The sequence below is a fragment of the Poecilia reticulata genome, chromosome 22, assembly GCF_904066995.2.
Source record: "Poecilia reticulata chromosome 22, P_reticulata-male-v2, whole genome shotgun sequence".
Taxonomy (NCBI): domain Eukaryota; kingdom Metazoa; phylum Chordata; class Actinopteri; order Cyprinodontiformes; family Poeciliidae; genus Poecilia; species Poecilia reticulata.
Genome location: NC_088851.1, coordinates 8,196,236 through 8,267,526, shown reverse-complemented (window position 1 = coordinate 8,267,526; position 71,291 = coordinate 8,196,236). Strand labels below are relative to the sequence as shown.

The 71,291-nt window shown below is 40.5% G+C and overlaps 3 protein-coding genes across 9 annotated transcripts; 2 read left to right on the top strand and 1 right to left on the bottom strand.

The window, feature by feature from the left end:
• Positions 1–22,184: 22,184 nt before the first annotated feature.
• Positions 22,185–53,983, bottom strand: rps6ka5 (ribosomal protein S6 kinase, polypeptide 5). 7 transcript variants are annotated; one of them, XM_081603068.1, is made up of 17 exons: positions 50,628–51,040; positions 47,608–47,679; positions 46,990–47,208; positions 46,780–46,895; positions 46,598–46,699; positions 43,632–43,715; positions 43,417–43,520; positions 43,185–43,335; positions 42,041–42,202; positions 40,601–40,726; positions 39,417–39,550; positions 38,353–38,446; positions 36,466–36,636; positions 35,943–36,134; positions 33,163–33,322; positions 27,998–28,438; positions 22,185–27,833 (listed from the first exon to the last, which is right to left on the bottom strand). In XM_081603068.1, exons 1-17 carry the CDS (start codon positions 50,695–50,697, stop codon positions 27,733–27,735), a joined length of 2,499 nt encoding a protein of 832 aa, XP_081459194.1. In that variant the 5' UTR covers positions 50,698–51,040; the 3' UTR covers positions 22,185–27,732. The 7 variants fall into 7 exon arrangements, with proteins under 7 accessions (XP_081459194.1, XP_081459195.1, XP_081459196.1 ...); XM_081603069.1 differs by having other exon boundaries at positions 28,007–28,438; XM_081603070.1 differs by having other exon boundaries at positions 22,185–28,438; positions 50,628–50,712; positions 50,795–51,008.
• On the top strand, positions 52,281–62,411 carry hadhab (hydroxyacyl-CoA dehydrogenase trifunctional multienzyme complex subunit alpha b). Its single transcript, XM_008399137.3, has 20 exons — positions 52,281–52,436; positions 55,241–55,282; positions 55,371–55,441; positions 55,537–55,670; positions 55,863–56,001; positions 56,080–56,199; positions 56,924–57,026; positions 57,178–57,300; positions 57,383–57,501; positions 58,572–58,628; positions 58,714–58,823; positions 58,911–59,045; positions 59,151–59,322; positions 59,416–59,502; positions 59,591–59,731; positions 60,369–60,437; positions 60,563–60,758; positions 60,842–60,956; positions 61,474–61,619; positions 61,721–62,411. Exons 1-20 carry the CDS (start codon positions 52,370–52,372, stop codon positions 61,864–61,866), a joined length of 2,292 nt encoding a protein of 763 aa, XP_008397359.2. The 5' UTR covers positions 52,281–52,369; the 3' UTR covers positions 61,867–62,411.
• Positions 62,412–63,518: 1,107 nt separating this feature from the next.
• On the top strand, positions 63,519–70,933 carry kif3cb (kinesin family member 3Cb). The gene is made up of 8 exons (XM_008399132.3): positions 63,519–65,316; positions 65,400–65,501; positions 65,580–65,702; positions 65,876–65,994; positions 67,056–67,172; positions 67,532–67,646; positions 68,839–69,011; positions 69,174–70,933. Exons 1-8 carry the CDS (start codon positions 63,865–63,867, stop codon positions 69,322–69,324), a joined length of 2,352 nt encoding a protein of 783 aa, XP_008397354.1. The 5' UTR covers positions 63,519–63,864; the 3' UTR covers positions 69,325–70,933.
• Positions 70,934–71,291: the final 358 nt, after the last annotated feature.

Below are 71,291 nucleotides of genomic sequence, written 5' to 3'. Positions count from 1 at the left end.
TATAAAGATAAACTCTATACACAATCTGTCTCTTTTAGTGCCTGGATTCTCTACTTGGTTATAACTAAGTAGTTAAGTAGTTTCACTTTCACCTGCCGTTGTAGAAGCATTTAAATATAAAAACCTAATTTGAGTGCATCCAGCAATCACCCAAATAGTTATGACAGTTTGGTGATTGCTGTGTGTTTCTGAACTGTGAGCTAAAGCATAATTAGAGGCAAAATAATAAACAACAACCACGAGAAGAAGCTCTCAATTGTCTCCTGAAGAGGAAGAAGCACAAGCAGCTTCTACAAAAATGAATGCATTCCTAAGTTTTTTTTTTTTTTTTCTTTAGTCCCAAATCATTTTTCTTAAACTCACGTCGTGAAAATCAGCTCAGACGCCTCAGCGGTGAACTTCAGAAGGCAAAACTGACAGCTGGGACATTCTCAGTTTTCAATGATATTTCTGCTGGTGTGTTTTTGAAAAGAGTAAAATGGTGAGTTAAGGATGATAAAAGTACAAACACACGACAGTGTTTTTAAGATTTCACTTAGATGGAAAGTAGTCCAGTACAAATCAAGATGACATAAGACATACATCAAAATGGTAATTGTGTTAAAAATCTTTAACAGACTGTTGCTCAATGCAATGACTGTGGGTGCTGTAGTGGTGGGAAGTAACGGAAGTACAATTACTTCGTCACTGTACTTAAGTAAATTTTTCGTCTATATGTACTTTAAGTAGATTTAATAATGGATACTTTCTACTTTTACTCCACTACATTTTACAGTAAGTATCTGTACTTTCTACTTCACTACATTTCTACAAAACTGTGGCGTTACTTGTTACATCCAAGTCACATTGAGCTTTTTTTCCGCTAAAATGTGAAGTTGAGGGACTTAAGGTGGCGCCGTAAAATCCAAGCAATAACGTGACTTACGTGTCTGTTGTCACCCATCGCCTCCCCCTTTACTCGCACGCGGAGCTCCAAGACATGCAGTGGTTTCCTCTGAGCGGGAGAAGCGGGAGACGTTGTCTAATTGTTAGTAATATAATAGCGCTGCATAAATCATACATATGGCGACATATAAAATCAGCAGCGCTTCGCTTTCACAGACGGTGGGAACTTCATCCAACTTTTAGCGTCACTTGGAAGGAAAGCTTAAAGAAAGGTAAGCTCCGTGGACGTGTTGCTTGGACGTGATGCTAGCAAAACTAGCTGTACTGAGACACATGTTGCATCTGCAAAAAAGTTGTCACTCATGAGCTGAATTATTGTGTGGAGGTGTTGACTGAGGTGTCGCAAATATGGGACAATGCTGTGACCAAAGTGATATGACATTCAAGAACGATCCGATTTTTCTGGACGGATCTTGACTAAGGTTGATAGAACTGAAGCCTCACTGAGAGCCGTTCTTTGTTCTTGTAATGCTCTGCGTACACTGCAGTAGCTATTATTTTATTTCATTTAAAAGATATATTTATTTATTTAATTGGCGAATAAATAAAACAACAACGTAAGAACACAGACCATGCTCTTTGCTCTTTGTTTTCGTCTCCTGTCATGGTGGCAGACGTTGCAGCAGGATGGAGGATGAAAACAGTCACGGTGCTCCTCCTGCTTGGTTACTTCTTGCTTATTGTGCCTTTGACAGTGTTCATAGTTGAGCATTGCTTACCGTTAATTGCTATGTTTAATGTTGCAGACAGTTGTGGTTTCTGACATGTGCAATATGGGCAACCGCCCAGGGTGTTATTTTTTTTAGGGATGGCAGGAGACCTCTGCGGATTGTGGCACAGAGATAAAAGCAAAACAGAATGAAGAAGAGTTTGAATTGATACTGGTTAAATTTATTTCAGCTCTAAGTATTTAATATGTAGGTGTTTTTATGGGAATGTGGATCTTTCAGATCAGTTTGAGAAGCAATTTTAAGGTGCACTTAATTTTATTGTGTCATGTAGCGCGAGGTGCTGGTCTTGGTCTTGTCTTGGTCTTGGGTTTGGTGGTCTAGACTACAAATCTGCTACGTGGCTCCTTGGTTCCATGTCCTCCCCTGCCCACCCTTTCAGTTGGATTTCTTTCAAAATAAATGCCACTAGTGGCAAAAAAAAAAAAAGTGAAGTTCATGTTATGTTAGAACAGGAGGACAAGATGTTTGCATCCCTGAAATTCTGATGTGTAGAATCACATATCTAAGTCTAAACTATGTTACGGAGAGTAATCACAATAAAAACATGCTTTATCTGTGGCATTGTTAATTAAAATGGCAAATTTCTGATGTATTAAAATTAAATATGATCAGTACACTTAATGATATTAGCGATTAGGTAATGCATTCCTCAAGTACTTTTACTTTTAATACTTAAGTATTTCTAAAAGCCAGTACTTTTTTTACTTTTACTTAAGTAAAATGTTAATGTACTTTTACTTTTACTTGAGTACATTTTTGTCTGAGTATTTGTACTTTTACTTAAGTACATTTTTTGAGTACTTTCTTCACCACTGGTGTGCTGCTTGTTAAAATGGCACTACAGATCCACTTGAGATCAGCTGGTGAGAAAAAACATGACCTTTTCTCCACAAACTTGAAGCTGTTTTCGTAAAGTAAAAGTTGGAAGCAAATGCTAATGTGATTTTATTTGTTTTTAGGCAGATAAACCCTGATTTTGCATACATTTTAAGTCTTAGTTTGAACTCTGTATAAACCTGAGCTACAGAACCATTCCAGGTTGTGTTTTTTTTTTTCTAACATTGATACTTTGACAAAAAACAAATCTCTCCAGTAATTGCTTAAAACATTCAAGTTTCACCACAATACACAGAAATACAGTCTTGATCTCTTGGTCTCTTTGTTTCGGAAGAACCAGCCTCGACTCCATGCAAGATGGTTAGTAATGGTAGCTAACGCTAACAGCTTAGCGTTAGCTGAGTCCAACAGGAGTTAAGACCTAGATGGGCTATGAAAATCTCAAAAACATCATGGTGATTTATTCATCCATCCTTGGTAATTTTAGGTGCTAAATATCTCCATAACAAAGTGAGGTTGGAAGCGGTGCTCCACCAATAATCTTCCTGAGTGCAACATGTACTAAGCGTAGTTCACTTAAGCCCTTTCTAGTCATTGTAGCTGAATAAAATGTAGTCAACATCACAGCAGTTTAGTTGAAAGCTGTTTTGTAGATCTTTAAATCATCTGTAAAACATTTTCACTCCACTGTCACCAAATGCTTGCATAGTAAGTAGGTTTGTTACAAAATGAAAGACTACTAATTGACATAATATGTGGAATTTGGCTGCATTTTATCAAGTCAACTCTTTTTTTCTTCTTGTAATAAACTGAGCTGACATTCCCCGTGAATTAGCTTAAATCGTTTTACACGTTCCACTTCGGTGTCTGTTTCAGGGAGGAAGGTCTTTGGTGGCGCACCAACCCGCTCCGTATCCCATGTAAATACTCATCGGCTTCTATGTAAACAACCATCCAACGCAAACAGTTTATATTACTCCCGAAATAGCATTTGTGTAAACCGCTGTGACATTTTTCAAACCGGTGTTATAGCAGCTGCTGCTACGGGAGCATGAGAAGGTCAAGCAGAAGAAAGAAAGCGCCGAGATTGTGTGAAGAGAGAATCTAAATGTGAAGATAGCAAGTGGAAGCTGGGAAAGTACTCTTTAAAAAAAGGGACGGATTTACAAAAGACTTACCCTTCTTTGGTTTGAATCACACAATATGATTCTGTAAAAGAAGCCGATTCTTTTTTTTTCTTTCTTTCTTGTTTTTTTCATTGCTCCAGGCCATGACATTTTGCCAACTTGTTATCACCCTATCGGGGTCAAGAAGTCTCTTGCCACAGACAGAACAAACAAGCTTGTTCTGTTTTATTCAACCACATGAGGATGAAGTCCTTGGTTACAGACCGGCGCACTGGTCCAAGGCTGGACCGTCCAGTTCCTACACAATTGTGCCACCTTCTGGAGTAAATGGTAAAATATAGCAGGAACAAGGAGGAATTCAGAAGCCACTCAAGCTAAGAGTTTCTTTGTGCCATAAGTCCCTTCTTTATGTTTCCGTGTTCCTATTGGTTGAATGAAAGAGAGCACAGGGAAGACGAGGTCACCTTTAAACAGATTTTACTTTTATTAATTTTTTTTGTTAGTCTGTGAGGAAAACTGTCTTTTATGTTAGAGAGGAATTTTCTACATTAACCGGTGAAGTTAGCAGGTGGATTTTTGAAGGCTGTAAACTTCAGAAAGATGAATCCAGTTTCATTAACAAATCATTTTTAATTTATACCAGAGAGTATCAGCTCAATGTAAATAGTCTAATTACATTTTTACGGTGGCCTCGGTTGTCCTCCTGTTTTCCCGGGACAGACGTCTCCCCGTTTCTATTTCATCTCCAGAGTCTGTCACAGAAAAGGCTGCGGCGTTTGCCTGCATGTTGTTGGTGCACTAGTGAAGCGAGGGTGTACACAGACTCATATTTGGGAGGCTGGGGGACGAAAAGAGAAGATTGGGGAGTGATTCAATCGCTACACAAATGGATTTGGCTAATAGAGGCAGCCTCTGATCCTGACTGGTACACAGCTGGAGCCCCCCTAATTGGAGAGGGTGAAGAGTGGAGAAGAGGGTGGATAGGGAGAAAGAGAGAATATGGCCCCCGGAGAAAATGCACCTCCGCTGCATCACTGCGGGGCTGACGTGGCTCATGGCAAATGTTTGTGTCCAAGGAAAAGAAAACCGTTTATATATAAAAAAAAAAAGAAAAAAACATGGTTCATCATAACTCATTGTTAATATTCTCACCCCTGAAAGCAGCTTTGTGTAATCATTTCTGGTATTCTAAATATCTGATGAAGGGTGGTCTAAGAGCAAAAAGTGGCCCACTTCACCGCAGTGAGGACCATTAGAGAAATGCTATAACTATTTATCAGCGCTGAGTACCTCGGCCCTTTTTTCTAAATTGGAGTCGTCGTAAAATGTGTTTCCCTGAAATAGTTTGAGGTAAAAATGCAAAGCAGGCAGAGACGAGTGAAATTACTCCTTCTAAACGGAGTGAAAGTCAAATTCCTCAAGCTTGTTTCGTTTTTTTGTGACATAATACTTGTCCCAGATTTATTTCTGCATAGCTTTTGATGTGCCAGTTTGAGTATTTTGGGGTTGAATGTGAATTTGTCCAGTATTTTTCCTCTTTAAGGTAATTATTTTAATGCTGCTGACTTCCATTCATAATGCATTTTTCTGAGTACACTGCTATTGCAGTTTTTTTGTTGTTGTTTTTTTTATCGTTCATTGATCTTCAAATCGTTTCAGATTTTCATGTTGCATAAGGGATGGGAATTAAACAGCTTTTCATTGACTTTGCATTAAATGTGAAAATAGTCCAGAGTCGATGCCCATTATTTGACACTAGCAAGTTGAAAAAATATTTCCAAATTTGCATATGTGGAATGGGACAAAACTAAATCTGCCAAATAAGGATTTTGACTGGTAGGACTGGCGTTTAAAGGAGTTAAAAAAAATAATCTTGAAAATGTATCAATATGTGTTGTGTATGTTGAAATATATAGTGGTACTTATAAAAAACAAATACACGATTGTACACTATGTTTCCATGTCAAATGTGACGTCTTTTGTTAGCAAAGATAAATCCCAGTGTGCTTCAGACAGAATAACGTGAAATCATAACTTTCATTTCCCGTGTGAATGACGACCAGCATCCGTGTAAATTATACCCACATGCAGACGTGACGTCAATTAACGGTTCAATAGGTAACGCCGATATGAGCCACTGTGACAGTTTTAAGATTGGAGTTGCTCTAATTTGGTAGTAGTTTGCTTTGGTCTAGCCTCATTAGCTTCAACCAAACTAACCTGAATATGGTAAATGAAAATACCAAGAAAAATATCTACTCTACAACATACTACCGACTTAGAAGCTTTTAACAGAATCGTTACTTCAAAAGAAACAAAAAACGGGGTGAGGGTTTTATTTTGACAGCTGTAGTAGCTCACTAGAGACGGAGCATACCTTCATTTTTTTTGGTGTTTTTCTTTTGAACTACATTTTGTAGTAGTGACAACACAGAGGAAAACGTCGGGAAAGCGTCCCACCAAAAGGAACGCGTCTATTTTAAAGAATTCTTTAAATTTCGTGTAGAAAATGTGTTTGGATTTTCTAGGAATGACATCATTTTATAACGACGTGCAGGGACCTCACCGCTCTTCCTTTTGCGTAAGGAGTAAATCTGGTGAGATTTAAATGAAAGTATGTGTGCGCACCGGGAGGAGGGAGAGGGGAGAGCCGACTGGACAGAGTGCAGAGTGAGTGAGCTCGTGTGTGTGTGTGTGTTTTAAAAGTAGGAGGTCTCTTCCAATTGCCGCAAAACACAAAGAGCTGCAGAGGGAGACCTCAGCAGGGGGGCTCTTAGCAAGGCCATCAGCTCACAGGGAAAGGGCAGAGGAAGGGCTCACATGCAGGAAACAGCCTGTAAAGGAGACGGATTTCACTCACACGATCTCGCACTTAAATCCTCATGAGGACATTTAATTGTCCTTCGTATAAATCCAGCCGGTCTATGAAGAGGTTTGAGGGAGAACATCGGTGGGCAGCCAGTAAAGACTGAGGAAGAGGTGTAGAGAATACGCTAACTAGATGTGCACTCCACGAATATGTCCTGACCTGAAAAGTTGGAAGAAGTGACCTCATTTTGAAAGAGGAGAAGAGAGAAGCCCAATTTTGAAATTGTGACAAGTATGAAGGGGTCACAGCAAAAATGAGAGAAAAGAAGAGGAAGACTTCATGCAAAACGTGGAAGCTGGTCAGAGTTGATAGGAGCGTGGACTGAGCTAAAAAAGAAAAAACCACAGACAGAAATGTGTTGGGCGGCCTTAATGTGAAACCAGAGCTCAGCTCAGGCCTAAATCCATCTAAACATTTGAGGTAGGGGTTGGAAATGAATGCCGAGGACTCAAAAGTTGGATAAAAATGATCAAAACATTTCAGCAACGAGGCAGTTCAAACTGCTTTACGTCATAAAAACATACTACCGTCACCAATCACGAAACAAGGAATAAACTTTACATTTTGTCAAATGCCATGATGAAATGTACGTCACATATGTAGATCAGTGTTCCGGTCATTATGAATTGAAGTCAGCTCTAACAGACGGGCTTTTAGCCTCGATTTAAAGTTTTCTGTAAATTTGCTCCAGATTAGTGGAGCATAAAAACTGAATGCTGTTTCTCCATGTTTAGTTCTGGCTCCAGAGATGCAGAGTTATGAACTACTTTGCTTTGGTCAAGTCTCAACCCCAAAGCAAACATAGAAAACAATTTGTAAATATGCCTTTATTTTTGCTGAAACTTGTCCTAAAGACAGATTAAAAGTACAAATGCAACCTCAAATTTTGCCCCTATTCACTAAGTACAAGAAAGAAAGAGAGAAAAAAAAAAACAAGGGACAACTCTGACACTCTTCTGTATTGTAAATGCACACCTTCACGTTCTGCAGAATAACACGCAAAGACAGTATTTATGTCAGGAGAGGAAAGGGAATAATTGGCTTGGCCCTCCTTGCGCTCGACAGCCGATAATCCCCGATCATCAGCATGTTAATGTACAAACACAGACAAATCGTCAGATCCTGTGGGTACACGTACGCACAGAAGCGAGCCGACCATCCCTCCCACCGTGTTTCTTTTGTGCGGACCATTGTAGCAGTTTTGTCTGAGCCATATGGGCTGGTTAAGGGATGTGGACCCCCAGCAGCTGAGGCTTTGTCCTCGTGTCACACAGGTCACCGGGATTGTGTTCCCCGCTAATTCCTTCTTTCAGGGACTACAGATCAGAGTCTATAATGATCTGGGCGGCCTAGGACAGGGATTACTGCTGCTACCAGACATCAACAGGCCTGTGTGTGTGTATGTGTGTGTGTGTGTGTGTGGGAAGGGGGTGAAAAACGGGAGAAGATAGAGAGAGATGACATCTTAGATGAAACACAGTTGCTGCTACTCTCTCAGCAGGAATCAATTGATTCCCTCCTCTTGCTGGAAACCCACCCACCGCACCGATATGGATCCTCCCACACACACACACGCACACACACACGCTCTGAGTTTTCCACCTCATTTCTTCCAATCCAGTTTAGGCAAACACTATTAGCGGAGAAAGTGAAGGCAGTGAAGGGAACGTAACGGCTTCTGTTGTCTTCCCTGACCTCTATTGTTGCCGTGTGGATTACAGATTACAAAGTGATTTCTGCGTCTTCTTTTTTTTCTTCTTTTTTTCCCCCCTCCACACCTTTTTACCATCTATTACGCAACAGTATTTTAACATGGCAAAATAAAAAGTTTTAAAGAAAAATCTGCTGCAGAGGTCACTGTGCTTCCACTGCTTTATTTAATCTCAATTCGCGAGATTAAGTCTGTCTAATTATTGTTTTGTAAGTGAAACATTTCTTTCCTAAAATTCTTGTGACTCGTGTAATTTCTTTCTCGGTATTAATCAGCTTTAAGCTCGTGAAACTTGTGTAGCCTTCTTATTGTTCAGCCTTCTTTAAAGCTGCAGCGTGTAACTTTTCTAACAAGAAATTGGGCCTCTGTCTCTTTAAGAACTTCCTCTCCTAATGAAACTTTGCAGAACTCCACAGACGGCGCCAGGTCCATCCAGGTGTTTTGCTCAGATGAATGGTTGCCACGGGAGATGAGAGGATTTCTCAAACACGCTTGAAATAATCAAGGCAACGCTCCGGGTAAGGTGTTGATGAGGGAATGACATAACATGATGTAGAGCTCAAAAAAGTTGACTTTACATTAAAATGCCCCTTTAACTTTAAACTTTTAAAAGGATTTAGGGTTACAAATTGACAGTAATAATACCATTCAGCCGTTTCTCAAGGCTGTAACTAAAATGTAAATATGAGGGGAGTAGAAGTGACAGCATTTGTAGTAATTAATAGAACTTTTTCTTACAAAATGAGATTCTTAACGTGAAGAACTTTTTCTCTTGTGCTCCTCTGCTTAAAGCCCATGAAAAAAAAAATACTGCAAATAAGATATGTGATGACATATAGCATGAATCAAATGAAAGTCAGTCCTTTCAAACACAAACTGCAACTTTCACTGAGATCAAGAGCAGGAAATCCAGAGTAGATGAAAGGCTTGTTGCAACAAGAGCCTTTCAGTTCATTTCAGAAAGAAAAAAAAAACCCAACAACATTGTTGCCGTACGGGACTTTAGCAAACAGCGCTGGTCTCTCTCTCGCTGCCAGGAGATTGATGAGACAAGCTTACTAATTAGATCTTCAGAAGAAACATGTCTGCGTCCTAAATGAAGGCTACGGAAACTCGTAGACCAAAAGAAAATGAAAAATGAAGCGTTGCTGAAAAGAACTACTTTTAATGGAGCAGCTGAAAAAAAAACAAAAACAATTTGGTTCTTTTCCCTCATTCCACTTTTAATTTTCTGCCCTCGTTTGTTTTTGTTGACATTGCTTCAGAGTTGAGCCTCTTCCTTCTAACCCTCTTGTGAAAGGGACTTGCATTGTAATTCATTCTCTCAAGGATCGGTCCCCATGCAAGGCCAGCCCATAATGGGGGCAAAACCATTTACCCGGCAGTTTTATTTGTGTTTTCTCTCTCTCTCTCTCTCTCTCTCTCTCTCTCTCTCTCTTCTCCTTTCCCTCTCGGCTTCGGACAGATCAGGGTTGCTGTGAGATGACAGCTGTCTCCAATGCATTAGCATTGCAAATGAATTAATTAATGGAGGCGGGGTAAAGGGGGGGACCTCAGCCACAGGCCTTCAGCCTGGTTCAGGACAAAATGGGTCGAGTTCTGGCCAGGTGCTTATGAGGAACTGTGAGATGAGGAGCAGCTGACAGGCCAGATTTTTTGTTTGTTTGTTTTTTTCTCATTGCATTGTTTTGGTCTTACCCCTTAAAACTTCACAGATTACAAATTTTTCTTGTATTTTGGCAAGAATGCGAGAGTTTTTCAAATGTCTTGCATCCTCCGATTAGCGTATATTTTCAATTTAGTTCATTTAAATCGTGTTGATTCACAACAAATGTCATGAAAATATACAGTTTATTCACAGAACTGTATAATCAGTTTGATCCTATCATATATCTTATGTCCAATTACTATTATTATTATGGATCCTAAGACTTTCTTGTCTCATGAGAGTTAGCTTGTAGTCATTTTATTCACGTAGCATCGCTTATTTGTCGGTTCTTTAGCACAGTACGTTGAACAGGCATATAAATGTCACAACATGGTTTACATTGCAAATTTCTGGTGATTTCTGAGTCGGTAGGAATGTATTTTATTAAATACTTAGATAAGGGGTCGGATTAAATAAGTGTTCACTACTTTTCAAACAGAAACATGCTGGTAAACTAGCTAGTTTGTTCTTGGTTATATACGCGCACGTTTCCCCTTGTCCTGCGTTTTGCTTGTTTCCTCGTTTAAATGAAAAGAAGTGTTCGTAGCCGACCATTGTGGCGACCGTTATGGTTTTGGTCTTCTTTTTTTTTCTTTTTTTTTTTACAAATAACCTCTCTTACTGAAGGTTATTTTTCCCCAAATGTATGACAAGGACCTCATACCCATGTTAAACAAAAACAATTTAAAGTTATAGTTTGGGGTAAAAATTTGTGCAACCAAGAAAGTGATTTTGCCTTTAAGATTAAGCCACTTAAGACAACCCTCCCTTTGCTTTGATGCTGGTTACCAGAGGTGAAAAACTCACCAACGTTGAGCAAACTCATACTCTTTCCTCAGACACAGGGAAGCAAGGTTGACCTTTCCTGGTTTTCAGGTGTTGGAAATTATACATTTTTTTTTCTTTAGAGTTTTTTAAAGACTAATGGCGATCATTAAGATGCTGATTTTTCACAGTTTCTTAAGTGTGATGCTGGCCACCACGTTGTTTATTCAGCATTTTTCTTAGGTTGGGCACTTAACCAATGCATCATTATTGAGCCTTATTCACGAAAACGCAGCACAAAAAGGTCGCTGCAGATACTGCGTGTAAAGAGCCTCGGCCACAGAGAGGATCGGTGTTTGCGTTTGCCCTGTAAGGATGAAAAAGATGAATTGATTACCACAACACCTCAAGCTTGTCACTCACGCCGCCGTCTATGTCCAAAATGCATCAAGCTGCCAAGGCGAAATCCTGTTAATGTCGTCTTTGTAATAAAGCAATGGAAGAAGGTGATTGTTCCAGACCCCTGAAAAAGATGGATCGTCATGGTAACCGGTGAGCCCTCAAGCTCCGCGCCTTCCTCAGAGGAGACGTGAATCCGTCGCCAGCGGAACAAAAATCTGAGAGCGGAGGCAGAGGTAGCTGTAGGTAAACTGTTTCTGAGACTTTGGGGGGATTTAACGTGGATTTCAGTCGGACCGTGATCATTAGACTCTATCCGGGAGGAAAAGATGGGAGGGAAAAGTTAAAAGCACTGTATAATCCAGTCTCAGGCTACGCTACCATGTATTTCTGACACCGGCGATGCGACTGGAGACTGTAGTTAAAAACATTGTTTACACAGCGTCCTAGCACGAGATTTTCCAAATGTCTCCAGAAAGAATGCAGTCGTAAAGACCAACGGAGAGTTAAACGTCCGATGCACAATCACAAAGAGAAGCAAAATAGATTATTACTTTTTCTCCAGACCTCATTAGTTCTGCATTTTTGGAAGTGTGTCTTTTGCCCCATAACACAAATTATTCCAGGTATGTTTGTTTTCCTAGCTTTTTTTTGACATTTTCTTATGTCACCAGACTTTTCTTGTCAAAAGTTTAGAGTCCTGCTCTTTACTGAGTTTTCTTAATGTTCACAATTTCACTACCTGTTGCTTATTTACTTAGGTTAATGTATTCATTATTTGTAGCACGCTCAAAAATGACTCAAAGATATTGAGTCCTTGTCATATCTCTTAAAATGAAAGGAGTTTCAGTTTCTTTTCAAATCAAATTATTTACAGACCAAACAAAACTTTCCACCACTACAAGGATATACTTTGCATGTAGTGAAGCAGTAAAATGGTACTATCTCCGAATTTTAATTTCATTATAAATTCAGCCTTGGGGGGAGTAACCCGGAGGTTTCTGTACAGGATATGTTCAATAAAAAGGAGCAACAAGTGATGCTTGGGACAAAGCAGCAAAATAACCAACAATCAACTTAATACTGACGGCAAAAAAAAAAAAACGGCAGAGGATAAAGAAGTTGTGGATTGTGTTCACTACCAGATTTGTAGAGTCAAGCCGCAGTAACCAGTTTCACAGCATGAAGTAGGCGACAAGACCTAACAACAAAAAAAGTAACACCCACTGATCTTCTGAGTCTTTACAAAGTTTATTTTTATGACCAGTGGATTCCAGCGGACCGCAGCGAGTCACTGTCCGCTCAAAAGTGAAACTGTACACTTTTGACTGGAACTGTGAATGATGTCGGCAAAGTCAATTGTTTGCGTTTAATCAAATTTATCTGTAAACTTACATAGTGACCCATTTTCATCCGTACGTTTACTCAGATTCTCCTGGTAGGATTTCGAACTGGTATATTTTCCTTACATAAACCACCTGGATGACTTCAGCTTTACCTGACAGAAATGCATCATATGGCATTTCTTCTTGAGTAAAAATAAAAAGGGCTGGAGAGAGGAAGGACGGCTGTCTGGGTCCTTTACAAATCCTAGAGTGGCCATCCTCCTCCTGCCAGTCCTTGCACAGGGCCACAATTAAATTCTTCACCCACTTATTCTTCTCCTCTTTTCTGTCTCTTGAGGAGACACCTCTCTTGAGAAGCCACTGAGGCTGCTTTTTTAAAGGTCCCAGTGTGGCAGGGTGACAGAGGACACCACTCTGTCTTTTCTCTCATTTGGAAAGACCACGCCACGCTGAAAGGGGGGTTCTCAGCTCCCTTCCCAGAGAGCCCCGCTGCTCCTGCCCCCTTACCCTGCAACACTCCACCACGTCAGCCGCGCTCGGGGAGCGCTCCCCTGGTCGGTTCTCGGATCCCCCACGCCGCCCCGCCCTAGTCTTTCTGTGTGATACCGGCGGCATTGTGAGCGGCAGACAAAGAACAGGAAGCCTGGGGGTCGGCGGGGCACGCCTGAAGGTCAGCTCAATCAGTCTCTGTGTGATGGATGTGGCAGGAAGGCTTGAAAATGCAGCTCGCAGGATGACCAAATTCACTTTTTACTCTTTGTTCTTTGTTCAACATTTTATCTCAGCACACACAGGATCCATTTTCTCTTCTGTAGTATTCTATCAGTAGTAGCATTACTAATTAATATGTAATAAATATGTAAATTCCCTTCGGGATCAATAAACTATTTATTCGAACCAAACTGAACTTAACTGAATTGAAAGTGACAAACTTGGCCTGTCACAATAATAAATTGTGCCGAACAATAAATGATCAAAGAAATGATTGCGATAAACGATAATATTGTCGTTTTGAGAGCAGTTTCCACTGACGCAATGATAATGGCATTAAACTGTAAGTTTGCTCTCTCAAAGACTAGTAAACTTTGAGAGAGCAGCAGCAGAAACTGAACGATATTTTAAATATCCAAAATGAAATGCAACAAACCAAAAACAGCGAATGAAAGGAAATCAAAACACCAGAAATAAAATTGGATTATGAAAATTGCCCTTCAAACTGTACTAACTATCAGAATGTAAATTATTGAGCTTGTCTCAATTTATCACATGATTAATTGATGAATTGCTTATTACGACAGGCTTATGACAAACTGAATTGAGCTGAGTTGTTTTGAATTGATTTGATTGAGCTCAGCTGAGTTGAATCTGTTTTACTTTTACCAAGTAAAGTTACAGCGACTCTGCTGCTGCAGCTAACAAGCTAATCCGTGAATGAGATTTACTGCATTTGCAGATGATGGGCAGCATTGGAGAACCGGTTCCTAAATTAATTGTGGTAAAAAAAAAAAAAAAATGGCACTCTAGTCAGTGGGTGGGAGGAGGGTGTTTGTGTGTCCGCAGTCGTCATGGAGACCCCCGGCTGTGGGAAGCAGTCCAAACATGACATAGCTGACTTTACTGACTCAAGGTGACTGGGACGGGGGACACAGCAGCACACAACAAGGGGACAATGGCCTGTCCATTAGCGCTAATGGGGGGACACATGCAACTGGATTAGGGTGAGGACACCTGGGAGGGGGAGAGACCACATGGGGAGATGGTGGCCCCACCAAACCCACCCCTTCACACACATCACCATCAAACTTTCACTACATGAAGGGACTGCTGTGGAGCAGTGACCACCTGGATGAGCGACAAACTACTGTGGAAAATATCTTCAACCTTGACCAGTATGGCTGAAAAAGCATATTGTCACGATGTAAGCTTTTAGCATTGGTCAACAATAATTATCGATTTTATTAGCTTTAGTTAACTATAGTAACCTTGGCAACTATAATGTGTCTGCATACAGCTCAGGAAGCATGTAGCTGCACCTCCTGATTCTCAAAACATTATTTCTAAACCTCCCACAGCTTTCCACAACTTTTTCTCTATTGTAACAAATCAAATGAAAACTGTTCTGAAACTCCTGAGGTGGATGTACCTCTATCTGCTCAGCCTCCATCCAAACCCTCTTGGCTCGTCTCTCATCCCACTTTTCCGTCTCCCCCAGCCCCCCGTGCGCAAATTCCTGCGCCCCGCTCAAGACGCCCAGTCAATTAATAAGACATTGTCTCCACCCCTATGCTTGTGCACAAGAGGCCACCCAGGAGCGGGCGGGTCTTTCCTCTAAAGCCGCTTCACTGGTGGCCTCCAGGAATGCCAGGAGCTTTGGGAACAGGGCGGGGTTGGAGGTCCGAGGGGGGGGGATGAAGTGGGGATGGAAGGGCACAAGGGGGCATGGGGTTGGTTGGAAAGTTGGATAATGGAAACAGCCCCATCATGCTCATGTGCCGGGGCAAGCCGGTTAAAAATTGGAGGGCGACAAAAGGAAATGCTTTCCCTCCTCTCCAGGATCAAAGGCACTTCACCCTTCGGCAGTCCAGCTTAAATCCTGCCCTGTGTGCAGCCCAGTCAGAAACACACACACACACACTTTTTAGTTGGGACTTGCTTAAAGGATTTCAAGCTGGCATACATTCACGTCCTGCTGGCTTTTTACGAACCATGAGCTGATGCTGAAAACGATAGAACAAATTTATCCTTAAAATTTTATGGTGGTTTTCCATTTCTCAAGACAAACTTTGTATACGATTCCTGTATAATTTGCACCGTTTTATTTATTTTACCACAATAGGGGAAAAGGTGAAAACAAGAAATGTGAGCAGAAGAGAGTTTGATGCAGAGTGAAGCACAATATATGTATTAAAAATCATATCAATCTCCTCGAGTAAAGTGTGTGTTTTTTTTTAAAGTCCAGAATTTCAAACTTTATTAAAGGAATGAGATTAATATGGGGCTGCACAGTGGCGCAGTTGGTAGAGCTGTTGCCTTGCAGCAAGAAGGTTCTGGGTTCAATTCCCGGTCTTTCTGCATGGAGTTTGCATGTTCTCCCTGTGCATGTGTGGGTTTTCTCCGGGTACTCCGGTTTCCTCCCACAGTCCAAAAACATGACCGTCAGGTTAATTGGCCTCCAAATTGTCCCTAGGTGTGAGTGTGTGTGTGCATGGTTGTTTGTCCTGTATGTCTCTGTGTTGCCCTGCGACAGACTGGCGACCTGTCCAGGGTGACCCCCGCCTCTCGCCCGGAACGTTAGCTGGAAATGGGCACCAGCAACCCTCCCGACCCCATTAAGGGACAAGGATGCAAGAAAATGGATGGATGGATGGATGGATGGATGGATATTAATATGTCAGAAGAATTATCCTCTCCTCAACCCTTCAACTGGAAACTGGATACTTCAGTAAATATCAAAGTAAAGAAACAAGAAAATTTAAAACAACTAAATCAGCATAACAAAAAATGAATGTTTAGATTATCATCAGCTGATAAAAGATTCCACTCATAAAGATGTCTTCATTCTCTCTTTCTCTTGGTCTGAAAGGTGAACTCAAGGTTTTTGCTCATAATTTGGACTCTAAATACTCTTAGGGAGCATTTGAGAGAGTTTATGAGAGTTGTTCAGACTGAATCAGACTCACATGGTCCTGTACACTAATATTCCAGAAAGCAGTCCGTGTGTGTATGTGCGCGTGTGCGTGTGTCGGCTGGTCAATCCGTCATTGTCTCAGCTGGACTCTCTTTCTGAACTGTCCAAAAGAGAATCATTAAATCTTTTAGTGCTTACATTTTCAGAGGCTTCCTGATCAAACAGAATATTTTTCGCCATGTAGCTAAACAAACCGTTTACCAAAGCAAGTTTATAGTCATTGCAGAATCTCTGGAAGCCAGTCTGAGGTTTAGAAGATTATTTATTCGTTTGAGTGTCCTGTCGGTATAATAAAGGGTTTTTACAAAACACATACGTAGTAAATAGCAAACAACAATATAATAACATCCCCAAAACAAACCTGGCAGTTCCTAACCTGCTGCCCACATTAGACCAGTCAGACTGAGGACAGGCCACTGATAGTCAGCCAGTAAACAGGAGCCCTGGAGCCCCGCCCACTGTCCTCTAGCCCCACCTACCGCCAAAACTAACAAATCCCTCCCTTCATCTTTTCTGATTCATTTTCTTGCTACTATTGATCAATTCCCAGATTCTGCGTTGTATTAAAAACGAATAATGGCATGAATATCTTTCATAAAATAAACAGAGGAAAAAATCTACCTTCTGGTTTGCAACCATTTGCAAAAGATTTGTCCTGTTTATTCTTTAAATGCAAATGAGGATAACCCTATTTAGTTAGTTGTATTTTTTTTTCTTTTCTTTTATCTCATCTTAATGCGACATGAAATTTTCTTATGACTTATGGCCAGTGGTGGAGAAAGTACTCAAAAAATGTACTTAAGTAAAAGTACAAATACACAGACAAAAATGTACTCAAGTAAAAGTAAAACTACCACATTAACATTTGTACTTAAGTAAAAGTAAAAAAGTACTGGCTTATTTAAAAATACTTAAGTATTAAAAGTAAAAGTACTTGCTGAATGGATTACCTAATCGCTAATATCATTAAGTGTAACGATCGTATTTAATTTTAATACATTAGTAATGTGCCATTTTAATGAACAATGCCACAGATAAAGCATGCTTTTATTGTGTTTACTCTGTAACATAGTTTAGACTTAGATATGTGATTCTATGCATCATAATTTCAGGGATGGAAACATCTCGTCTCCTGTCCTAACATAACATGAACTTCACTTTTTTTTTTTCCACTAGTGGCATTTATTTTTTAAAGAAATCCAACAGAAAGGGGATGGAAAGAAGGTGGGTGGGAGAGGACAGGCAACCAAGGAGCCAGTAGCAGAGGTAGACCAAGTCGAGACCAGATACCCGCGCTACATGACACAAAATAATTTACTTTTACCTATCAAAATTACTTCTCAAATTGATCTGAAAGATCCACATTCCCATTTAAAAAAACTAGATATTAAATACTTAGAGCTGAAATAAATTTAATCAGTAAAGATCCGTCCAGAAGAATCTGATTGTTCCTGAATGTCATATCAATGCAGACTTTGGTCACAGCGTTGTCCCATATTTGCGACACCTCAGTCAACACCTCCACACAATAATTCAGCGCATGATGTACAACTTTTTTTCATCGCAGATGCAACATGTCTCTGTACAGCTAGCTAACACGTCCACGGAGCTTACCTTTCTTTAAGCTTTCATTCCAAGTGACGCTAAAAGTTGGACGAAGTCCCCACCGTCTGTGAAAGCGAAGCGCTGCTGATTTTACATGTCGTTATATCAATTTATGCAGCGCTATTATATTACTGACGATTAGACAGACATCTCCTCCCGCTCAGAGGAAACCACTGCGCATGTCTTGGAGCTCCGCGTGCGAGTAAAGGTGGAGGCGATGGGTGACAACAGACACGTAAGTTACGTTATTGCTCGGATTTTACTGCGACTTCACATTTTAACGGAAAAAAAGCTCAATGCGACTTGGATGTAACGAGTAACGCGACAGTTTTGTAAAATGTAGTGAAGTAGAAAGTACAGATACTGTAAAATGTAGTGGAGTAAAAGTAGAAAGTATCCATTATTAAATCTACTTAAGTAAAGTACAGATACACAACAATTGTACTTAAGTACAGTAACGAAGTACAGTAACTGCTTATGGCAGATACTATCCCTGTTTGAGTCCAGCAGGATACATTTTGTTCGTTGAAGACGACGCAAAAGGAAATGATTTGTAATAACATTCCACTCGGGGTTAAAATACTTCATATTTGGATTAACGTATGAGTGGGGAAACGCCTGGGAGTAAAACGGTTGTTCAGAGACGGAACGGTTTTATTTCATGCTTTAGATCAGCAAACAGAGTCAGAAATCGAGTTTGATGTTTCGAATTTAACGATCGCAATTTTCATGCTTAAAACAGAAGAGTGTCTTTTTTTTCCCATTTCTTGACTCACTGAGAACATCAAAGCACCATCATGGATTCTAATGTCATCAACAAGTGAGCAAATGAGTGACTGATGCACACAACCAGGCTGAATGGTAGATAGACCCTGTAACAGAATGACTTCTTCATTCCTTTTTAGTGCTAAATGTGAGCACCTATGCTGCTTTAAAATCATTACAAACCCCACAAACGTTCCCCACGCGGCTTTAATCTATTCTATCGTAGCTCTGACTGCTCGTCCTCTCACCGTTGTCCTGATGGCTGATTTTCCCACCTGGGTTGTGCATTTCCTCCCGAGTCGCCGGTTTTCCCAGCATGCTTTGAGATGTGGAGCTGTCCAAGTTTGACCCAAACGGGAACCAGAGGGCAAAAAAAAAAAAACTCATTTCTGAAAGTGAAACTTATGTGTTCTACAGATTCACCACACAGAAAGTAAACTATTTCAAACCTTTATTTGTTAACTTTTTTTGATGATTATGCCACTGAGTTTTGAAAATGGAGATGCTGCAGTGTGGCACCTGCCCGGACTGTCCAAACCGAACGCTGCTTCAGTGACCACCGGCCTCTGTTCTTGATTGTTCTGCTAACTGGCGTGACCTGAACCCCACAGAGACTCGATGGAATTATTGCGAAGAGGAAGATGAGAGACCAGACAGAACAATGCAGAAGAACTTCAAGAAGTTTCCATTACACCTACGGAGAACCATCAGTGTCGATAATGCAGAAATGTTCTGCGACAGCAGCCCTGACCCACGTATTCAGAGAGCATAAATAGGCAACGTTTTGTAGAAGCCTAACATTTCTGTTTGAAATGTCGTCTTTTTACTGAGGTCATTTAATATTATAGTTTTCAAAGACGCCAAATTTGGCCTTTCATTATCTAACTTTCTGAAAAACATTTTTCACAGTTTTCTCATTTTTTCAGCTGCGCTTGTGGCTGCCGTTGTTTTTATTCATGTTTATCAAAAATACACAACAGAACCTGTTTTTTTTTTGTTTTTTTTTGGTTGTTTTTTTTAGTTCTGTGTTAATCCAAAACTCTTACTGACAGAGGAGCGCTGCGCAGGGAAACGCTGCAGTCTGAAGTCTACTGATGAGTCCCGTGATTGTGAGTGAAAAGACTTCAAATCGTGCTCTATGTCAAAGGATTCAACTCCCCCCCCAGATCCCCAGTTTTCATACGTTTCAAATGTGAGTTTTGTCATCAGTGGCTTCCTTCGTGTATTTGCAAACTCATATGAATGTTTAAATCAACCAGATGCACATCGTCTCTGTGTGCATCCTCTCTACTCCAGCGGTAAAGCGTTCCCCTCTGTCCGTCTTGTTTGATGCATCATTTTCATTAGAGTCTCTGTGATGGGTTTTCATAGGGTGTATCTCCCATCTACATACTCAGAGTATGCAACACATTGTCTAGTAATGGATAGCATGTTAGTGCAGGGGGGGGCGAGATTTCAAAGAAAAGACATCTTGCACAGAGAGAGCGAGCGAGCGAGAGCACAAGCGGTGTAATGAGTTTCTGCTGCTGAACATCCATGTTGCAAAATTAGCTGGAGGAAAAGTGCCCTTTAAGTGCACCATCTGTATCCTTGCATATATGCAGCAAGTGGGGTGAAACCAACAGAGGAGGGATTCAAAGCCACGGACACACAACTCGGCTTTGTTTTTCAAATATTTTGCGGCTCTATCAATCTGGGCCCAGTGGAAATCATCCGTACAATTGAAAAACACCATATACATACAGTTTTCATATATATATATATATATATATATATATATATATATATATATATATATATATATATAAGTCAAGTCAAGTTTATTTATATAGCACTTTAAAACAGTTCCACTGACCAAAGTGCTGTACAGCCACAAAATTAAAACAAGTGAAATAAAAATTAAAAGCACACTAACACCAAAAATACAATCACTTAAAATGAAGACACACAATGCAATACAAGAACATACCCAAATATGCAGTCATAAATATCACAATAAGTAATCTAAAAAAAAAAAAAAAAGCAATAAAAGTAACTAAAAGTAACAGCAGCTCAAACTGAATCAAAGGCCAGCCGAAAAAGGTGAGTCTTAGAGCAGATTTAAAAGTTGCCAGAGAAGTGGCCTGTTTTACCGACATTGGCAAAGAGTTCCAAAGTTTAGGAGCTGCCACAGCAAACGCCCTGTCCCCTCTGCGCTTCCTCAAAGTCCTCGGCACCTCCAGGTACAGTTGACTCGCTGATCTGAGAGCTCGGGAAGGGCAGTGTACATGTAGCAGCTCAGAAAGATAGGAGGGGGCAAGGCCATTTAAAGATTTAAAAACAAATAAAAGAATTTTAAAATGAACTCTAAAATGGACAGGTAACCAGTGCAGAGAGGATAAAATAGGGGTAACATGTTCTCTCTTCCGCGATGCAATATATATATATATGCACTTGTATACAGATACAGTAATCGGTTATGGCAGGTGATTCATGATTTAACATCGAGTTGATTTAGAAACCTTTTTTTCTTTCCTTAACTCAGCTCATTTTTGTCTGACATACACATTTATTTGATGATGTGAAACATTTAGGTGCGACAAAAATAGCGGGACAGGCCTTTCAGACAAAATTACACAGACTAAAAGTCTTTTGTTCTCTCCTTCCTGAAGAAAATGTTGCATTCAATGACTTTTTGAGAAATACTTCATTTACCAGCCTGGGCTGGTAAATGAAGTCAGGTAACTAAAACTAGTTACCTATAACTAATCAGGGTCAGCTCTTTTAGAAGTGGCTGAAACGATTAAATTAGCTTTAAATTATACAACTTTCAAACTGTTGACATTTTTCCCAAGTGTTGTTTTTATGTGTTCAGAATTTACTTGAAATGTTAGACACATAAAAATTGAAAAATAAATCACATGAAATGACCCTTTTCTCAACTTTAAGGAACAGCTCAGACTCAGAGAGCGCCCTCTGCTGCTGGCATGCGATATGACACAACTCTGCAATTAATGTTGAGTCTTTCAGCCAAATATTATTCAACCGTAGGCCAGGCACACAAAACCCATTATACTAATGAGGCAAGTGTGAGTTTTATGCGATTTTAGCTGACAAGATTACAAAATTACGTTTTAATTAAAATAATTTGAGTTTTTCATATTTATTTGTAGCGGTGGTAAACTTTTAGAAACTTTTTTTTAGAAAGAACGGGAGAAAATATCGTAACTGGATAAAACTTAAGAGTGACTTCATTCATCTTTACTATACACATTACCTATATATTCTTGCTCAAAATGATTTTTATCACTATTTATCCTTGCTACTACATCTACTAAATGCTTTAAGATTGTGTTGATGGATCTACTAGCCGTATTTTAGGTGTGACAACTTCAGACACAAATATTCTTCTACAAGAAGCATTAGATAACTAAATAGGTACAAAACTGTTTCGTTTACTACAAAGAACACAGCAGCCATTATTTATTTACCCGTCATCAAAATAATCCTGCTAAAGAGGATTAAAATGATTTACCTCCGACATATTAAACAGAAAACGTGGTAGCTCAGATGCTAATATGCAATTGTTCCATCAGATTCATTGACAAACACCGCCACCTAGAGGTCACTCTTTGTACAAACCTGGCATGCATTTAAATCCCTTTTATTTCTTAGAACTGGTGAAAACATATTCAACATGCAGATGTGGTCAGCCAGTAAAAAGCTTTTTATTGAAGAAAATTAAGTTGTTTTTTTTCCCTCTTTCGGTCAGTTAAAGTAACCGATGTGACCTGAAAAAAAAAGAGGATCTCCACAGTGCTCTACAAAGCAGATAAACACAACGTATATTCTTGTATCAGGTAAAAGTACTCTTATTGAGGTTTATATTACAGAACAGCCATGAACAGGAACAGACAGATAAACGACTGAAAAGGGGGATAAGGTCGTTTCTTACGCTTACATATAAAAAATAAATAAATAACTGAAAGCACTTTTTTTTTCTTCTTCTTCTTTTGGCCTTAAAGCTTGGTTTTGTTTCTTTTGTGATCGCACAATTGCTCAGCTTCAAAGGGATCTGCTGCTACAGTACGTTGTGACCCATCGACACTGGAAAATAGAAACCGGAATTGAGCGGCAGCACATGCAATATGACAACAACAAAAAATAAATAATAAATGGTGACGACGTCACGCATTCTCCCATACTACACATGCAAAACTACAAACTTTCCCCTTCAAAAACATAAAAATACAATTCATGTCACAATGATCTCCTGGAAGAGGTCAGAATCCAGGAACCACTTCCCATATGGCTGCTTTTGCATCGAGTTGACGTAAAGAGTCATTTTAAGCCAAAAAATAAAAATAAAAAAATTGTCAAGGTATAAGAAGATCTGTTAAAGTTTTATATTTTCCTCTAATGTAAATCGACAGCCATTTGGACTCCTCCGCCTTGTCAGTGAAACGAGTATAAACATTACATTACTTTCAGTACGGAAAAAAACCAACAAAAAAAACAGCAAAGCTGCTGACATGAACAGACATTTATTGGGAATATTTCGATAAATTTCAGTCAAATACGCTGTAACATACTCAGGTTGATAAAAGTGGTTCCCTTATTATAGACTATATCAATAAATACACACACAAGATGAGCCTCTTTCCATTCTGAAATCCCTCCCCATCCCCTTTTCTTTTTTTTTTTCCTGAGGCAGAAATAGAAACACTACTGCAGTCTTTCCTCAAGTGCTCCTGGCAGGAGAATCGCTTCATTAAAGGGCCGCGTCGTTTTTAAAACGTCAAAATCGGTTTGGGCACTTCAGCGCCGTGATCGGCTCTGTTCAAAGAAATAAAGCAGACCTGTCCCCAACGGTGTACAAGAGAAGCCGTGCATTCGGTGCTAAAAAAAAAAAAAAAAAATTTTAAAAATAAACGCAACACACACAGAAACGCTCCAAAAAAAGTTACTTTAGCAACAGTACATGCTAACCTCTGTCTCTGCTAACACAAACAGTGTTTGAATTCTTAAAAAAATAAAAATAAAATAATTAGTTCCATCAGGTGTGACGCTTCAACTTCAAAATGGCGGAAGATGGAGAAATTTCATTAAACTTGCAAATTCAGAGTAACTCTCTCCCCCTCTGTCTCTCTTTTTTTTTCCATAGCGGGACAGCAAACATGGCGCTCGTCAAGGCGAGGGGAGAGGAGGGGAGAGAGTCGTCCCCAGGAGACTCTGGAGCCAAACCGGCCCTTTAATGTGATTCACTGATCCGTTCCCCTGCTAAGAAAGTGAAGCTTGGTCCCACAGAGACGCGGAGTGGAGTACGGTATTTTCTTTGGAGCAAACAGCAGCGCAGCGCATCAGTTAATAGAGCACGGCTCCCAGAGGAGAGCACAATATAGGACACTCTTCCTCTTCCTCCACTTGAGCTATTAATACACCCAAACAAAAGAAGAGGCTTAATGAGGCAGCAACGGGGAACTCATGCGAGCTAACTTAGACGAGAGCTTTGTAGTGTTTAGTTTCAAGGATTCCAGTTGTTTTTGTTTTTTAAAAAGGCAACCGATCCCCACTCTACTTCTTCTTTTATGGTTGATGCTATCGGATGAAAAACGAAAAAAAAAGAAAAAGAAAAAATAAGCACAGTACGTGTACATTGTGCTACGCCCTTTTATGTTTGAACCCATTTGATTAGTTCTCTTTATTTAAAAAAAAAAAAGGACAAAAGCGACACAGAGGCGAAAAGAGGTGCATAGTTTTAGGCATGAGGGTGTGCTGAGAAAAAAAAAAGTAGTCAACTGTAAAAAAAAAAATAAAAAAATAGTAATGTTGAACATTTCGAACATAAAAAAAATGAAACACTTCTTTGCATAATTGCATGAAAGGAAAGAGTGTCCATGCAGGTTAAAGCGGCGGCTACCTTAAAAGTTAATGCTTTGGTTCAGAGTCAGAGTGCATTAAAATGGAAGATGGTGAATGAATGTTTGAGTGGACACAGTGGTCAAGCTCGGGATTTTGATTTCACATCCCACCTCCTGTGCCCCCATATATATATGTAAATCAACAAAATACAGTATTTCAGTAAGTAGTAGAAAGAGAGGCATAACAACTAACACGACACGGCGTTAAAAACTGTCGAACTATACCGACTAGAACACTGGGACGTTAGAATATTTAGGCCACAGGGAGAAAAGTTGAGATGCACAGAGCGACTGAAATCAGACCATTTTTAGCTTTACCAGCTCTCACCGATGGGAAACTCAAACATCCCACCTTTTTACAAGGCAGTGAACACAACACTCCAGCTCTTAAAAACCATACTTTCAGGAAGTCTTTGCAGGAAGGCTGACCTTTTAGAGCTTTGGACCTCTTTCTGTTATGGAAATGTTGGATTTGAAAATATTTGGCAGCCTTCTAGAAATCTCAAGAGGCTCTCCGTTCTCAGAAGCCATGCCAATCTCTAATGTGAGATGCTAAAAAGTATTAGCATTTCAAATCAGAAATCAATTACCGTATTTTCCGCACTATAAGGCGCACCTAAAAACTTTAAATTTCCTCAAAAGCCGACAGTGCACCTAATAATCCGGTGCGCCTTCTATATGGACCAATATTGAGCCACAACAAGTCTAGCAACTACGGTAAGCAGCCGCTGACTTCATTTTCTCCCGTAGAAGAAGAAGTGCGCGGTGCATGCTGGGATAGTTGTCAGAACGCTGGTTTGTTAATAAAGTTTGATAATACATTTAAAGCCAGGGGGGAGGGGTGGGAGAAGAGAGACAGAGACCGCGGCGGCAGCCTGTTGGTTGGTCTGTGTTACCCAGAAAGCAGTTGGGCACAATATCGCAACACCAACACCGTGAGTGAAACAATGACTGGGGCAGCCTACTATATAAAGTACTCGGAGATCACTTCCTTACAAATGTGGATGTGCAATAGTAGAGTATGGAACAAATTGGCAAACATCTATTCTATGTGCCTTATAATGCGGTGCGCCGTATATATGAAAAAAAGTTTTAAAATAGGCCATTCATTGAAGTGTGGAAAATACAGTAACCTTGTTTTGGAATAACGGAAAACCTTAAAGCTACAAAAACGTCTTATAAAAAGAAACTGTAGTTGGCTGAAATTGGTGTTGGCAGGTCAAAGCTCAATCGGTGCGTCTTCGTTAAAAAAGAACGGGGTTTGGTACATTTAGAACGAATCAAAGGACTAAAATTTGAAAGTCCCACATTGAATCGGGGCTCTCCAATATGCAAGTAAACAAACTCACACTGAATCAAGTAGGAATCTGCCTCAAAGGCCATAAATATAAAAAAGGATAAAAGTGGTTTATGTTTCAGTTCACATTATATCATGCACTAGAAACCTAGGACTAACCAAACGTCTACACGGTTCCTTATGTCACACACGGGAGGTGGAGCAAGGGCAGCATCAGAGATGAAGAACAATCCGAGTCAGACATGCAGAGCCTATAAAAAGTATTCACGCCCTCGGATGTTTTTACCTACTTAGCAAATCAATCATGAGCAAAAAAAAGTTGATTTGTTTTTCACCCAAAAAAACCCCTCCTTTAACCTCAAAGTGAAAACTGGTTTCTGCAATTAAATAAATAAAAGTATTTAACATAAAACAAGTGATTTAATAAATATTCACTTGGTTCAAAGTGACTTGACTTAAGTTAACAGAGGTCCAGCCAGTTGGTAGTACCATTATGATTAGTGGAATAGAAATCACATGAGTGAAGTGAGTTTGTGAGTCTATTGTAATACAAAAACACCTGGCTGCCATTACAGCATGAAGACTAAAAATTACGAGCAAATCTGAAAAAAGGTTTGTTAAGACGCATCAGACAGGAGAAAAAAATCGTCTTGTGGCGGGACTAGAAAAGCCACCCGAAAGAATTCAAACAGTTTTGTGAGGACGATTGGCGGAAAACTGCAAAGACCGACTTGAAGGGTGTGAATATTTACGCAGTCACTGATTTTATGTTACATATTTTTTATCATTTTGTAGAAATCAGATTTCACTTTTGAGATTAAGGTTGTTTTTTTTTGTCAAATAACTGAAAAAAAATTTCTTGCTCATGACTGATTTAACAAAGCAGTAAAAAAAATGTAAAAAAAAAAAAAAAACATGCAAGATGGGTGAATACTTATTATTGTCGCTGTTAAACAAAAAAAGTTTGAAGACTTCCAAGAAAGCAACACGACTTTGTTTGCTGCTCTGCAGGCTCCTGAAATATCCCCACCTCTGCACTCGTAGCTGGAAACCGGACATTACTTGATTCGGCTGCAATTTTGGCGCACACACACACACACACACACACAACAAAAACTACCTTCCTGTTACAAAGTAATTGCATTTCTGAACGGGAGACCACTTGAAATCGGCCATTTCAATCGTCAATCAGAGAAAGCTCTACTTCATCTCACATCGAGCGGATCTGAATTCTCCCAAAGATCTAATTGACTGTAGTGGGAAGGGCGCAATTAAAATTTTTCACTTTTTTTTTTTTTTTTTTTTTGGACACAGCGCGACCCAAGGAAAACCCACCGCCGTGCTAACCGCTGCTGACCCGGAGGATTGGACCTTGCTAGAGAAGCGGCCATTTTAAGTTTTAAAGTAGTTCCACATCTAAACTCAGTTCTGCTCTCAGGGTCACAAGAAACGCTTCATTTTGGGCAGAAACTACAAAACACATTGGGCTAAAATGCTCACGTTTGCTTCTTTAATCTTTTGTGCATACATTTTTTTTAGTTAACAATCATCAACACCGTCGGCTGTTTTGTTTATTTTTTCTTCGCGTCCAAGACACTAAAAAGTCTACATAACTGTTAATAACCAGCCAGCTGCAGTCATGTCTACAAAACCCACCACGTTTTCTGCGGATAAGGAACAGTACTTACACAAAAAATATCTGTTTTTTCTTCTTTTCTTTTTTTTTTTTGAATACTCGCATGTATCCATTATATCTATTCAGGCTCATTTGGAACCATTAATAAGTTAACAATATAGCTTATGATAAATAGATTACAGTCTAAAATTCACATATAAATAAAAGCTCCGCCTCTCGGACGCGATTTCACCCGAGGTTTGGTTTGGCGTCTTCTCCTCCCTTATAAAGCGTTCACGGTTTGAATACTACAGGTTTCCCTTTAAAAAAAAAAACAAATAAAAAAAAAAACGCCTAGACACGGACAGATACAAAGAACGAGGAGAGGACCGATGCCGTTTTGTTTTTTGTTTGTTTCGTTTTTTTAATAACGACAGTAAAGACGTCTCTCCCTTCCATCTTCCTGAACCGGGACGGTGGGGCAGCCCTTAAGACAACAGAGACAACTTCTGCCTGGTCCAGACCCTGATTGATAACAGAGGAAGTGTGAAAGTCAGAGATAAAGAAAAAAGAAGAGAGGCTATTGCTAATGGTGATTGATTGATTGATTGATTGATTGATTGATTGATTGATTGATTGATTGATTGATTGATTGATTGATTGATTGATTGATTGATTGATTGATTGACTGATATTACGGTGCAAGCTGCTGCTCCTGCTGCATGCTCGGTTCTGGTGACATGCAGACGTCCATGCAACAGAGCTGGAGGCGGAGACCGAGTCGACTCCACGGTCCGTCGAAGCAAAAACTGCGTCCGGATCCGTCGCCTGCCGCCTCACTGTCCTTCCGAGAAGCGAAAGGCCGAAAGTGCGTCCTGGTCTCCGCAGTCCGTCTCTTCGGCGCCCGGCGTTTTGACGGCGGGGCTGTTGGAAGGCGGCGGGTTGGGCTCGCCCTCCGTTAGCGTCTTCTCTTGAGACTGCGAGGAGGAGGAGGAAGAGTGGGTGCTCTCGCTGGAACTGCTGCGCGTCTCCGTGCTGGTGCTCGTCTTCTTCATTTTCCTCCTCTTGGCCAGCGGCGCCTTGTCCACCGTCTGTAGGCGGAAACCTTCCCGTTTGCATTTGTTGAAAGCCTGAGACGAAACAGGAGGGAAGACGACGATGTCGGTCAAATGTTTATTTAGTTTTATTGGTCCAACGTTTCTGTTGCGTTTGTTAAATACAGAGCTGTGTTTTTAATCAGGCCTGTCGCCACAACAAATACTGCAGGCTGATAAATTGTCCCAGTAATTTTTGCGATAATATTGTTTTCAAGTAAGTTGCCATAATATTGCAAGTTCGCCCTCTCTCACAGACCAATAAACTTTCATTTTGTAAAGAGTACTAGACAATATTTCAAATATCCAAAGTAAAACACAACAACCAAAAACAATAAATAAAATGGAAACAAAAACCACACACAACCAAAACCGTTAAAAAATGGATTATAACGTCTCTGTGAACAAAATTGCCCTTCAACTGCTTATAGCGACAGGCTTGTTTTTAGCAACAGCAACTCCGTTGTAATCTGCCTAGTGTGGCAGAAAACAAACAAACCATCCCTCTCTATTGAATGTGGTGGTGGCAGAATCATGCGGTGGGAATGATTTTCCCCAGAACAAACGGGAAAGAAAAGAAAAATCCCTCAACAATGAAGAGAAATGGTTTAGCTAAGAGGATAATCTTGTGTTAAAATGGTTCAGTGGAGATCCAGATTCAAATCTAACTGAGACGCATCCAGAAGACGTCTAAAGCCAGCGGACGCACAACCCAAACGGCATGCAGCTGCGACGACATCAAACGATGACTCTGCAGCGTCTCCACAACTTCTTTAAACGAGGTTCGCTGGATTTGGCGGCGGGCTCCCAGAAGGAGAGCGCTACTAGAATAGAAAGAACATTCTCACCTACTTTCTGACAACAGGGTTCTTTCGCGGCGCTCTTACGTTAAAGGTCGCTTTGACGCAGGTGTGGACGGAGGCAGTCGAGGAGCCGAGAATGTCGGGGGTCATGAGTGGGTTGGAGGACAGCTGGCTGTCGTCCTGGAGCCAGGCGTTGTAACGGAGGCCGCACATCTTAATCCTCTTGTCTGGATCCACCGTCAGCAGCTCTGCAGGGGGGTGGGGGGGTAAGAGACTCAGATAATTCACTTAACACACGAGCAAGGAAGGTGAGTCATGTGTGAGTCCCACAAAGGAAGTGATTCTCTTCCCCCGAGCAGGTGCTTAAGCCAACGCAGAGCTCGCAATGTTCCTGCTGGCTAATAGCCAGCAGGGGGCGATAGTAGGGATGATGATTGCGTGTAAAATTGCTCTGAAATTTCTCCAGTGCTTGATTATCATGTTAAAAATGTTCTTAATGAGGATTTTGTTCTCAAACGGATTGAAATTTGAAAGAATAAAAGTATGGAAAGCAAGAATGTTTTGAAAAGAAATAATTATTTTTTGAAAGATATGACAGGAAATGGATTGGGGCAGAGCGACATTTCACTTATCCAGGTCACTCTCTATTGGGAATGGTCTGCATTTCTGATTCAGTTCAAACAGGGAAGAGCTTTAAACCACCATAGTGGAACTGCAGCTAATGACTATTTTAGTGATCGATTAATCGATCATTTATCCTGATGATTAATTGATTAATCAGATTTTTAAAAATGGTCAAATTTTGCAAATTATACAATTTTCGAAATACGTTAAAAGACGCAAATAAAAAATAATTCAACTCAGAAAATAAACATAAGCATCTAATATTGCCTAAAATGCAATATTAGAATGACTTTTAATGAACGCTTGAGCACTTGTAGCAAAGAACGCATCGGCAGCCAACAAGTAAAAGAGCTCAGCGCTTTCTGCCTTCATTAATACATACTAGAGTTGATCTGTTGATTGTTTTTAGGTTACTGGTGAATAATTAGATAGTAAAAGGTGCTAAACAGATCTTATTTACAAAATTTGAACTGGGTGAAGCTAATAATCCCACTTGAGGAGTTCTGCATACAATAGATTTACAGACAAAAGTTTTTATTTTATCTTAGACATTTTTTTTTTTAGGTTTTGACCTAATTACTTCTTTGAGTACGTCATTCTTTCAGCAAATACTCTGTTTTAGAGTCTGCATACTCCAGTTAACGATTAATCGACTATTAAATCAGTTGACAATTATTTTGTTTCAGCCCTACACCGTATGTAAAATTTCTGAATAATGATTCAGTTATTTAAAAACGGTGATCTAAATTATGTAACTGGGTCACCTACAGTTTGATAACAAGTCATTATGATATCTATCAGATGCAACCCACAGACAGTAACAGGCAGTTCCAGGAAGAAGAAGTGGCTCTAAGCAACAGGTTTTCTAGCCTCATAGTCAATAAAGATGCAACGAGGAGTCAGGTGCTCAAGTTTAAAAAAAAAAGAAGAAGGGAAGGGAAAAGTAACATTAATTAGTTTAAGTGGGTAATTGTAGACACACACAAAAAAAAATCAATATTGTGACATAACAATTATGACAGAAAGAAAATGCTTCATCACCGAGACGCTTGTGGCGAGTTGATACACGTTACTCATAAAACCAGTTTAATATACCGTAAAATTCAGTACATGATGAATGTTCCACTGAAGTTCAGTTGAGGACAAACTTCCTGTTTTGACAGCAATTTTATATCTTAGTTCAAATCTGTGCGTCTTATCTGCATTGCTGCCGACATGTTTACATCCCAGCTTAGAAAAGGTTTTCATGCCCTTTGAACCAGTTTGCTTCACATGAGAACATTTGAGCGGGTGCAATGTCATCGACTAACACAAAGTGGTGCATAATAGTGAAGCGAAATGAAGTGTTGCATAGCTTTAATGTAAATTACAGCGATTGTACAGTGCATATGGAACGCATTCGCAGTACTTTTCCACATTTTCTTGCATTGCAACCCTATTCCAAATAGTATTAAATTATTATCTTTTCCGCAAAATTCTACATACTTACATAAATGTGATATCTTGGTTTTCTGTTTGAAATAAATTAGCGAAAACTCTCAGAACTATTTTCCACATCGTCACGATGGAGTGTTTGTGTGTAGAATCTTGAGGAAAGAAATTAGCTTTATACAATTTGGAATGACGCTGTACCATAACAGAATGTGGAAAAAGTGAAGTGCTGTGAATAGGGCTGAAACGATTCCTCGAGTGATTCGAGTACCTCGATTATTAAAATTCCTCGAGGAAAATTGACCTACCTCGAAGCTTCGTTAATTTATGTTTTATCATTTAGCGCACCGTGTTTCAGCCGGAACATTATTTGTGTTGCGCGGAGCTCTGACTTCCGCCTCTGAGTTGTTGACGGAAGCTACGTGTTAGCGGCATAACGTCCAATCTTCAAGTTCGGCCCGCGGGGATTTTACTGATTGGTGATAATTCTGGGTTTTCATCGTTTTTGTGGGACCAATAAACATCCTTAAAATGACCGGCGCGATGCCGGGAGTTCGGCAGCCTTTCTGCTCCGGAGCTGCTGGTTGATCGGCGGATTTATACAGGTGAGCGGAGAGACTGAACACGGCGGGCGGCTGAGGGTTGATGCTTACAGGGTAAGAGCAGCTTTACGGACAAACCGCACAATAAACTTGTATCATCCCGGTCTGAACAAACGGGAGGCGGAACATGGCTGGTAGATGAGTTTCTGAACGGAGGAGCCGTAAATATCCCGTATTGCTCCCCCGGTCTACAAAAAAGTAACTGGTAGGGAAGCACAAATGTGAAAAAATTAGACTGATGTTGATATCCGATAGTAACACTGGTGTTATGGAATATGTACCAATATTTTATTTCATAATTGTTTTTATCCAATTACTCGATTAATCGTAAGAAAAATCTATAGATTACTCGATTACTAAAATAATCGTTTACAACAGCCCTAGCTGTGAATGCTTTCCAGATGCGCGGTATTTACTCTGATACCCCGACATAAAGTCAAGGGTAATCGTCTTTGGTCAAAATTCACCGATAAGACAGAGCCTGCATAAATGCAGATTCTATGAAGGTCTCAGGTTTGTTAGAACATTAGTGAACAAACAGGGAACAGAGCAGACAGGTCAGTTATTGCAATGAAGGGACGTTTAAAGTGGGTTTCAAAAATAATATTCCAAGTTTTGAACACCTGACAGAGCACCGTTCCATCAATCACGTGGATAACGGAAAAAGTGTGAAGCTTCCAAAGACATGGTTGTTGTGGAGATGGAAAAACTCCACAACAACCATGTTTATGTAGAAACGGATTATGGAGCTACTTCTCTCTGCTGCAAATTTATTGAGTTTAGTATGAACTGAGAGCGTTGGAAAAACCAGGTTTTTCAACCTCTTAAGAGATGGAGTCACAAGTTTTTTTCACTCTGTGCGCAGTCCGGCGGGGTCACACTGACCCTGCGCGCACTTTCACAAGTTTTATGTTGTTGTGTGGTTTCAGGAACTGACGGTCTGACGGGACAACCCCAATCCCTGTCCGACTGTCATTCACTTCGTTCCTTTGCTGAGGTTGAGAGGAAGCTGGAAATGAGGGCAAAATAGTCCTCCACCAATTAGGATCGGGTTACACCAAAACATGCTAGAAATTACTCAATTATAAGAATAAAACATCAGAAAACTAATAGAATAATACACAGTCGAATATGAATACATGTGCTTGAAAACCAACATTTGTATTGAAGAGTGTCTTAGACCAAATTACCTCCATGTTAACTACTTTAATACACTGATATGTAAGATGCTTTATTTTTGCATCTAATTAAGTTTTTTTAATATTGTAGCAGAACACATAGTGAGAGGTTACAGCCTCACCTTGTATGAGGTCCTTAGCCTGCTGGGACACATTTCTCCAGGCCTCACCTCCAAAAGAGAAATCCCCCTGCTTGATTTTGTGCATGATCTCCTCAGCGCTGGTGTGGGTCAGGCTCTTCTCCTGACACTGAAAAGGCACCTGTCCAGACAGCATGGTGTACTGAAACAAGAGGAAAACCAGCATCCATCAGGGGCACAGACCTAATCACCGGCACTATATGCTCTAATGCAGTGGTTCTTAACCATTTTTGAGGTACCGAACCCATCAGATTCATATGCGCATTCACTGAACCCTTCTTCCATGATAAATAAAATGATTATTTTTTTTCCAAATTCAAGACATTTGACCCAACTAGACTGTAGTTGGGTCACTTTCAGAAGATTACTAAGTCTTCTTAAAAGGTAGAGTCTCTGAGAACAGTTCTTCAAAATATAGTCAGTGTTTTCAGCAAAGTTGAGCTGACTGTCCAGGAACAACCCAAGGTATTTAAAATTTGCCACAGTTTCAACAGGTTGGCCATCGAGAGAAACTGGAACCACTTTAAGGTCTTGTTTAGATCATTTAATTAGCTCTACATTCTTAAGATAATGAAAAATTAACAATAAATAATAAAGACTGCGGTATTCTGATTTAGTAATGTAATTATATTTGTTGTGTTACCACCCCCACGCCACTAGAGGCAGTAGCAAGCCCGAAAAGATGCGACTAAGGAGCAGATTTAGAACTACACCGAAAGCTACAGAATTTGGTAAAAACTGTGAGCTTTGCTGAAGTGATTAAAGACACAAGTTCAAATCCCTGCTGAGAGTGGAGCTCCTTCAATCAGGGCTCCTCCGCAGCACTGATTGGCTAAGCAATGTAACGTGATCCTCTGCAGCAAGTGATGGCAAAGCGGGGCGTCATCACGACTTTACACAAGTGTGTCTTTACCTCTGCGGCAGAAGCTCCGCCGAACCCCTGAGACCGACTCATCAAACCCCTGGTGCTTAACACGTCGTCCCAGTGTGGCGCGCAAACCGTTGAATGTTTGTTTTTACTTTACGGCGCGGCGCCCTGGGACAGAGCCGGGAAAGGAACGAGGCGCCGGCGCTTATATGGCACGCTTTAAAAGCGCTCTCGACCGATCACGACCGTCCGCATTTTTTCATTGTTATGGTGGAGGTTGTTGACCGTGGCTGCGGCGGCACTAAAAAGTAGAGTGTCCTGTGCTCGGTTGAGCAAACCGGATGCTCTCACCTTCGCCCACTTACGTCTGCCCTCAGATTTCTCATTAAAAAGGACAGCAGCGGGGGAAGAGCACTTTTGGCTACCGTCTCAGCTCGCTTGGCTTGCAGGGCATTGTGCACACAGCATGTCAGAACCCGTTTTTATCAAAGCTTCATAAAGCAGACTATGATGTATCCCCCCCTCCCACACCCCCACAGGGAGAACAGCAAAGCGGCGCATAAATATAAAAACCGTTGCTCTGAACGGATGACTGGCCAGAACAGAAGCAGAAATGTCTCTCTGCTATCTGTGCCTCTCTTTGTCCACACCCAACGTCTTCTTTTCCATTTCCTCCTTCATCCAGAAATGTTTTTTTTTTTTTTTTTTTTTTTTTAAAAAGGACTAGATAAGAATGGCATTTTTTTGCGGGAGCTGGTTTGGTCGTTTTCTGTTCTGTGGTGCAGATTAAATCGAGTGCGGTTACCACAGGACACCAGGAGCTTAGGTGGAAATTATGCACGATACCCAGCATTCATTTTTTTGAAATCTAAAAACTGTACAAGACAAATAAATCGGCTGAGTATAAAGTTTAAGATTAGGATAGATTAACCTCAGAGAAAAACTTTAAAGAGGATCTGCGGATTTAAATGGTGAGTATTATGAATTTATATAATGGAGTCATCATAAAGAATGTTCCCTAAAAGCTAGTGAAAAATGTTGTATGGTTCTCTAACAAACCAGAATTTTGTGGTTGATTTCAGATTTCTTTTTCTCTTTAGTTAATGTTTAATATATATATATTGTGTGCCTACCTGCAACCATTCCGTTTTTTAATATTAGGAGCAACACGCCTTTACTGCTACATTATGCGGAAGTCGTCTACCGCATCTCATATGTGATTAGTACAAGTAGCGCGGCTATTCACAGTCTCTGCAGGTTTCACCAACTCAAATTTTGGACATTTCAAGACCTTTTTAAGACCATTACGAATGGAATTTAAGACTCGTATCTCCACTGAAATGTACGACCTTTGTCCAGCCAACTTGCGATAAATTTGCACTTACCCAGGATAGACGCAAAAAAAAAACTAGCTAGCTAACAAGGGTATGTTAGTAGTGAGTCACATAACGCAACGATGTCTGCCTGTGACTCAACTTTTTGTCTGACAGAAAAGAAAATTGGTCCTGCCAAGACGAAATTAAAAACCTGTGACTAATGTATTTAAGACACACTTTTTTTAAATAATTAGGACATTTTATAGTCTTAATTTTAAATACCAGAATGTAAGACTTCTGAAGGACCCGTGAACACCCTGTTATTAATAAACTTTTAGGCAATTTGAAAGTACAAAAAGATAACACGGAGTAACTGGGAACAAAACTAAACAAAAATGTGTTTAATTCACAGTGGTTTGTATTTATAACTCTGTTCTATTTTTTTATTTGAGCCAGCAATATTATGCATTTTACCTCTTGTATGACTACTAAAAAAAAGACAGAGATAACAACAGCATGTTGCATATTGAATTACACTTCATTATTCCGATTACCAGTATTATGCGTCGCACACTCACCAGAATGACCCCCAGACTCCACAGGTCGCAGGACTCATCATAGCCGTTATATTTGAGGATCTCTGGGGCAGCATACTGCAGGGTGAAGCAGGGAGTCTTCAGCAGCTGATTGTCTGGCGGTTTCAGACGCGCAAAGCCAAAGTCTATGATTTTTATCTCGGAGTTCTCACTCTCGTCTGTGAAGAGCAGGTTCTACGAAGCAATTCGAGACACGGACAGCAATCATTTTCTGTTTTTTTCTTCCCTCTCTCTCTCTCCTTCTGCTTGGTTCAGTCAAGAGCCTGCTAAATTGTACATCGAGACTGGCCGGGGTCCTTCTGACCCGTGTTAGGGTCAAACAATTTTACTCTTGTTTTGAAGAAGATTGCAGAGTCAGAGTGACAACAAGCCACATCATATGCAGTTCAGAAAAACACAGTAATTCTCCCTTCAAAGCATATGATCCAGCCAGGCTGCATTTACCGCAAAAGACACACGTGAAAAAAAATAAATAATTTTAGCTCTTTTGAGTTATGTGTGGTACCTCTGGCTTCAGGTCCCTGTGCACCACTCCTACGTCATGCATGTGACTGACAGCAGACACCAGTTTGCGCATGATGCGGCTGGCCTCTGTTTCACTGAAGTGCTGCTTCCTCCTGATTCTCTCCAGCAGTTCTCCTCCACCGAGCAGTTCCAGAACCAGGAATGTGTGGAGCTAGACCCAAAAAAACCCCAACACATTAGTTTCAGAGATTTTTCACTTTAATCTGCCTCGGAAAGTCAAAAACACGCTCAAAGAATGCACCATCAGGAAGCGCTACCGGAACAAGCTAGCTTACAACACAACAGTGTTGATGTTGTGACTGAGCAACAGTAGTCGTTTTCAATGTCACCGAGTTGTTTAAAAAGGAGGTCAGCAGAACCACAAAAGAAGCTATTTAAAAGGAAACTGCATCATGTATGACAAACCAAGTCTTGTCAGAGGTTCATTAAGGCTGCCAGACGGCGAGAGAGAGCGAGACTTTCAACTTCAAAGCTGAACATTAAACATTAAAGCAAAGTTGCTCTGTTTTATTGTTATGAGCCTTCAATTGTTCATTCTTGAAGCGTGTTGAATTTGGAAATATTTTACGATTGCGTATCTTCTCATCATAAGGAGGTATAATGTTGCTAAATTACTTTCCTACACATTTGACAATACAGAAACGAGGTGAGCTGGGCTGCTTTAGATTGACATCGTTCACCTCAGCATGCAAAATGCTTGAAAGTGAACCTGACAGCATGACCTAGTTCCTGATTATTTCGCCCAATTATCAACTGACCCTTTGGAGGCACCCGTAAACCATTGAGATATTATTCCCAGATTATCCTTACATAATGAAAAATATATATATAAAATAAAAGAAGCAGTCCACATTCTCCAAAGTGGGAGAGGACTACTGTGTTTCCTGAATAGAGTGCTCACATTTCCTTATATTATAAATCTTAAAAACACAGTAGAATCTGGCTGAAGTTGCTATTGTCAGGTCAAAGCTTGACAAAAAAAAACAGCGGCTTAGAAAATGGTTTTCTTATCGGTGCATTTCGGAATAAACACACCTACAGTAAGGCTAGCAAACATTCCCATATTTGGGCTGATGCTTGTCTGTTTATATGTTTGCCACACTCTATTAAAGCAATCCCCTAGCCAAATAAAGCTGATAAAAAATACATTTAACAGCACAAATTTAATTAACCGTTACAACTTCACCTGGATGTCAAACAAATGAGCAAAACATGGATCAGCCGCAGCCTGTCGCCGATCTCATGACGGTGAGATCAAACCATAATAGTATTGAGTAAAAGTGAAAGGTCTCTAATAAAGATGGAGGAGAATAAAGCGTCTGGGCAGCGGGGTACAGTTTCTCATTAGCGCTGGATCTGAGGAACAAAAGCAGGACTCAGCGGAGACGAAGCGAGGCAGCACCGCTTTGATCTGGGTCACAGGCCTGCGAGGTACAGTAATAACCCCGCTGAGCTCATCAGGACTAAAGTGGTGCTCCTGGGCATGAAGGACTTTGGCTAATGAACCTGTATGCAGTCAGACGCTTGGAAACACCTTCCCAAATAACCGAGGTAAGCCACGTCAAAGCATATGCGCACTCACTTTGGGTTAAGTGTGCAACTCTATTAGCAGCGCAAGTGAATCTAGGTTGTTTCCATTCAGCTGAACAAAAAAAGCTTGTTTATACAGCTGTGGTTCAGAAATAAATCAGCTTTGAAACATCATGCACACAGAGATATTCGCGGACAACACGAGAGCGATGCAGAAAGAGACTGAAAAAGGCTCCCGGCAGGCTCCCATTAATCTGCCCTGTTCCAGTTCTAGGACTTAATAAGGCTGCGGGTCCCACAGGCTCCGCACACCCAACGTTGCCGGATCCAACCTTACCTGATCGTGGTAAATTTCATGCAACTTCACAATGTTCGGGTGGCCGTCGCAGAGCTTCAAGGCCGCTATTTCCCTCTGAGTCTGCGCCTCCATCCTAGAGCGGACATGAACGAGCACAAAGAGAAAAATGTCTCAGGTGATCTCTGTGTCTTGCAGTGGTTTTTATATTGGATTTTGGTTTAATTTTACTGAATCAGTTAATAAAAAATGCATAACTGAACAAGTTGGGTCACTACTCCTGTGATCTTGCAAGTGAATATAGCCAATGGAAGGATGGATGGTATGATTGTGCTAATGACTGTAAAACAAACTATTCTCCATCAACCTGTAACTTTTAGCACTTTGAGAAAACCCATTTAATCTTTTAGACAACTGGGAATGGTTTGATCATGAGAAACATTTAACTTTAAGGCTATGGTGGAAGAAAACCTGCTGGGGCTGCAAAAGAACCTCAAGATTACAGCAGGACAGTGACACAAATTATGCAATCTGATCAAAACTCATTAAAGCCCCTAAAAAATTCCAGTGAGATACGGAGGTTTGCACCTGTAAAGTGGTAAAAACGACAAATTCAAGGGGCTGAAAATGTCAAGAAATGTGCCAAAGCAGCTTCAACGAGTAAAGCATGATTTCTATCCCAGATTGTACAGATGAGGTTTGTTTTTCGGCTGTGTGCCTCCCTAATAAAGCGGCGCCAATATCTGGAGCGATATTTGTCAGTGAATGAGAGTGAGGAGCCGTAGAGTCTGCAGCGGCGAGCGTCCAAGATGCGAGCAGGGTTTGTGGGAGTATTGGAACCAAAAAGCAACAACTGTGTGAAAAGAGATGGATTGCTTGAGATCATACCTGGCGCTCTCATTTCTTTCATTAGTTTCACAGATGATGACTTATGCAATACTTCCATAAGATATTCTTCAAAAAGGAGGTTGACCAATACCCTTTTTTTTTTTTTGTATTTTGCTAGAGAAGACACTGGTGGGCTGGATGCATCCGATGTAACTATAAATATACCAAAGTGTGAAGCACCAAGGTGGAAAAACACATTTCTAAAAAAAAGCTTGTACCGCTTGCTGACTATCTTGACTGCGTATTGTTGTCCGGTGTTTTTGTGCGTGCAGCGGCGGCAGATGGAGAAGCTGCCCTCTCCCAGAGCGCTGTCCTGCAGATCCATCTCATAATTCATGTAGAAAGGGGAGTCCTGCACAGAAGAGAAACGGTGGACCGGTGGTTCAATGCGTTACAAACACAGACCGAAATGCAGATTATGCAGAAGTAGGTAAACAGAAACCAGATTAAACGGCGTCAAACAAAGTCAACATCAAAAACTAAATACTTCTTCATTCCTTCAGATGTATGAACTCCAAGTATGTTTAAAAGAAAATACTTAAACAGAAACTACTGTTTTAAGGGACAAAAAGAATGAAGGGCAAAATAGAGTGGCTTGCAAAAGTATTTACACCTTTGAATCGTTTCAGAGGTGTAAATTGATTTCAAGTTACATCAATAGTTTCTACGTATATTATTGGGAATTTATATATTATTTATATTATGGACCAATGGATGATATGACTTATGCCAAAATTTAATTCCCCCTTGGGATAAATAAAGTTTGTTTATTATTGAAATGAATTGAAAACGTTTAATAAGTAAGAATATGTTTGTTCTGAATAAAGTTACTCAAGACATGAACATTCTTTTCTCTCGCATTCCGTTTACACACAAAGGCTAACAACTTGAAAAGCAGATTTCTATGAGAAACCATGGAACAAAGCTTAGTTTGGCTTAAAACTTTAACTTGTATAGTTAGAGCTAGGTACTCAAAGGAAACAGGCTTCCACGCGAGCTAAAACGTTTACAAGTGTGAAAGTAAACCTTTAAAAAGTACCAAAAAAAAAAACGGTCTACTTGTTAACTTTCTTTCTTTTAAATCCCTCATATCAAAATGCCCCTGAGATAAAAGATTGAAACAAAGTACAAACTTAAAACCGTTGTGTTTCTGCTTTCCCAAAAGGCAACATATTGCCGGCGTTCACGGGAGAAAAAGAAACATTGTGTATTAAACGGGCTCAGACCTGAACGTGGATCACAAAGTGCAGAGTGACGCAAGCGAAGTTCGACAAAAAGAAAAAGGAAAAAGTGAACTTGTTACAAAGAAACAGAGAAAATCTAACGGCCGCGACTGCCGCCATTAGTTTTAAGTGTGTTTTTGCTGGGAGGGGTTGGGGGGACCCAAATCCGCTCGACTCACCTTCATCATGGCGCTGCGGGCCACGGCGGCAGAGCCCGGCCTCTCTGAGCCGCCGCACAGCTGGATGGGGTCGTCCATCACCACATTCCTCTTGAACAGGATGGAGGGGGCCATGAAAGAGTATCCCTGCGAGCAGAAACAGAAGAGCGCACTTGTGTTTACATTTCACCGAGTCATTTAGCGAGGAATAAACCGCAAGGAGCAAGAGCAGAGGAGGCGTCCTTCGCTGGGGAAGCATCGTAAAAGTCCTCCTGACTTTAAACCCCTCCAAACTGCTCTTCTTGGCTCGTTTCTGAGTGACAGCTCGCCGTCCAGCTGTAGCTATTGTCTAAACTGTCATTGTGCTGCGTGACTGCTTAATTCCAGCTGTGGGGAGCCCAGAGCTTTGAGCTGGCGTTAATCTCCCTCCATTTCCACCCCCGCCCCCCGACACACACACACACACACACACAAACACATACACAGCTGTGTGGTACGCAATGACAGCAATGGATGGATGGACGGAAGGATGGATGCCGAATGAATGAGATGCCCTAAATTGCCGGGCTTGAATATTTGATTGCTCTGCCGTGAAATTACATCTTGGCGCTCTTAATGCAATTTTAATTTTGTTTTGTGAGGCACCACGGGGGAGCAAGTGCGCGGCTTAAGCTGGGATTGCTGTCGTTATCTCAGAGATTGCTAGGCTTGCAAATTATAAAGACCGCAAAATTTCGGGAGTGTGCGAACGGCAGCTGAGAGGGGGAAAAAGCCAAGATGAAGTTGGCAATCAAAGACTGAAGGCGTAACCGAGATAGACGTGGTGATGCTCTCGAAGCGTAACCTTTTATTTCATGAGAGAAGCCCGTTAATGGATCTATTGATCTGCCGAGCTCAAGGATCCAGAAGGCAATCAGAGTTGAAATTTCATGCAATACATCAGACAGCTATCAGCTGGCATGGAGTTGTGGGCCATATTATGGTTCAAAGCTACATCAAAAATAGTCATTCACATCTGTTACTTCAATGAGAGCTGCATATGGCAGCAATTACTCCAATAAAAGACCCTTTAGTCAATTTGAATACCAATGCACACAGACAGACTCATGTTGACTTACAGCAACCTTTTGAGGACATTCAGAACTTGAATCGATTATTTCAATTGCCGTGAAGTACGTCAAATATAGCCGCGGACAAAAAAGCGAGTAAAGGATAATGCTTTTGTTGTTTGTTTTTTTTTGTTGTTCTTTTTTTTTTTTACCATCCGTGTTAACGCTTTACAACGCCTGCAGCCACAAAAGCCCAGGCAAACAGGGCATGCAGAATTGAATGTTACACTGTGCAACAACTCAAAGGAGTATCCATTTAAGGAAACAGCAGGGAAAAGAAGAAAAAAAAAAAAAAAAAAAGAGTGTTGAAAACACGGAGCCTGGTTGTTTACATCCCCTCCTGTTCACCCACCTGGAAAATGCGGTCACAGTTCTGAGGCAGCGCTGCGGGGGAGTAAGTGGGGTCCATTTCTGTGAACTCCTCAGCAAAATTACTGACATCCAGCTCGTCCCGAATCACTGGCTTGAACGGCGCAGGTACCTTCTTCGCTGCCAAGTCCTCCCAGTTGATTTTCTACAAAAAAAAAAAAAAAAAGAAATGAAACACCATTCCTCGCCTTTAGCAAACCTCATGACTTTCACTGGCTAAAGTATTTATACTCTTTCACATTTTGCACATTTTGTCAAGTTACAATCACAAACTGTGATGTATTGTATAGGGATTTATTTAAGAACAAATAAAAACTAGCAAAACTAAATATGTAAATATATTTTTTCTTTAATCGCAAAAGTTAGTTTTTTCCCTTCCATTGCCGATACCGATATCTGAGGTTCTGTATCAGCCAGTTCTGATCCGATACAGAAAATCAGCACTGAATTGACTTAAAGTGTTGTTGTTCGTTTCTTTGTTTTTTTAAACACGGTCATAAATGTAAACTTAAATACACCAATAGCTTCACAAGCCTGGTCAATCGTGTAAAAATAACATAACTTTGTTCAGTCAGTACAACAACCAATGTAAAATAAATAATAAAGAGACATGCTCAAACGTAAAAAATAAACTGCAGCAAATGGTTCAGAAAGTGCAATTAGGAATTGTAAATATGATGTAAAATAAATAAAACATAAGCACAAAGCATAGAACTAGACTGAATAGATCCACCACTGTGGATCAGGCACATTGACGTTGATATCCAATCTAGAATTCCTTTCAGTATCCGGTCTGATACAGATATTAATATCAGATCGGTGTGTGATGCAACATGCTTTTCAACCAGTTTTCACTGCAGTTACAGCAGAAACTCTGGGCTTTTACTAGGCCATTTTAAAAAGAATAGGTTTCCGCTGTAGTTGCCTTCTCTGACCCTCCCATCAACTCTGACCAGTTTCTTTCTCCCTGTAAGAGAAGCATTCCCTTCGCAACCTTCACAATTTTTGGTACATTAAATAAGATGCACTAAGGTTTATAGCTATGCGTCACAAAATGTCAAAAAAATAAATAAATCAAACTTTTGCAATGAAATTTAAAGTGACGTAAAGCACTCCATCATCTCCACCTGATAAAACGGATGTTTCTTCACGTTCTCTGCTCCGTTAGGACCGGATCCTAATCTTTTCTTTGGATCTTTCACAAGGAGTCGTTGGATCAGGTCTTTGGCCAGCGGTCCCATGTCTTTTGGGAAAGGAGGATCCTTTTTGCAAATCCTCCTGCAACATCCGACACCAACATCGTCAGCAGTGCAGAATGTCGACAACAAAACCTGACGCTCCGCATAGGCGAATCCGTACTTGGCGATGTCCGAGTGGGAATTCTCATCTCCGTCGACGGTGAAGGGCGAGCCGCCCGTCAGGAGCTCGTACATGAGCACGCCGAGGCTCCACCAGTCCACTGCCTGGAACGCATCGGAGCCCAAACCCAAGGCTTTTTAGTTAAAAAGGGAACTTCATTGCACTAAAAAGCAGGCACTTTTGTTTGTGTTAAAGCGTCAAAGCCACAAATTTACCTTGTCATGTCCGGAATCTCCTCCTTCGACTATTTCTGGAGCCATGTATTCAACAGTGCCACAAACGGAGAAAGCCCTCTCAACCTGAAACAAACAAAACAATCAATCCACCAAAGAACACATTTTGAAAGCAAGCAGTCTTTGTCTGACATCTTCGTTGAAGCATCAACAATGCTAGTCAGTATAGAAGTTTACGAGTCTTTAAAAAAAAAAAAAGAAAAGAAAATTCAACTTGACACTTCACACAGATGTTTTTGATGTGTCGTCTGTGGAGAGGCTCAGCCGCGCGGGCGTCTTCAGTTCTTCTTTTAGAACTGAAGAGGCTTTTTTTGACGGATTTGAATGACAAGTGCCTAGCAACATCACCGTCGAGTGTCGTCAGGCGTTTTCATCAAACGTTACTAAATTCATGATGGCGCACAGAGGCGAATTAATTTTTACTCAGAGGTGTCCAGCTGAAACGACACGTAAAAAAATTTAAAAATAACTAAATTAATTAAAAATACATCATCACTAATGGATTATTTCAAATGAATGTGTTCCAAGTAAAAACCGGAACTGCTCACTACAAATTGCAATTTTATCCTTTTCAGAGCGTCACTGTAGACGGATAAAAATGTCCTGAGGCTTCGCAGCACCCCGTACAATTACTGGCACTCCTGGTAAAGACGTGTGGAATGTATTAAAATAAGTTTCTTTTTTATGGAATTAGCATAATTTCAGAAGCTGGGAAAAAAATAACCTTTAATTGGAGTAATTTATTCATTAACACTCACTGTAAGCCTCCCGTGGTGATTTTTTAAATATATATATTTTATTTATTTATTTATGTTTCATATTTGGTGATGATATCGGCTGTTTAACAGGTTGGGGCATAAACATCAGAAATTATTTTGTTTGTCAGCTTTCATCCATCAATGTTTTGAAAAGTCCCACATATTTAACCACATATTTAGTTATTTCTGTCCTTTAAATGAGTGTAACTGAAGCAACATTTTCATTACTTCTCTTTAAAACGTGACAAAAAAGAAGGAGAGTAAAAGGATACATATTTAAAAGTGTACCATCAGGAGCAGAAGGACGGGATTTGAAACAATAAGATCAGCAACAACACCGATTTAATTGCATTAGGGGTTCTTTTATGTTTTGCCCGATACTCGCATTTAACATCTTCGTCGCCAAATTTTCCCAACAGACTTGCAATGAAAAGTAACATTTAGTCTCCATTTGAGTTTAGAACCATTTATGCTATAATGTTTGCATTTAGTTTTCATGAAAATAGTGACATTTTGACGTTTTAGGCATCGACAGTTTTCTTACGCTAAATGTTTCAAACATAACAGTGGAGGTACACAAACACAGTTTTTACCCTTTAAATTTAAATCCAAGTATTTTTAAAATTGAATAAATAGATAAATAGCAATTGCTGACCAATCTAAGACTATTTATTTTACTTACATTAATTACGTTTCAGGGATTTATTTCAACGAATAATGGAAAAAATACATTTAATCAAATCAGTTAAGCTGGCACTTAAATGGTTAAATGTATGTCGCTCTTCGCAACTCAAGAAATGGCCACAAGGAAAGAGCTACTTGCATAAACTTGCCTAAATCCACAGAAAGAGCAACAATCAAGAAGCCTAAAAGAACTGAAGCTGCGACAAACAACGCTGGAAGAGGAGTCAGGAAGAAACGTTGTGAAAAACTCCCATAAACACAAAAAGCGTGCAGAGACGGTCTTCAGTCACTAGACTTCACCTCTAGAAAGTTTTATCAGAAGTACCGGGGACTCTGAACGCAACACGTCCAGATTGGATGGCTGGCCAGCGCCGCTGGAAGCTCCAGACGGCCAGACGCTGCCAGAGTGTTCATTAAAAAATGATGGAGGGATATTTTCTGCCGCGTATCAGAGAGTGTTGCTCCTCAGACGTCTGTGGCTGTTTGAGAGGAATGCCAGGAAGCGAGCGTTTGCTGCCCTGTGTGTGTGTGTGTGTGTGTGTGTGTAGCGTGGAGTTTGCTTACAGCTCTAGGAATAATGCCAAGAAACAAGTTTTTCTGGATAAAGACTTTCCAGGTGAATCTTGCAAAAAAAAAAAAAAAAGAAAAGGAAGAGATACGTTTCTGGAAAAGGGCCTCTTATGTACTGGCAGGTAAAATGAAGGATGTGTGATGCTGTGGGCTCGTTTCCACTGCGAAGGATGTGAGATCATGTGAAATAACAGGATTTTGAATAAAATCTGCCCGTTCTCAGCAGAAAACTGAAAATGGGTTGTTATTGGTTTAGGAATATAATCTGAGATTCTTTTCATACCAGATCCAATTTCTGATTTTAATCTTTTCTCTCTTTTTTCCCCACTTTTTTCTGTTAGAAATAACATTTTCAAAAAGTGTCTCTTATTTTATCCATCCTTACAACAGAGCATTAGGGTGAGGCTACAATACTTTTTCTTTAATTACGAGAATATAGTCGTAATATTAGCAGGACAAAGATGGAACTTCACCAGAAGAACTTGTTAAAATTACGAGAAAAAAAATGTTTTATTAAGATAAAAGCTTGGGTAATTATTATTTTTTGTGTGATGGAGCGCTCATAAAATCACTACTTCATTCTCCCAATATTATAACTTTATTCTGGTCATATTAAGGCTTCATTCCCTTATTATTTGGATTTCATCATGATAAGACTTTATTCTTGTGACATTTTGAGTTTATTCTCGTTTTAAAAAAAACACAAAAAAAAAACTGTGCCCGACCATTATATTTTGTTGAAGATTTGACCTAAATTGAAAGTGAAATAAAAAAAATAAAAAAAAAGCTAGTTCAACAAGATGATTGGCTTTGGGTATGAAGAGTGAAGTATTGTTTGCTAAAACCCAACAGGAACACATGCCTAGTTTCACTTTCTGCTGTGAATATGAAATTAGGCTGTTTAAAAGACAAACACAGTGTGGAGATGAATTTTACCTGATCGAATTCTTTACTCAGGCCAAAATCTGTCAGAACTATGTGGCCGTTTGAATCCAGTAGAATATTCTCCAGTTTTAGGTCTCGATAGACGATTCCGAGCTGCGGCGAGGCGACGAAGCAGAGGTTACACAGACGACACAGAGCACGACGATTCTCTTCAGATTCAAAACACAACACACCTTATGCAGATGTTCTAGTGCCAAGACGATTTCCCCGCTGTACAGCGCTACTTCTTGCTCCTTAAACCGCACCCTCTGCACCAAGTGCGTGAAAAGTTCGCCCCCGTTTACATAGTCTGCGATAAAAGATTTAAAAAATGTTTTTGGTTTGTTTTCAGACAGAAATGAAAGAGAACTTTAAAAGGCAGTTCGCTCTTGACGCGTCCTCACCGAGAATGAGGTGCAGCTTGGTGTCGGTCTGGAAGGCGTAGTGAAGCGTTATGAGGTACGGAGACTGGCGGATGTGCTCCAGCACCTGCCGCTCCGTCCGCGTGTGTTCGGCCGTCTTCGCTTTCTGGACGATGGTGGCCTTCTTCAACACCTTCATGGCGTAGAGCTTCCCGGCATTGTGGCCGCTCACCTTCCTCACCAGGAACACCTTCCCGTACGCTGACGGGATGAAACAAACACGGAGGGCGAAGGGTTAAAAGAGAAATGATTCGCACGACGTGCCTGTTCTTAAGAAAACAGGCGCAAGTTCGATATTTTCTGCTTGTGTTTTATGTTCTGCCGGGAGACGAACTCCTCACACACGCCGGTCAAGGCGGGACTGCTGAGTCTTACGTTCAAACTTGTTTAGAAAAGCAAAATCAGCATCGATAAGAAAATGGAAAGACGGGCCGGAGATGTACTATGACTCTGTATCAGGGGAATGTTTTAAAAATCGATCAAAAAGCGCTACACAGAATTCATTTCATCAATGTGAATGCAAAAAAATACTACTCCTGTAAGAAGAGCGTCTCCCCTGCTGCACTTGTTCTCTGAGTGAGAAGGGTCAGTGCTACTCACCTCCTGTGCCCAGCACCTTTAGTAGCTCAAAGTTTTCGATGCCCACCCTCTCAATGTGGCCTGTCAGGTTGGCTGGAGGCAAAGATCAACAGGAGAAAATGATAAAAAAAAAAGCTTCTTTTACTATGTGATTCTTGTATCAAGATAAAAAAAAAATTAAATATATCTGAAAATAATAGCGGTTTAAAAAAGGATTTATGGCAAAAAAAATACTTTAGGATTATTTATTTGATAGAATTTAATATGAAAGGACTTTAGACATTTTTTATATAAACTAATACCTTCTGGTCAGAAAGAATTAAATATGGAATGTTCAAAAACAATTAGGAGGGAGGGAGGGAGGGAGGGAGGGAGGGAGGAAGGGAGGAAGGAAGGAAGGAAGGAAGGAAGGAAGGAAGGAAGGAAGGAAGGAAGGAAGGAAGGAAGGAAGGAAGGAAGGAAGGAAGGAAGGAAGGAAGGAAGGAAGGAAGGAAGGAAGGAAGGAAGGAAGGAAGGAAGGAAGGAAGGAAGGAAGGAAGGAAGGAAGGAAGGAAGGAAGGAAGGACACAATCTAGCCCCTAAAACCCAAATAAAATATGTTGAAGTTTGTGTTTATAACATGACAAAATAACAAAAATGGTGCAATTCTTTGACAATGTCACTGAAAAAACAAAGCCTGTTCCCTTTCTCGTCTTGTTGGAGACGAGCAAGCAGCGCTTTAAAACTGAAGACATGAAACCATTTCAGTGAAAGCAAAGATGACTCCACATTAAAAGTAATTAAAGAAAACAGAGAACAAAACGCCTCGATTTGAGTGGCTCTGAAACTCTGCACCAAATATCCTAGAGGAGAGGACGTTCCTACATGCAAACGCAGGCAAACAAGCTGGATTAGCCAGCAAAAGGTCATTAACTCGCATCAAAGAGCCTCAGCGCGTTCAGCAAAGCCGCACATCTTCCTCGGTCACTGTCACCCAGCACAGCTGACTGAGCATGGCACACTTTTAGATACGCATGTCCATTGTAGTGAACGCATTCCTTCTGTCTCCCGGGCCTGAAAACAACCATTGATACGGCTGATTTCATCTTTTTTTTTTTTTTTGTTACGCCAACTTTTCTCCTTTCTTTTTTCGACGCGGGAATAAAATGCAAACCAAACGCGCTACAACTCGTTTGGAAACAGCAGCGCTGTCCTTCCGATTGGAGGTCAGGGATCCTGGTTGCATAACCTCCTTGTCGAGCACGCACCCTGCCAAGGCCAAGTTTGATTTTAGTGGTTATTAATAGACAGAAACATCCAACCAGACGATGCCTTGCTGCGCGTCAAGGGGAATCTAATCAAATTACTGGAGGGGAAGGTTCTCATGAAGATTTAAATATATATATATATATATATATATATATATATATATATATATATACATATATCTGAATGTGGGTTTTTTTTGACTGGTTATCTGACAAGTTTACTTTTTTTTTCGCCTCATAAGAAATAAGATATTCTGTATACCAGATTATCTGTCTAACACTCGTCAAAACCACATTTAAATTTTATGACACACATTAAAGAAAAAAAGAAAAAAACAGGAATCACTGACAGCTAGATAGCTGCATGCTCGAGGCCGGGTAGTAAACCGGAGTGGAAGCAGAGTCATGTTGCAGCCTGAACAGAAACACTGTCATTAGTAAACAGCTGCAACTCAAGTGTGAAACTTCAGGCAGCAGTCTTCTGCACTAAATGGCAGAGCTCTACACACCCATTACTGATGCATGTCAACACTAAACGCAATTCATCTGTGACTACTATTATTGCAGGAGGAAGGAACTTTAAGCTGCAAACACTGTGGACTATTATACCTCCCATCTCACACAGACTTTCTTGTAATGGCGTTATTTTTCTTGGCGGTAGGCTGGTTCCTGGTATCAGGCTATATCAAGGTTTAAACAAAACAGTTGCTTTCAAAACTGCAACAATTGTCTTTTTATGTCCTTTCAAAATGTTTATATATCAAAATCAGCATAACTACTCATCCGCACTTGTTGCTATTCACTGCCAGTCGACAAACTGAAAGAAAGCGTCTACTTTTTTTCTTCTTTTTTTTAAAACATAGACAGTAATGCTGTCTATGTAATGCTGCATTAAAACTACAAACATCATGTCTGGTGTGCAGTCAGCTGGCTTTACGGAAACAGTCTTCATCCCAGGTGTTATCATCTTACAGTGAATTTAATACACACCTTAAACAACAGGTTAAAAAAAGCAATGCATAAAATCAAAAGTGAAGTGAATCTAACATCATTTAGACTCAAGATGACCGTGTGTTTGAGTCAATAATTATAATAATAGCAGGAACAATCCTTATGTTTAATTATTGACCTTTCTAGAACCAACAGCTGGAGATGTGTGCAAAGTTACTAAGACATAAAGCTAGTGGTAAAAATGTATCTAAGGAAATTTAACCTGAAGGTCAATGCATTCATTTTTTCCCCTTTATTGTCAGCAACATTAGTTACAATAGCTTATGGTTGCAGTTATAAGAGTTATAGAACGTCTTGACATTGCAAATGATTTTGCAATGCAGTCGCGTTTTCTAAAATGAGACATGAATTTAACAAGTTGGCGTCATGTTTGAGGCGATAAACTTAGCATAATCTTGGTGGGTGCTCTGATTTAACCTTACAACACGCTGTCAATTACCAAGCAGTTTAAGCTAATGTTATTACCATGGTTGAGAACGGGGAAGTTACGCTAGCAGTTAGCTGCAGTTTCTAATACGCATAGATAACCGTAGCGTGCAGGGGTCTGAGTAGCGGTATTAGTTAAAACAGCAGCCTGACATCGCTAGTCTTCTTCTGCTATCCCTGAGTAACGTCGACGTTCATGTTAGCGCTGATTCAAACGCCCAACTGACAGTGCCAGTTGACTCCTCCAGGCTAACCTGGAGACATTTCTCCTTTAGCGTCAGTGTACGTAAAATATATGTGTATATGCACATTAAAACGCACTGCGTTAAGTTACAGAAGGCTGACAAGCTTACTTACCATTTTTCAGCTCATGTTTCACAGTAAACAGGTCACCTTCTCTGGAAGATCCCTCCATTGGAGATGGCATTGTAATTTCGTGTCCCTATTATGTTAAGAGCAGATTAGGCTCACCTTTCAAACTAGTTTGCGGTATTATCATGCAAAAACATAAATGGGTCACCCACGGTGAGCTTGACTGATAAATAAGCAAAAAAAATGGTCACTAAGCCTAGCCGCGGGGAAGCTCTGGAGGAAGCACTTGCGTCTTCTAGCAGCAAATAACCACGACCACTACCTTCGCAACCAGACAGTCCCTCTTCGCTGGTTGGAGTTGCTATGGAAAGACTTAGCCTCGGATTGGATGGCCATCTAGTAGTGACATAAAGTCCCGCCTTCCTCAAATGACAGATGCTGCATTCAAATACCCCCGTACACTCTAATGTGAAAGGTCAGAACTCCAGCTAGAGTTACATTTATTCTTTAAAATTAGTTAAACGACGTTAATAATAACAGAACAAATGTTTGGAAAAAAAAGTTAGATTTCACAGATTTCTGCAGTCTGTAAATCTGTAAAATATTGTGTGACGCAAGATACTGCTAAACTGCATAGAAAGTGTTGCATGGTAGGCTTGAAAAAGAAAAAAAAGACGAAAGTCAGAAGTTATATGTAGCTCCACATGGTGTTTATATATTGACCTAAAGACCTCTAAAATGTTCCAACACACAGGACCCAGTGAATATTGAGCAATAAAGGCAGCATATCATGAAATGGATCAGTTCCTGTTGATGTAGAGGCAGTTCCTCTGTATCAGACCATGAAATCAAACTTGGTCAAAAGCGACTTATCACGTTCAGAAAAGTTGATTTTTTAAAAGAATTGTTGCGAAACTAGACAGCTGTGTTCATTGATTAACAAGCACATTAAATGCATCTAACAATGCTAAATCCAAGCATTAATATTTAGCAAATATGCTGATATAGCATGAATCTGTTTCTGTAATCTATAAATCCCTGCAAACTACTGATGAATTGCAACTCTGTAGCCAAATAAATAATGTTTTTTTAATTTATCTAATTTTTTAAAAAAATGTAATAACAAAAATACAGCATTTTTTTATAATCCTAAAACTTATTGATATTTCAAGCTTTACATTTGGATAAAATCATTTTTGAAAGAGAACCCAATCTGGATTCTGCCTCCATCATGTGGCAGAATGTTGAAAATACAATTATTTGGGTGGCATTTCTTTAACTTTGACATTTGCATGTCATTACTGCATTACTGTAATACGGTATTTTCCTGTTTATATATAATAGGACATATATATATATATATATATATATATATATATATATATATATATATATATATATATATATATATATATATATATATATATATTCACAAGACAATAGCATTTCACAAGACATTAGCAAACTTGAAATAACTACAAAAATGAAAAATTGATAGATAAGATAAATTCAGGTTGTCAAGAGCAGTAAAACGACAGCTCTAATTAATTTAAGAGGTAGTTAAATTGGGAATTTAAACAAAATCCCATGGTAAAAAGACAAGCTGAACAACGTCCAATAAACGACGAGGTTATAGACTAGACCAACGAGATGCGGGGTTTCAACAACAGCCAATCAGCTTCTTGTCCGATGGCTCCGTCTCCGGAAGTAGAGTAATGGTAATTTGACAGTGAGCGAGTCCAGTTAGCAGCTCTTCGTAGCTCCTCAGACTGACCTCCGCTCCCAACATGGCTGGTGTTCGAGCTCTTGGTGTTCTCTCAAGATTGTCAGCCAGACGATATGCTCTTCTCTCAGGTGGAGTACACCTTTTTTTTAGTGCTGAACTCTAACGGAAACAAAAACTGTGCGAAGAGTTATATTGGAAATACCGGGCTCTGCTAAGGTGTCCCTGTCGAGTAATTAGCCTGTTTGACTAGCTGCTAGCTAGCTCAAATCAAATATGTAGAGCTGCATGTCACAACACGATCGTTTTGATAGTCCAATGCATATCTTTATGAGAATCTATACAGACATTTCTTGCAGATATGATTTTTTAAAATAAAATAATTGTTTTAGGTTGCAGGATTTTGACTGAACTAGCAATGCTAACTAGCTCAATGCTAAGGAATCAATGGTGTGATGGCATCCGTTGTCGAAAAGAATAGTTGAATTACATCATTTAGTTTAAAACTGTAACTCAATGCCGTTGGCGATTAAGTTTGGATAGTTAGAAGCTGGATTTCAAGCGCTGTGCCATTCATTCGCCATTGTGATGGCCACTGTCACTGCGTCTGGTAGGCGGAGAATCTAGGTGAAGGGTCATTCTCACATAGCACGGCTACGATCACCTGAGGTCAAGGCAGTCAAATCTAAGCGTCTCGGATACCGTGTAACCATTTATTTTGAAGTTATTAAATATAAAACTCGATAATGTTTTGAATGTGTGGTAAAAATAGCACAGGGACAAGAATAGATTCAGATATAAAACGTGAAGCTGTAGGTAAGTTCAGAGAGTTTTAAAGCAATTTTGATTGGAAGAGCTCTAAAAGACATCTCAGTTGATTATATATAGTGCAGGGGTGCCCAAACTTTTTGAGAGTAAGATCTACTTTTCTCTCACCAGCCGCCTGGAATCTACCTCATGACACAAAGACATAAAAATTGCAAATTAAACTCTATTGACTTATTTTACATGCGAATATACATCAGTTATAGCAGAAATAATAAAGTGACAGAAAACCTAATCCAGTTTCTTCCTCAGTGAGATTCTGACACTGGGAGGAGGTTACTGGTTTCTCAGTCAGAAGCTGGATGCAAACCTGACGCAAGCAGGTGTCAGTCAGTCAGTCATGATATATCTGAAATTTGGTTTGATGACTGAAATATGAGAAACCGCCAAAGAGCCCAGTAAAAGGTAAAGACAAATCTTCTGAAGTCGGGATATAATTAATTTAATTTCACATAATTATCGCGCGGTAGAATTTGTTAAAACTTAAGGAAATATATTTGTCCTATTTGATGTTTGTTGTGACGTATGCTCACAAAGAACGAGGTAATTAATCCAAGTTTGTCGTTTATTGAACGTTCAGAAACTACAGCAGGTGTAATGAGCCACAGCGAAGGTAAACAAAGGTAAAACAATCCGAAAAGACGATCAACTCTAAACCACTCCTACCTTTTTACTCTGTCGTTTAAGCACACCCGTTGCCGTGGCAACCGCCTGCGCCCCGCAATCCGAGCAAAGATTACATTAAAACCACAACATTCAGTCCGTTACGATATCAGGTTTCCAGACTTGATATTTATTTCTCGATTATTAATAAGCCTCTCATGAACACAGCGGTGGTTGAGTAGCTAATTTAAACTCCTGCTCTGCTCGTCAGTCGGTCTTTGAGTCGCCTTTTTTTTCCTCTTTTTTTGTTAATGGAACCGAAACGCACTGAATTGCGCAACACCTTGTTGAAACAATAATTACTGAGATTATTAATTTTAACATGTTCCGTTGAATTTTTATAATTATTCTTTTTTAATGACGCTGCAAACGTTTAGGATCTTAGTGAATATTTTCGATGAGCCTATCAGAAAGAGGAAGTGGTGGCCTCAGTCCTGCCGGCGTTCAGTTTGCGTTTTCGCACTGCAAGGAACGGTACGGAACGGAACTGTTTCGACCGTGTTTGCATTAGAACTTGCGGCCGGTTCCAATCGGGCCGGCCAAGCGGTTCTGTTTAGAATCAGCAGCTGATTGGCCACTGGTTGTTATGGAGTCAGACGTTGATTTTCCGTTGACAGCTGGCTCTCACTAAACTGTATTTTGTAAAGAGTGCTCTTTTCAATATTTGTATTATTAGTTTTAATTAGCAACGGATTCGTCTCAATATAGTGCAATCACCTGGTCTAATGAGGAGGTAATTTTTTTCCTCTGCTTACTCGCTGATGAACGAGTACAGAATGAGCTAGAAAAGTCAACGAGGAAAGAGAAAGTTTTCCGCCGCATCTCTGAGGAAAAGGCTTCGGCCGTTACATCGAAACCATCGTTTAGTTTCAAAAATAATGACATCAGGTACAGCTTCGATGGCGCCCTCTGTGTATATGCAAACACAACAGGGCTGGAACCGTACTGTTCCATTCCTTGCAGTGCGAAAACGGCTCACCTGCCGAGATCGACTCAAAACCTTTCCGCGATCGACCGGTTGATCGCGATCGACGTATTGGGCACGTAGTTTTGTAACTAGATTTTGCAAAACTAAGAAAACTGCAGCATTTAAAGGTCTGACATTCTCGGTTAATCTGTTCCGTTCAGTTTACAACAAAACATAAAGCAACTTTTCATTTTGAAAAATTGCATTTCTACAATTTTAGAAATAACTGCTAGAAAACTTTCTGCAAATTTTCTTGGATAAATGTCTTATCTTATTAGTAACTGGATTAAATATTGACCACAACATTAAACTGTAATAATCATTTATTTGTGTATTTTCTTTTTACTATGGTTATATTCCATAATATAAAAACATAAACTGAGGATTTTGTGGCATGAAACAAAAAAATGAAATTCTTATTCAATAATTGTTTTTTGTGCAATTGTAATAATGTTCCCGTTCCACTGTTTCCCTTCTCAGGCAGTACTTTCCGCACCTTTTCAGTAGCTCCTGCCATGCTTGGTAATTTATTTTCTTTATACCCAGAATATGTGAATAATTTCCCCTCGATTACATTGAAACAAATGTGCTCCTGCTTGTCTGATTTCAGCCCGAACCCATGTCGACTACGAAGTCAAGAATGACGTCGCCGTCATTCGGATCAACGACCCAAACTCCAAGGTGTGAACTCGTTCGAGTTTAAAATTTAAGAACGGCGCATCTCTGAGTTACACAGAAGAAATGTGACTTTTGTCGGTTCCCATGTCGACTTCTAGGTCAACACGCTGTCGGTTCAGATGCAAAACGAGATGACGGAGGTCATGAACGAAGTGTGGGCCAACGACGCTGTGAAAAGTGCTGTTCTCATCTCCTCGAAGCCAGGATCCTTCATTGCAGGAGCTGATATTAAGTAAGTTTCCAGCGGTCAACAATGTTCTTTAAATATGAAAGATTGTCTCTGAAGTTGTCCTTTTGAACAGAAAACCCCTCCCACAATGCTCTGTGATCAGTTCTTGATAAATAAAATATCAAATGGAGTCTTACGCAATATGTTTTTTTTTAATATATCGCTTTATAAAACAACTTTGTTTTCTTTTTTTAGTATGATCCAGGCCTGCAACACTACAGAGGAGGTCACTAGACTCTCTCAGGCGGGACAGCAGATGTTTGAACGGATTGAAAGATCTTCTAAACCCGTTGTTGCTGCCATCAACGGTTCTTGTTTAGGAGGAGGCCTGGAGGCAGGAAACATAACATTTAAACCTTAAAGATATTCTTTAGGAGGACAGATTGTAATACCGTCATCTTTTCTACTTTAGCTTGCCATTGCCTGCCAGTACCGAATTGCAACAAAAAGCAAGAAGACGGTTCTTGGTTCTCCTGAAGTGATGCTGGGCCTTCTGCCTGGAGCTGGTGGCACACAGAGGCTCCCAAAAATGGTTTGTGACGGAACGATTTTCCAAAGTCTGATTTGCATTAAATGTTGATTTCTTGGGCACCTTATCACCTCATAAATGCATTCGTTTTCCATCAACCATAGATGTTATGTTTACAGAATTCAGTGCTTTTCATTTTCAGTGAAGTGTTGATTATTTTAAGCTGGAAGATGAGCTCTATAGTTAAACAGAGTTCAGAAACGCCACTTTGTTTTTCACATTATTTTCTGTCTTCTAAATGCATTTTTTTTTTCATTTTTCTTTTTTTTTTTAAATACTGGAATATTGGAGAAATTATCATTAAAATCAACAGAAAAAAGAGTACATGCTTATTTGAGATTTAGATGTTGGTAGGAACTTCCCAATTTTTTTGTTTTTTTGTTCCAGATACATATTCATATATGTAGGAGCATTGGGGAAGCTGAAAGAGCGAGTAATCTCTTTTAGTTTTTCACTAAGAATGATGAAAACATTTAAATTGTGTCTGAAAACCCAGATTGGCTGCCTCACCTACTGCTGAAAGTCCAGCAGACCTCATTTTTAAAAACCTCTTGGCATTGACATCCCTGATTATCACTCTTTAAATGTAACAAGAAAAATATTTGTATCTAACAAAAAAAGACCCAGAAATATTCTAAGTGTGATTATTTTTCTCTAGTTACTTAGAAGTAATTTTAAAAAACTGGCTCACCTGTTAGTAAACGTCTGCTGCTGTTGTGACCCGTAGCTTGGTCTTCCAACTGCCTTTGACATGATGCTAACAGGAAGAAACATCAGACCAGATAAAGCCAAGAAGATGGGGCTTGTCCACCAGCTTGTTGACCCACTAGGTAAAAGTCTGATCTTTGTTTTAATTCTCTAAAGTTTTGAAAGCTTTACTGACTTTAGGTTTCGTAAGACTTTGCCTTTTCCTTTCCATCCCTGAGTTGGAACGATGATTTATGGGTTTTTTTTTTTGGTTTTTTTTTGCTCATGCTCCAGGGCCTGGGCTGAAAAGTCCAGAGGAGAGAACAATCGAGTACTTGGAAGAAATTGCTGTTGAATGCGCCAAAGGGCTTGCCAACCAGAGTATCTCTACTCAGCAAAAGAAAAGCATGATGCAGAGTTAAGTTCTTTCCCCTTCATTTAATGTTTGAATCTGATGTTTTCTTTCTTTACAAATTGAGTTATTAATCTCTGTCCACAGAAGTTCAAGACTACGTGATGAGCTTTGAGTTTGTACGGAATAAAATTTATAAAACTGTCCACGATAAAGTCATGAAGCAGAGCAAGGGACTTTATCCGGCACCGCTGAAGATCATTGAAGTAAGTAAAACCCAGTTTAGTCCCAAACTAAACTAAATGTCTTTATCAGTGTTGATGTTGATAAATGGTAAAAGTTGGAGTTTAATGATTAAGGCATCAATCATTTGACCAGTTTTTTTTTTGTTTTGTTTTGTTTTTTACTCTTAATCTGTAAAATTCTGACACATTTCTATTGATTCTGGTTGTTTTTTTATTTGTTTTTAAAGAGCTGTAATTATCATAATTCAAAATGTTTTTACTTCCTGCATAAACTGAACATTACTGTAAATTTCTTGTAAGATAAAATGAAAATTACAGCGCTGCTCGTCTCTCCACCACTGCAGTAAAATCCGCCAGGTTGTGAGATGAAGACTTTTACACACCGAGCACAACTAGCATGTTTCATTTCCTCATTAAATGCTCATTTATGCCTCCTTCTGCATACATAAAAGGATCCATCTGTTTTGAACGTCGTCAAGCATCACTGCCCCAGTGCTTTAAATGTGTGTATTAATTTGCAATGATTGGAGAGCAGTCCTGGCTTCACTTTCAAGTTCAGAGACAGATTTTAGCCAATAGCTAACATGGTGCTAGTGGAGAAAACCTTCATTATGTACATTTTCAAAAACAGGCACCACAGGAGATGTAGATTTTTTTTTCTTCTTCCAGATTCAGAGAGACACAGAGAGGGAACTCGTCATCCAACGTCGCAGTTAAAGCTGCAGTAATGCTTTTACAAAAACATGTTTTTAAAATATTTATTAAAGCCGTCACTATGTTGTGACGGCATAATACGAGACAGGTAATCTGTGAAAAGATTGAGTTCGCTGTGTATTTGTGCAGCAGGTTCATAGGGAGAAGGCAGAGGAGCTTGGTTTTTTATTTTCTGTCTCATACTGTCAGAAAATAGTGACTTTCAACAAAAGAAAGAATTTTCTTAGAAATGTTACTGCACCTTTAAATACAGTCTTGGTGATATTTCGGGATGAAGACAATTCCTAAACAATAATGCAATAACAGTTTTATTTTACAGCAAACAGACTTTAAAAAAAAAGAAAAGAAGAAAAATCTGTATCTTCATTTTTTTTCAGTGTGTGAAGAGTGGAGTGGAGGAGGGCCCCATTGCTGGATACCTGGCAGAGTCTCTGGTAAAGTGTTGTTGCATCATTTGCACATTTAGTTCTTCCATTTGTTTTTGTTTTGCTGAGCATCGTATCTCTTCATTTGCCCCAGAACTTTGGTCAGTTGGCACGAACCCCAGAATCAGCCGCGCTGATCGGCCTGTATCACGGTCAGGTGGCGTGCAAGAAGAACCGCTTCGGAACCCCGGCGAGACCGGTGAAGTGCGTGCGTTTCTGATTTTGGGACGGTTGCTGGTGATGACGAAACTATTTGCAGTAGAAGGTGACCTGCTTTCTGTTTATTCCCAGAACTCTTGCCATTTTGGGAGCAGGTCTGATGGGAGCGGGCATCGCCCAGGTGACCGTGGATAAATGCGTCCACACAATCCTCAAGGACACCACAGTGGAAGGACTGGCCAGAGGAGAGCAGCAGGTTTTCAAAGGGTCAGTGCAAATCTCACGTCAGGAGGCTCAGAAGCTCGTGCAACTTTGCAACAATCTTGAATGTTATTAAATGCTATTAAGTTTCTTTCTATATATTTGAACCAGGCTCAATGACAAGACCAAGAAGAAGAGCATCACCTCCTTTGAGAGGGACTCCATACTGTGCAACCTGACCGGTCAGCTGGATTACAAGGGCTTTGAAAAAGCCGACATGGTTATCGAAGCCGTGTTTGAGGACATTAACATCAAGCATGTCGTCCTGAAGGAAGTTGAAGCCGTACGTGTCACGTTACTCGCTGAGCCTTTACTTTTTTCTTTCTGGTAAGAATCCAGCAACATTTCAGCTCATCCTATCCACATCTGCCGGCAGGTCATCCCCCCTCACTGTATATTCGCAAGCAACACCTCCGCTCTCCCCATCAAGGAGATTGCTGCTGCCAGCAAGAGACCAGACAAGGTTGGATCTTGAAAATTTTGTAAATACAAACTGAAAAAAAACATTTTATTTGCAACAAGAAAAGCTGAATAACTCTCTCCACCCTCAGGTGATTGGAATGCACTACTTCTCTCCGGTGGACAAGATGCAGCTCCTAGAGATTATAACCACCGATAAAACCTCAAAGGACACGACGGCGTCTGCCGTGGCGGTCGGCCTGAAGCAGGGCAAAGTCATCATAGTCGTTGGCGTGAGTTTTAGGGCTCTGCCTGTCTCCTGTTTCTTTCAGCATTAGACAGGATGCTTGGAATTCAATTGGAAAGTGTTTGATATTCAAACTGCACAGTTTGGTAATGAAGTTGTAGTAAAGTTTTGGGAGAAAAGACTTTCCTTACCGAAAGTCAAGTGATTATTTATGTTGCGTTTAAATATTTGATTTGATCAGGAAGGTCATTTACTTTAACACAAACTGATTTGTTCAGCGTAAAGAGCATTTATTGTCGCTAATGGCTCAATTAGTCATTGATCTGTGTATTGGCGATTAACATTAGTTATTAAAATTGTGGGACTTTTTTTGTGTTTTTTTTTTTTATTGTGTTTAGTTCACATCCCAGCTAATTTTGTGACAGAATTTTTTAAACATAAAATGTTGTCATAGTTTAGCTTTACTTTTGTAGAATACTATCATAAGACATTATTAATCATAGTCATAAGTGATGTCATATAGTGCTGAATTGAAACTATCCACTTTAGATCATTTGCATTGGTGGGTCTGGAAAAGTTTGAAAACTTAACTTGAAAATGAATTTTGAAGGGGGGGGGAATTTGATAATAAAAAAAATCTTGTTTGTTTATATTCACAAGCATTATGACTGATTTCTCCTCAGGACGGACCTGGATTCTACACAACCAGGTGTCTGGCTCCTATGCTGGCAGAAGCAGTGAGAGTACTTCAGGTTAGTTGTTGCTGCAAAATCCAGCTGTGACGTTTCTCTTCACAGCTACCGCAGAATCCGAGTGACAATTTCATTGCTTCTGCCATAACTGTTTTGTGCGCTTTTTAATCTTCGTTCCCACACAGGAAGGCGTCGACCCCAAGAAGCTGGACGGACTCACGACAAGCTTCGGGTTCCCCGTGGGCGCCGCCACGCTGGCCGATGAAGTCGGCATCGACGTCGCGGCTCACGTGGCCGAGGATCTCGGCAAAGCGTTTGGCTCCCGCTTTGGTGGCGGAAATGTGGAGGTTTTAAAAACCATGGTGGACCACGGATTTAAAGGTAAGTTTTTATTGTTGTTTCAGTTTTGATTTATAAATGCTCCTCTTTGCTCACTTTTTAAATAAATGTTCTTAACTCTGAAGGACGGAAATCGGGAAAAGGTTGCTACATCTACCAGCCGGGCCGCAAAGGCAAAGATGTCAACCCAGAGGTTGGAGACATTCTGGAGAAATTCAAAATCACGCCAAACCCGGCCGTGTAAGTCATAATGAAACTATTGTACATGCACCAAGTGGAAAATAACTGATGTTATTTCATCTAAAGATGACAGTTTGTCTCCAGTGGGTAAATCTGGTTACAACATGCATTCAGTTTTGTTTTCGGATGGATAAATCAGGCCGACATTAAGCCTCTTATAAAACCCCCAACTTAAGTCTGACTGAAAATTGCTGTTGCATGTTTGAGAGCGAGGTTTGTGCCAGGAAGCCGGCTATTTTAAACTAATAACCCATTCTGCCAGTAAAAGCAAAAATAAACATTCAGTCAGAATTAAGCTGAAATATTTTTCAAGGAGAAACGCAAATTTAAGCAACTGGTCTAAATGCATAAGTTCCACGTAGCTTTACTACTTAACCTGCATCTTTTCACAAAACCAAAGCAGCTGTTATCCTGTTGCTAGTTAGAGGTCAGATATTATCTAATATTAACGCTGTGAGATTGTCTGTGGGTTATTGTTTCGACTCTTGCTGATAAAGTCGTTTCGCTTGTTTTGCAGTTCGTCCAACTCCGACGTGCAGTACAGGCTCGTTTCTCGATTCGTCAACGAGGCGGTGCTGTGTCTGCAAGAGGGCATCTTGAACAGCCCGCTGGAGGGAGACATCGGCGCCGTGTTTGGACTGGGATTCCCCCCCTGTCTCGGCGGTCAGTCAACCGATCCCCGGTGAAACATACACGAACGAACGTACATCCTTTATCGTGTTGACACTTTTTGAAAAATATCTCCCTCTATCCAACGCTTCCAGGGCCTTTCCGCTTCGTGGACACGTTTGGCGCCGACAAGCTGGTGGACAAGATGAGGAAATTTGAAGAAGTGTACGGGAATCAGTTCACTCCATGCCAACTCCTACTGGATCACGCGAAGGATTCCAGCAGGAAATTTCACAAGTGACCGACTTGCCAGTAGCTCCTAATAAACTCCAGTTTGCCACTTACAATGTGCCTAACATCGATTAGTGGGGAGGGTGAACATGCTGACGGTGCACTTTGACCGGTTATTAGGTGCAGCTAACCTAAAGCGATGCTGTCTGATGCAATAAGTCCCAACCTTCACGACAGTTCTGATTTTTCACTTTTGTGCTGACAGACGTGAAATCCCAGATTGCATATATTTTAGCTTGGTGTGCCTAATTAACTGGCAAGAGTGTGCAAAATGACAGCAACGGTGGAAGGCTGTTTTAATTTTTTTTTTACATGAATGTTCATTTGATGTATAGATTAAGGGGCGTATGGATATCAGTTATTTACACATTGCATCTGTAAAGACATTTGCAGAAGAAGAAGCGTTTCCTGCTGCCAAATGACTTTAATATCCATGAATGTTGAGGTACATAATGATTCAGCAAGTGTCTTGTTTTTCTTTGTACATTAAAGGTTTTCTTGCTTGGTATGGAGAAATATGTAAATGTGAAGCTACAATAAAAATGTTATTGATTAGCCTTTGGTTTTGCATATAAAGTTTGTTTATTTCTCTTTTGGACAGAAGTTTCTCGGGGTTAAAGAAAGAGCTGCTCACTAACGGATGTTAACAAACCTAAAGATGGTTTCCTTCAGTGAAGTCTTGCTTTTTACCCTCAGCAGATCAATTTAAAGCTAGCTGCATATGGAACAAATGCCAATTTTGAAATACGATTATTACATTTCATAACCTGAACTTTGCAAGCGCTTTTGAGTGATCTCTTTTTTTTTATTTATTTTTTTAAAGTAGAATATAAAACTGGATTTACTTTATAAATCGGCTACACACTTCAAAATATTCAATATTATGCAAAGGGATTTGAATTGGTGTTCTTCAGATGCATTTAAAATTAAATATGGTAAAAATACTTAATAATTCAGTTCAAAACTGTATTTGTGTAGGTTTATTGTACAAATTGATATATTTTAAGAAACTGTTAAATGGTTTTTGCTTCACATTTCTATAGATTTTATAGTTATTCCTACTGTTTGTGTGCTTTCCTCACACCAACCTGTTTTCATTCCACTTAATTTTCCATTAATAATCTTTGGAAACTGCGCTGTGTGACCGATCAGCTGCTTTAGCAATGACCTGCTGCGGCTTAAGCTTTTCTATATTTAAAATCGTTACTGTTAACAGAAGAGTAAAAAGGTTGGTTTAAAAAGCTGTTTTCACTTCACAAACAGAATTCCTTAATACAATTCTTTAGGTGTTTGCTTAGTTGATCATTGCAAGTTGTTTGATCTGACGCATTTAGTTAAATGCGTCAAAAAAGAAGAAATCTGAAAAGAGGAGTAAATACTTTAACGCAACTGCATCTGCGTTTCTCTTTTTGAATTACATCTAAAATAAATTGGCTTTTCAATTCCTATGATTTAGCTGGATGTACCTGTAATGGACATGTTAAGACAGATTATAGAGAAAATTGGTTATTTAATTGAGATTCCTCCTGATAGATATAAAATGTCTCCTTTTTTTCTTTCTTTTTTTTTTTTCTCGAAAGGTGTGTTTACAAATCATTAATTTCCACAACGTGATCATGAGGAAATCCAGCTCAAATCCAATTCGCCGCGCCAGGTCACATGTCTGGTCTCCATTGTCCGCAGAGCAGGGTGTGTACAGCTGGGATGCTGCGTGGTCGGAGGGGGGGTAGCTGGCTGGCTGGCTGGGTGAGCGGGTGTTTTCCCTTCAGCACCATCCTTATTTCGTCTCTCCTTCCATCGCTCGCTTCCTGGGAAGATGCCCGGGACGGAAGAGATGCAGCGCGGGGGTGATGAGAAGCGGCCCGGGCTGAGTTAGACGGGGCGTGTCTGTCGGTCGTTTTTGCTGCTGTCATCGCCGCTGCACCTGCGTGGAGGAGAGGAACGACTGACTCAGCTCCGGAGAATGGCTATGTAACTCGGTGAGGGACATCAGCGGCATAAACACTAAATGATCGAGAGGGAAAGAGAGAAAGAAAGAGAGGGGGGAAAAATGTCTGCGGGCAAACACTGCGAGGCGGTCAGGGTGGTGGTCCGCTGCCGGCCGTTCAGCAGGAGAGAGGAGACAGCGGGGTGTGAGAACATCCTAGAGGTGGATGACAGACTGGGGCAGATCACCATCAGGAACCCGAAGGCGCCACCTGATGAGCCGATGAAAGTCTTCACGTTTGACTCGGTGTACGGCTGGAACTCGAAGCAAAGGGACATCTATGACGACGCCGTGAGACCTCTGGTGGAGTCTGTGCTCCACGGCTTCAACGGCACCATCTTCGCCTATGGGCAAACCGGGACTGGCAAGACCCACACCATGCAGGGGATGTCGAAGGACCCGGAGAAGAGGGGTGTCATTCCCAATTCGTTCGAGCACGTCTTCACCCAGATATCCAGAAGCCAGAACCAGAAGTATCTGGTGAGGTCGTCCTATCTTGAGATCTACCAGGAGGAGATCAGGGATCTCCTGTGCAAGGACAACAACAAGAAGCTGGAGCTCAAAGAGAATCCGGACTGTGGGGTTTACGTGAAGGACCTGTCTTCGGTGGTGACGAAGAACGCCACCGAGATCGAGCACGTCATGAACATCGGAAACCAGTCCAGGTCGGTGGGCTTCACCAACATGAACGAGCGCAGCTCCAGGTCCCATGCCATTTTCCTCGTGACCGTAGAATGCAGCGAAAGAGGCCCCGACGGCGAGGACCACATCCGCGTTGGGAAGCTGAACATGGTCGACTTGGCTGGAAGCGAGCGCCAGAGCAAGACGGGCGCCAAGGGGAAGCGTCTGAAGGAGGCGGCCAAGATCAACCTGTCCCTCTCCGCACTGGGGAACGTCATCTCGGCCCTGGTGGACGGGAAGAGCACCCACGTCCCGTACAGAGACTCCAAGCTGACCCGCCTGCTTCAAGACTCTCTGGGTGGCAACGCAAAGACGGTGATGATCGCAACAGTGGGGCCCGCTCACAAGAACTTTGACGAAACCGTGGCAACCCTGAGGTACGCCAGCAGAGCCAAGAGGATAAAGAACAAGCCTCGGATTAACGAGGACCCCAAAGATGCCCTACTGAGGGAGTTCCAGGAGGAGATCGCACGCCTGAAGGCTCAGCTGGAGGAGCGGGGCATGCTGGCAAAGGAGAGGCGCCGGAGGAGGAGAGACAGCAAAAGACTGAGCAAAAGCCTGGCGGGTATGGAGGAGGATATCCTTTGCGAGAAGGACGGAGATGTGTGGAAGGCGGCCGAGGAGGCAGAAGGAGACGGGAGGCGCTGCTTGATTGATGGGGGCGACTGTGCCAAGATCCTGACCTGCCAGGGCAGCAGTGAGAAACTGAGGAACCTAAATCTAAACAGAAGAAGTCTGGGGGACATGCAGTGGGATCAAGACGCGGTGGAGAAAATCATCGAGAAATACAAGGTGTTTGATTAAGCCGATAAAACGAGACACGAGTTAAACAAACAGGAATGAGCACGAATAATTCACTGTGCTTTTTTTCGCAGGCCATGGAGAGCAAACTGTTGGTCGGTGGAAAGACCATCATTGATCACACCAATGAACAGCAGAAAATACTGGAGCAGAAAAGACAAGAAATAGCGGAACAGGTAAACACTGCTCAAATAAAAACACACCCCTGCTTCGATTGAACGTCTGCATTTAATCTCAAATTGCTCGGTTCGCAGATACGGAGAGAGCGAGAGATCCAGCAGCAGATGATGTTGCAAGATGAAGAGACCTTGGAAATCAGAGAGACGTTCTCCTCCCTGCAGCAGGAGGTGGAACATAAGACAAAGAAGCTGAAGAGGGTGGGGTGACTCTCTCGCTCTTGTTCACAGTGGCACAATCTCTAAAGAAGTTGCCCGTTATCCAAATAGTTGTAGGCGCTGAAAAATCTGCTGCAGCCCAACTGAATCGGTTCAAATCAAGTTTGTTTTGCTTGGTGATGGCTAATAGTAATTTTCCTATCCACTTTCTGCAGCTGTATGCTAAACTCCAGCTGCTGAGGGGAGAGATGAAAGACATCTTTGACGAGCACGTCACAACCCGACAAGAACTGGAAGAGACTCAGGAAGAACTAACCAGAGAACTCAAGTACAAGTAAGACATGATCACTTTTGATGCTTTTGCACTTTACAGATCTTTGGCCTGCATGTGTGCAGAGGGACAAAAAAAGTGACCCTGCCCATCGCCATTCACCATCCCGACGGTGAAGCATCGTGTTTTGGAAAGCTTTTTGTTTGTCAGGGACAGAAAGTTGATCAGAGTTGATGATGTGAAGATGGACAGAGCGAAGTACGGGGCCTGCGACAGACTGGCGACCTGTGCAGGGTGTACCCCGCCTCTGGCCCGAAACGTTAGCTGGAGATAGGCACCAGCAACCCTCACTACCCCACTGAGGGACAAGGGTGCAAGAAAATGGATGGATGGAAGTACGGGGCAGACCTGAAAAAGAAAAACAGAGACACTTGAGCCTGGGATGGAGGCTCACTTTCCTGCAAGGACAATGATGGTGAAGATCCAGACCTACTTACAATGGAAAGCAAGTAGGTCTTTGTGTTGATCAGTTGATGCACTGATCAACACACTGATCAGTGCATATCAGTGTGTCGTCGCAAAGGCCCAGTCGGTCCCCATGGACAATGCGCGGTAAACTTGTAGCTGGTGTAAAAATCAATACATTTTTTTTGATCGATTGAATGTTGTAAAACGATAAAATTCCCTTAAATGTCCTCTTTAGTTTTGTCCTCTGGGAATAGTATTTAGAGTCCTTAGATACTAGGCTTTATACTACTGTAAATGAAGACGCCTTAATAGTTTCCTACTGCAGGTAAAATAATAATTACCTAACAGCATTTAACAGGGCCGTACTTCTTAAAATCATAACTTTTGCTGTAATGAAAGTCTGACTTTTACAAAGCCCTTTTTTTCTATAATAACTTGCTTGTACCCAAAATAACATCCATTGCAACTGATTGGCATTATACTTAAGGTCTGCAACCCAAGCTTTGATGTGATTATCTTGATATATTATAAATACTGGTACAAAATTTTGAATATTGATTATTAGATAATTTTTTGTTGCTGCCTTATTGTTTGTTTTTCATTGCGTTTGTACAAGTTTTGTCACTTTGGATGGACATTTATTTTGTATTTTGCAGATATCTTCTGATTGAGAATTTCATTCCCCCCGAGGAAAAGAACAAGATCATGAACAGGCTGCAGTTCGACAGCGAGGAAGATCAGTGGTGGCTACAACCAGTTGTTCCTTCAGAGAGGTCAGTAAATCAATTGCGCATCGATCTCATCCCGTACCACTGAATCCACTGAAACTACAGAGTCATGCAGAGCGTGTAAATCTTTTACCGAGCGTGATGAAAGTCAAAACCATAACAATCACTAGAATCGCTCGTTGAGTTCCGAGCCTCGTGGGCCTATACCTCTCCCGGCATTGAAAAAATGTCTCAAGCTTGTTGCAAAAATTTCAATTGCCTCCAATATCACAAGATGTCAGTCGAAACTCCAAGAGTGTTCTTTTGCAGAATCAGTGCGCCATTACGACACCGTATTATTTTCGCTTGTTTCCAGAGGATCTGTGTCTGAATCTAACCCCGTCCTCTCTGATGTGTTCTCCCAGTACACCCACTCAGGTCAAGAGAAGGCCTCTTTCTGCTGTGGGATACAAGAGGCCAATCAGCCAATATGCACAGATGGCTGTCGCCACCGCTACTGGGACCCCATTTAGATACCAGGTCAGCGCTCAGATATTTACACCACAAGGCCAGATGGCAGACAAGGAGCACTAGAACGATCTTACTGTATTGCTATACCATGTTCAGAGCAGCCTTGTTTGTGAAATGTGAAGGCCTTAACAGTCTGTACACAACGTTGAACTGTTTTTTTGGTTTGTTTTTCATATTTATCTTGAAAATAACTGGTGCTCTGGCACAGCAGATTTTGATTCTGCTTTAAAACAGATGCTATACATTCCATTGCAAAAATATTGCCACTGTATAAACGGTACAGTATAAAAGTACAGTATTTAAAAATCTGAAAAGTGTGGCATGCATTTGTATTGAGCCCCCTTTGTTCTCATAACGCTAAGCTAAACAAATACTAGTGCGACCAACTGCTTTCAGAAGACATCAAATTCCTGAACGGAGGCCACCTCTGCGTATGTTAATCGAAATAAGAAGCTCACCATGCACACTGTAAAAACATGGTGGTGCTAGCATCATGCTGTGGGGATGCTTTTCCTCAGCAGGGGGAAGGAGACTGTTCAGAATTGATAAAAAAAATAATAAAATTGATGGAAGTAAATATGAGTAATATTGGAAGAAAAATTGTAAGACTGCAGAAAACTTTCTACAGGAAAACAACCCTGAACATACAAGCAAAGCTACAATGTGACGTTCGCAGGCTCTCCATCCGTCCATCCATCCATCCATCCATCCATCCATCCATCCATCCATCCATCCATCCATCCATCCATCCATCCATCCAGACTGATTCATCTTGAGCTATTTTCAAAGAAAAACGAAAAACTGTAAAAAAAATAAATTAAAGAAAAAAAAAGTTATTTTCTGATTGATGAGGACATATGAAAAACATGCAGCCTTAGTTAAACTGACAGGCGGTGCTACAAAGCGCTGTCTCAGGGGAGAATACAAACCCATGTGAAATCACATAAAACTAAAACACTGACGTTTGCCGTTGGAAAGTAACCAATTGTGAAAAAGTTTAAGGAAAATTAATATTTTTGCACGAAAGTCACTTTAAATAATTCAGCCTCCTCACATGCATTTGCGACACTCTCAAACTCTGCGCGCTTGACTTCCGTTAAACAATAATCAGCTCAGCGACGATCCTTCGCTTCTGTTCCCTGATATTATTGGAAACAGTCGCTCATAATTGCACTATAAGCAGTGTCATCTGTTCTTACAGGCAGAAAACGTAATGCTGCTGGAGTTAGACATGTCCCCACCGACCATGTTCACCTTGAACCTAAACGGCGAATGCCTGGAGAGAGCCTTAACCCCCAGGCTGCTGCCGGATCTGTCGCTGAATGTGCGCGCAAGAGGCGCGTCGTCTTCAAGGGTCAGGAAGTCCCAGTCCTGGTAAGTGAAGGGCAGAAAACAGAGGAATATTTCATTCAAAATACTTCACACGCCCTTTTTGGAAACGGTAATGCACAGCATAATTGAGCTGTATCGCATTGTTGTGGTGTTTTTTTCTTTTTTTTTGCAGTTACAGATCGTTTTGTTTTCTATGGTCTGCAGGTATCAGGCGCCACAAGCTGCATCTGTCACATCGTCCTCATCCTCCACTACTCTCACATGTGAACCTCAGAGCTGCTCTCCCTCTCCGAGACAAAGACCGTACTCTGCTGCGTATCTTTCTTTGGGAGGACCGGTCCAAACAAGCCCCTGATTTTCTGTCAGGGGCTTGTTCCATCCGGTTAGAGATGGAAGTTAAGGAGGATCCATGTTTATTAATTCATTTTTGAAGCTGAGTTTATTTAAAAAAGTAGAGTAGTTTAACTGAAAATGTTCTAATTTCTTAGTTTCAGCATGTTATACCTAACCTTTGTTTTATTTGACCGAGTGATTTTTTGTTTTGCATCTTTTACAGTCATGATAAAAATGCAAGTGCTTTTATGCGTAAGTAATCTCAGATGAAAATGATCAAATACTGGTCTTTTCACCCCTCTGCCATTTTTTAAATTATTATTATTATTTTTTATTTTTTTTTTGCCTTTTGGGTACATAATGGTGCAGTGTACTGCAGGATGTCTTTGCACTGACAGGGATGTTTTTAGCCCACTTATTTGAAAACTACTCCCAAAGAAATGACTCCAGAAAACACAGCTTTTCAGAATGGAGTCGCCTAGACCCATTTTAGCTTGTTCAGGCGGCGAAGGGGTCGGGTTTCAGAAGAATCAGCTGAGCTATACAGGAATCAAACAACAATCTGTGGAAAAGGAAAGCAATCCAAATTCAATTCAGCTTTACTTGGGATTTACTTTACATTAAAAAATGTTAAAATTGCTTGATCGGGAAAAAAATATGCAATCAAACAAAATATACGATCAGACAAAATATTTTATTGTTTATTTTTTATAGGTATGCCATAATATAGATTTAATGTGCAACCATTAAATCTGCATTAAATGTACCTAAATAACTAGTCATCAGAAAGTCTGATCTCCTCTACTAATCATTATTATCTATAAGCAATTAGGAACGTTTTTGCACGGTGACCAAGTGGAAAGGTACTTTTTGTCATCTTAAAGAAGTAATTGTTGCCATTGTCAGTCTAAGAAAGATATAACAGCGTTTTCTTGACTAAAAAACAAACAAAATCCAAGCACAATGACAGCTGAACAACTTGTAGTATCTGGAACAATGCCTTTTAGATGTGTAACTGTTGAGCATGGTGGTGGAGAGGTGATGATGTGGGCTTGCTTATTGACATCACATCTCAAGTGTGCAAAGCTGCATCCGAACATCCCACAAAACGTCTGGAGCTAAATCTATTCTTGCCTTAAATGCTCCCAAAAAGAAAAAGAAAGTTGTGCACCTTTCAGTAACTCTTTGTAGCAATGTTTTTAAGATGCACTCAGTGCTTTAGCATTCTGTTTTAATATTTGTTTAGTAAATAATATTTAAACAGAGTCGCTCATCTCAGATTGTATTAACCAAATATTTAGAGCCAGTAAGCTTTTTGATTTAATGCTTTATTTTTTAACGTATGGTTATTAAAATCTTAGAATTGAAAGTCTGTATGCTCACACAGTTGTAGACAAAAGAAAAGATGGCCATGTCTCTGCCAAACACATCAAGGCTGACAGAATGGGAGAACGTCCTAACGTAGCCTGTGTGCTGTACGATGTTTTGCTGCGGTTTTCGGGCTAATGTAATTGTGAATCAAAAATGTGAAAGAAAGCTTGCAGTGCCGTCTTGATTAGCTGCCTTACTTTTTCATGATTGTGGAAAGTCGACTTGCTTACATAACAAAATAAACACTGAATAGTCTCGAAGTGCGTATTTTGTCATTCTTCATTCAAATCTGTATTGCACTTCTCTTAATGAGTCTCATCATAGTTGCAAGTGACAGTTTGTGTCTCTTACCGTGTCATGGTCTGTTTTTATATTGATTTCCTTGCAATTAATTTAATTCAGATAAAACCTGCTCTCTCAAAAGCATACTTCCCTCCTCTCACAACTTTGTTGGCATCATATAACACATAGCAGATTGATCAGCGTTTTTCCGAATACGCACTTGTGTGTTTTATTTTTTTCCTATCTGGTCACCTGCCTCCATTTCCCTCGTTCCATAATTTTTCCTTGTATTTGGTATGGCTGGAGCAAAATGGTGGAGCACTATTTAGGAAAGCT

Bases quoted from the DNA above. Each gene is read 5' to 3' on its own strand.
- rps6ka5 (XM_081603066.1), bottom strand. From the start codon at position 50,697: ATGCCATCTCCAATGGAGGGATCTTCCAGAGAAGGTGACCTGTTTACT. The intron at 47,209-47,607 runs GTGAGTAGCACT...TCATCCCGTCAG, and splicing joins AAAGGTGCTGGGCACAGGAG to CGTACGGGAAGGTGTTCCTG. The intron at 43,716-46,597 runs GTAAAATTCATC...TGTTTGTTTCAG, and splicing joins TGAGTAAAGAATTCGATCAG to GTTGAGAGGGCTTTCTCCGT.
- hadhab (XM_008399137.3), top strand. From the start codon at position 52,370: ATGGCTGGTGTTCGAGCTCTTGGTGTTCTCTCAAGATTGTCAGCCAGA. The intron at 57,301-57,382 runs GTTAAGTTCTTT...CTCTGTCCACAG, and splicing joins AAAGAAAAGCATGATGCAGA to AAGTTCAAGACTACGTGATG. The intron at 60,957-61,473 runs GTAAGTCATAAT...CTTGTTTTGCAG, and splicing joins ATCACGCCAAACCCGGCCGT to TTCGTCCAACTCCGACGTGC.
- kif3cb (XM_008399132.3), top strand. From the start codon at position 63,865: ATGATCGAGAGGGAAAGAGAGAAAGAAAGAGAGGGGGGAAAAATGTCT. The intron at 65,703-65,875 runs GTGGGGTGACTC...CACTTTCTGCAG, and splicing joins AGACAAAGAAGCTGAAGAGG to CTGTATGCTAAACTCCAGCT. The intron at 65,995-67,055 runs GTAAGACATGAT...TGTATTTTGCAG, and splicing joins ACCAGAGAACTCAAGTACAA to ATATCTTCTGATTGAGAATT.